The sequence below is a fragment of the Pararge aegeria genome, chromosome 24 (genome assembly GCF_905163445.1).
Source record: "Pararge aegeria chromosome 24, ilParAegt1.1, whole genome shotgun sequence".
Classification (NCBI taxonomy): Eukaryota; Metazoa; Arthropoda; class Insecta; order Lepidoptera; family Nymphalidae; genus Pararge; species Pararge aegeria.
Window position 1 is genome coordinate 11,730,729 of NC_053203.1, and position 72,089 is coordinate 11,802,817.

A 72,089-nucleotide genomic window follows, 5' to 3' on the forward strand; every position below is an offset into this window, starting at 1 on the left:
AAAGATTAGACTCGGACTGTCAATGATCATGTACTTAGTTAACTTATCAAAATTAAGCTTAATTTGCTATACTCCGCGAAAAGCATCAATCATCCTCAGGAGATGTTGACTTTATAAAGAATAATTGTTTAAAGTCAACATCTCCTGAGGATGCTCCGGTTTCGGAGCGAAACGTGCGTAGAGGATATATTGCCGAGGATCTGTTTGGTGTGGAGTATAAGGATTGAAGAAATTATAAATTACACCACACAGATTCTCCTGCTTTTCGCGGAGTATAGCAAATTAAGCTTAATTTTGATAATATATCATGGATTTCCGCAAAGTAACGCCTGCTTCTATCCAATACTTAGTTAACGCTAAACCAATAGTATAAATGAACTTTTGCTGCTAATGAAATGTAGCATTGAGGACCAGGGAATGCAATCTCGGCATTTTTTAGCGAGATTGATCTCGGACGATTAAAGGGCGAGATCTTGCCAGTTAAACGAGATTACACTCGAGCGTATTTATCGCTTCATTCGAAGCGCGGACTGACGCGGACGGAGTTGCGTTGCGGTCTGTCGTTTTCGTTCGTGCGTGCGGCGTGCAGCATCATCACTCATCAGCGCGCATTTTTTTAGTTTCTTGCGTTGTTTTAATTTTATTTTTTTGCTGGTTATTGTTTGAAAATATTAAAAAAAAATAATAAACACAAATCTGACAACCTCGCGAGATCTCGTAGTGTTGTTATTTATCACGCGGTATCTAGCCTCAATCTCGCGAGATTTGTGTTCCCTATTGAGACCACTGTCAATTAGTTCCGCCTAGAGGGCGTTAAATGTTTGTTACAGGCGGACTGTCAATCTCCTTGCAATTTGTGTTTTTAAAGCGAAACTTCTTTATCGACGTATGGGAGAATTTCTATGTAACATTTTTCTGTTACGCGCCATCTTGTAACGCTTTTCTGTTACGCGCCATCTTCATTTCTAATACATTCAACACGTGGGTGTGATTATGGTATTTTGTTTTGTAAATATCAGTGAACGTAAATAATTTTATTAAAACTAGTTATTATTAATTAACTTTAATTTAAAAAAAATTATGTCATAAAGAAGTTTCACTTCTTACGTTTGTACACTAATACTCATACATTGCGACTATGCCTATATTTTTTTTATTGGAAAAAAAAAAATACAATCTTTTTGATCCACACTTTCTTCATAAGTATGCTTCGGAAGAACGTTAATTTTATACCTGTCTTATGTTATTTATTAAACTTAAATCCTTTTTTGATATTTTATAAAAATGTAATTTACACGTCGCTATGTAAAGGCATGTGCACTTGTGAATGACGTGCATATTAATTATCATTGTGTGTTTTGCTTTTTTTTTTAAAGTGCAACATGTGTGTCGTTAGTGCTCATAAATTCTTTCGATATCCTAAAAAATTTTCGAGGTCGCCGGTATGTAACATTCCTGCAGTCTAAATCATACAACAGAGCGGCAATAAGTAAACAAATTTATTAATTGTAAATGCTTTACATATGTTGTGGTAAAGAAACTACACAATAAAATAAACAAAGTTTAATTTACTGATAATAATAATAATAATAATTAATAATAAAAACTAATAAAAATCATATTTTACACAATACATCATCATAATTAATTCTTACACGCCTATGGATAATAGTAATTAATTATTTTGTAAACATATCAAGACGTGGACTAGCAAATAAACGTTAACTAAAACGAATCTTATCATTTTTTTTGTTATTTTATATGTTATAGTTTATATAATAAAATTAGTGTCAAGGAATCGGGATTTATGTTTAGGGGACCTTAGATTATGTTTTATCTAATTTTTAATTAGGTGTTTATCGGAGAAGATTATTTTTTTTAAATCAAAATCCCGAAACTGTAACCCGCTGCTTAGTCAATGCCCGCAAATGCTGAGATTTCGATATAAATTATTTATCAGTCTAAGCGACTGTTAAAATATTTCGGTTCAATCAAGTAACATCAAAAACATACTTCAGACTACCACGGTAAATCTCAAAGCTTATATAAAGTAATAGTGAAGGCATTGTTTATTTTTAACCCAAATCGCTTTAACGTGTACATTCAAAACGAAAGTGACCGTATGGTTCGACTTTTTGTTTTTAATATTTGGTTTGTGTTGTTACGCACAGTCGGTGCAAATTAAGCAATTAAGTAGAGGAAAAAAAAAGTTCTAAGCATTCTGGTTTTTGATTTATGTTTAATATTGTGAATATGCCATATTTAAACCTTCGTTTCGTGCATTGTTTACAATACAAAATAATTGCGATGTTTCACATCACAATTAGCTTTTTTCTTCAGTTATTTTTTGCTACTATTTTTATATAACTGATATTTAATAAGGTTACGTCAATTTCGTCATTTTGTTTCAGCTAATTGATAGGGCACGATAAAACAAACGATATGTTTCTTGAACGTGAACGAAACTTAGCACATGATGGTATCGAACACTAACGTTTAATAAACCCAGTGAACGCAGACACAAGAAAATCGCTCCTTCACCGGTTATTGGATTTCAATAAAAAACGCTATAATTTTGTATTAATTAATTATTCAAAATATGTTAAAACATAATCAGTTTGGTAATACCAAAAATTTTAAAGTTTCGATATATCCTTACTTATAAATCGTAACATCGATAAACTATGACACTGTTTCATGTCTGAAGTCCATTGGTAGAAGATCATCGTTAGACCGTGTTTTACTAACGGCTTGTCCTAAAATCTAGCTTTACGCATGAATATCGAAGACAATCACTTTCGTTTTGGAAGTTCCGATTTTGTTTATCATAGAGTAAAAAATAATTTCCAAAATGAAACTTATTGGATTACGCGAAAGTCCCCACATATGCCTAGCTTTCATTGGGTCGCCCAATAGTATCGAATTCAATCTATCTCCTCATTTTTTTACATATGGAAATAGCTGCAGCCCTAATATCTCGCTCATAGCAAATAAAACCGACGACCGAATGAAAGCAAGGCTTTTTTTTAATAAGATTAAACATTATACATAGTTATACATTTTCACAACGATGTTATACGTAAAAAGAAATAAATAGTTTACCTTAGTAACCGCAAATGTGATGAGAATACATAACTGTGAGGACTTAATAATACAAAAATCTGTAGCGTTACACTTACAAAAAATGCACTCGTGTTGTAGGATGGCATGTGTTTTCGACGTAAGCGATAAAGTGACAAACTTAGTTATGTACTAGGTTGGCTAATCAGCCTAGTTTTATAGTGCCACTTGCGCAAACGACATAGGCACCTCTTTTTATTTATAACATCATTGTAGTTACAGGTTAAAATATGGCAGTCCATACCAATGTAAAAGTGAGAAAAATTGGTCAGAATAGAAAATATAAACCAAATTACCTAGGAGCCGTTTTAATAACTATCCATTAAATATATATATATCATATAGTAATGCTATATAGTAAGTTATCATACACCGATGTGAAAAGAAGCAGTTACAGTAGAAAACAATTTTTTATTTTTAAAAAAGTCTTATCTATATCGCAGAGTAAGGGAAAAAGATAGACGGATAAAATGTTCGTGCATGGCTGAGTTATGTAAATGTTCTTATAAATTTTTGCTATTTTATTCTTGAACCCAGATAGCGTTGCAAGGTAAAAGTAATGTCCTGTAAAGTCTATAGGGACATTAGACAGAAGCTCACTGTGCCATTCTGTTGTACACAAATCTTTAATCCGAAGAGCATATTTTAAGGGATAGCACTACTTTTTGACAAGCCAATTTAGTTTAGTTTAAGACTTATGTACAACATATTAGGCCTCATCAACGCCAAGCACTTAATAATGGCTTCATTGCCAACTTGCTCCTTCTATCTTCTCCCTCTACTCTAAGTATCCTATAAGCTAGCAGACCCGATCTACTACTGCCCGTGTATTACCCACTTCGTTTTTATCTGTCCAACCGAACGGCTGCATATACGGTCAGCCTGTTGCCTGTTTCCCACCAAGAAAAAATTAAAAAGGTCATTTTAATTGGACAGATAAAACAACACCCTTCTTACAAACCATCCTTATATAGACAAATATATTCATGGTTACGTTAAATCCTATTTTAATCAAACGGTAAGAGGAGGGGGGGGGGGGGGGGGGTTTTGGAAATGAGACATTGTATGTGGAAGATAGTTTTATAAATAAACAGCGGTGCGCTTCTATTGATATGCCTTTTCGATCATATATAGTTCTGTTTCAGTCTCGAATGTAATAATAACCACGTCACTGAAAGACCTGACAATTTTGTATACAAATTTACAGTTTTATGCAAACTTCAGCTGTACGTTTCATTGAAAACGTACAATACAGCCTATTTAATTAAATAAAACAGATACAAAATAAATTAATAAAAAATCTTTATCATTGTTTTTTTTAAATTATTTTGTGCTTGCGTACCTTTTACAATTTGAGCATGATATATTTGAACGTATAGAGCATAGACTTTAGGGAGAGGGTGAAGTGTATGTGGTGGCCTTAACTTTTTAGTTGTTTCAAACAGTAACCAATCTTGATGTTGTGTGGACGAGTCCATATCTTTCTTTACTTTTAATCTTAATCATAAACACCTACATATTACATTGTAACCTATCTAAAGGGTTAAGTAAAATTAAAAAAAAAAAAAACAATAACACAATAGCGTTACAACCATCCATCGACTAAAAAAGCCCAACCTACTTTTAGAATATATTTAAAAAAGGAAAAAAGTGTATTTAAATCAATAAGTAAATCCAAATTTAAATTTCGACACTAAAAGATTCGTATCAACGTATTTTATTCCTATTTTTTTCTATCATTTTAGCCTGTGACATTTAGTTGGTTTTTGCAGACTTTTTAGGTCTCTTCTTACTTTTTTTTACATTGATGATTTGGTTTCAAGCCCTGTCGAGCCAACGTTATAATAATGTGAATGTAATATACCATAAATAAAATAACGCTACCACTCTTCCTTTATCAATTTTTAAATAGCAACACATATGTTGAAGTTATAAATGCTTATAAATAACGCTTATACACCTATACTCTAGCTTAATATCCTAAAATGAACTCAGGCCTTTTTGAGCCCTCGATTAAATATTGATTAAGTTACCTACTAACAGACGTTTTGTTTTGCTGTGAAACTTGCACGTGTAGAGGTCGCCACTGAGTTAACGGGCATCGCTTAAGCGTGAACAGTTACAAGTTAACTACTGTAACGCAGGTTTTACGTTTTTTTTTTCAAACAAGTATAAACGCCAGTTTGAATACTGCTTTTTGCTTTGAATTTTATCGATTTGAAACGCTTTTGAGTAGCAGGCGATTTTTAACGAATGCCATTATTTTGCAACCAAATTGGGCAACCATTTCCGTTTGAAATGATTGCGCGGTTGTAAGGCATACGGTTTCGAAATTTCAAAACCGTATGCCTTACATAGCCCTGCTGAATTTCCGGAAAATCCGAGCATGCTGTTGCGCGCTAACTTCACTCTGCATCGTTCTAATTAAAATGAGTTCTATGTTATGTACGGTTGACACATTTTTCCATGAAATTGAACGAGCGGTGAGCGAAACCCGCACGAGTATAACTTTTTTCCACAAGGTGAAATTGGAACGTACCACAAACTGTCGGATTCTGATAAACCTATCGATTTGTATATTATTTCTGCTTCGCTTCCAGAATGGCAAAGGTGCCACATAAACCCTTTTGTAACTGTTGGACCCAGCGCTAAAAAAACCTGGGATATTATGTACAAAAGGTTCAGTCCAAAATTTAAGAACCAATCATCGCTGGTCACCGTGCCGGTATAATAGTCGTTTGACTCTAGCCCACTCCAGCAAAACCGTAGTCTCAACCTTTATTTTTATATATGGGATACAAAATTATCATTAGAAATAGAGTTAGAATCATATTAAGTGAGATAAGTACTATTTTGGTGGGAATGATTTTACCCATGCAAGTAAAAGCGGAGGCAGCGAGATGTTATTACCTCTAGAGATACAATTTAACTCTTTAAATACATTAATACCCTTAGTTTAAGAATAGCACGCTCGTGTAGTTTTGGAATATCCTTACTTATTAAGTCAAGTAAAATGGATCTTAAACTCCTAGATCGCAAAATGAATTTTGTTTTGCAAACGTGTTGTTTAGAGCGCCATCTGTAATAGTGTTAAGGAACTCAAGTTCTAAAACCAAACCTATTAGATCGTTTTTACAATGACGTATACTCGAAACACTATTCTGTAGTAGAATGTAAAGACTATTGAGAGCAGTCAAACCTATAAGTGTTTATGAAACAGCCCCAATAAGGCGAGGATTAAGTTACGTTTTTTGTTATAAGAAGTAACTGTAAGAACCATTACGGTATTCGATAAATCATAGCCTTTTTCATCCTACAAATCATACAAGCTATTCAATAGCACTTTCAAATCGTATTTGAGGTAGTTGAACTCGAGAGGTGTTAACATATCACTGAGTTTACGAAATAGGAGTGAAAAGTCCTTGTAATCAGTTCGAGTTCACGCTTTATGGAAAATGAGGTATCCATATGAATGATCCTATACCGCCCTTTGGTATACGATTAACGGATACCATTGCAAACAATTATAACATCCCGTATAGCTAAGCCTCGTAACACGAAATCTGCTCTTATAACTCTTACACATTAAAGTAGTTTTTGCGTACACTGGTAAAAACAAGTTGGTGATGGAAAAGACATTTTTTTTTACATGTATTTTTAATCTCAATACAGATTACAAATGTTTACATAGATTACAATTTGGAACAATGCTTTCAGAGTTTATTTTTTGTTCATCGAATCAACTTTTTAAAACCAATAGGGACTATATAGACTATTATTTTAAAAATAACTAAGTATAGAAATGAAACTTCTTTGTGCGTGCCCTAAAATTGTCCCCCTCCCAACCCGCAACGCCCCGCTGTCGCCCCACGAATTTGCCAGGGCTGTCACCTATGTAAATTTAGTTATGAGTACGATTAAATGTACAAATCATACATCGTTTTACTCTTTTTTTTTTGCAGTTGCATTTCGATTGACAAAAAATGCATCTACAAAAAAAAACCTTTGTAATCTGTTGGTAGTGTGGAAGGTATCATAGGCCATGACAGACAGCTTGTCAAGTATTAACGAACCGGTAAGGTATTACGGTGATTCTAAAGGGGTATGGTGAGTTTCCTTCCTATACAGTTATCATTGGTGATTCTCATATTAAAACATTGATTACGTCACAAAAAAACCCATACACTCACTTTTCGTTAAACTGCTTTTTATAACGCATGCCCTTATAGTTAGCAGAGTTTGTAAAATTCCCTTATCTATGTTTAATGAATTCCGTTTTCACTCCCTTCCCGGGTGTGACGTAATCAAGGAATAGTCCATTTTGATTTTCGATATTAAAAAAAAATTGTTAAAAAATTCGTAGAAAAAAATGTAGAAAATTCTATTTTCACACGATATTTCTTTATATAAAATAATGATAGAGATCTTAAACCAATCTGTACGAAAACGACGTGACTTACTCCACTAAACAATTAATTACATAAAATCATAAATTACTCCGGGATTAATATTAATTAATTATTATACATAGTAATATATAGCGACAAACATAATATTTCCATTCAATAAATTACTCAGCGACATCTTATTTAACGTTACAGTTACATTTGGTTTAATTTTTTTTTTTTTTGTTTATACCATTGAATCACTTTTTTTTTTTAAACGATGCGTGTGTGATGTGCGTTCTTTATCTGAAATAGAAATAGAATACAATTGTCACTTCATCTATGTTACGGTGTAAAATTGGAAATATATATATACGTTGTAATGTAGCAGTGATTGCCTAGATGCTGGGACATCGGCCTCCCTTTGGGAGCGAGTTATATATACGTTGTAATGTAGCAGTGATTGCCTAGATGCTGGGACATCGGCCTCCCTTTGGGAGCGAGTTCGAACTAAGTTAAATAAGCGTTTGAAGTTTCAATATAACTTGCTTTAACGATGGAGGAAAACATCGCGAGGAAACCTGCATGCAAGAGAGCTCTCCATAATGTTCTCAAAGGCGTGTGTAATCTGGGAATCTGCACATGGCAAGACGTGTGACCCGTAGTCTCGCGGTAATGGGTTTATAATGACGAAGATAATAGGCGTGTCCCCCCCCCTTCCCGAACCTCACAGAGTACGTTAAGATATAAGTTCCCGGTTAGTATTATAACATGTAATAATAATCGTTAAAGTACGACAACACTCATTAGTGCAGCGTCATCCGCAATTTCGATACACATAGCTGTCTGATAATTTTACCCCTATAGGTAAAATCTTGTGCACAAAACGACAAAAATTTATAAAAATAACTTTTAAGCTGGTCAAAAAGAGAAAATAACACAAATACTTACCAATAAAAATAATCATATATTAGACAGCATTCGCCCCTTCAGGCTCTGAAAGGCCAAGCTAACATACATTATACATATACGTACACATATAGTGGGAACGGACGACACATACACACTGTCATTCACACATAAAACTATATGCCACGGCATCGCTAAACTAAACCTTAAGATTTACAGTCGATATCGGAATCCGTGATGGGTATGGCATGAAAATAGTAAAATTACAAAAAACAAATTCGATATCTTTCAGTATAGTAGAAAACGGGTCACATTACGAAGTTACATTTCCGAACGACTGTAGATCTTTGGTTTCTCCTATAGCAATGCTTCACCGAGCGCAGTTTAAATGCTTCCATACGAGTTAACTATACAATAAATTTGCGAAGAAAGCCCTGTTCATCAAAACTCGACCTTATATCAAAGTCGTGAGAGTCCATGAATTAAATCAGGTGCGTTATAGAACTACCCGATTTACTTCGCAAGCTCTCCGAGACTATTAAGTAGAATCTGAAACAGGGTCGTAAAGTTAAAAATTGCGAAACTGCTGATCAGATCAGCTTCAAGCTAACAGTCAATCGCTGCAGCTTTAGTACAAATACGTACTCCATATCGTTCGTGTTAAAGTACACATTTCATTAAAATCGCGATAGTAGTAGTATTATCCAAGAAATAGTTTATAATGTATTTATTTACGCGACACAATCACACACCGCAATAATCTTTTGGAGGCAAGCGCGTCTGATTATGAATAAATGAATGAAAGTATAAATAAGGCGCCATCTTGTAAAGGTCGGCCATTTTGTTCGTGATAACTTGGAGATGTCGAAACGCGCTTGCTCGGAAAACGGTGTCTATCAATTTTAAGAGGTATTCAAGGTTAACAAGTTTTTTCGAATACAATGTAGCATTTCAAACTGACCCTTGCTCAATCAGCCCTTGGATTCAGAGGTCAGTCAGCACATCGAAATGTAAGTTCTGGTGAACTATAGAGTGTACTCGCAAACGCTATTGTGTGGTATTCGATAAAACAACTTCAAGTCATCTACGATCTCAGAAATATTTTGATGTATTCTCTAAATCTCGAGCACGTGATTTTACTGCTTTTGAGTAAGTATGCACAAGCATTCTTTTCATACAGTGTTCTATCTGTTCATAATCTATTGCATATGAATCACGTATGTAAATGAGAAAAAAAATTACATCTGAACTTAAGACTTTTTACTCTTTGTTACAGATGAGCAGAAGTCCCTGGAGCAAACCATTACACACTAAATTCAAATTCGATGCGAATGACGTCATCAACACGCAGTATCCGTACTGATATGAACATTATCAGCTAGTTATATTTGATTGCGCGAAACAATTTGCATTCATTTGAATATATCTTGTTTTCCAACGAGCGTGTTTTCAAAAAATCGCTTTCAAAAGCTCCATTCCAAGAGTACCTCGTAAAATTAATAAACACAGACACATAACTGTAGGATAAGATAGTTGGTGGGAATTGGGATAGTGGGTAATGCGGTGGTGGTATCTACTGGTAGGGTGGTGTGGTGGGTTTAGTTCCAGATGCGCAGGAACGAGTCCCAGGAGCCGGTGGCCACGGCCATGCCGTTCTCCGTCACGCCGAGGCACGAAACGCGATTGTCGTGGCCCGCCAGGATGCCTGGAAATAATTTATCAGAGATTGTATCCAAGTATATTTTTAACACGTAGCAAATCATCAACTGGCTGTGTTAGGCCAGGTGACTAGGAAATTGGATTCACTTTCGGGCCGAATTAGAATATCAGCGTGCAATTAAGTTACGTGTGTTTTATGAAATTAAAAATATCACTTGCTTCAACGGTGAAGGAAAACATCGTGAGGAAACCTGCATGCCTGAGAGTTCTACATAATGTTCTCAAAGGTGTGTGGAGTCCACCATTCCGCACTGGGACCGCGTGGTGGACTATGGCCTAATAATACGACTCATGCTCTGTAGTAGACCGTTAAAGGGTTGATGTGATGAGTTTAAAATGGGTGGTGATTTTAGAGCGAATTAAGACATCATTATTATAATTACTATATCAACGATTGACGTCCTCTGCTAGACGTAGGTTTTTTTGTAGGGAGATGTCCAAATACCATGAGTCTTGTGCCGCTAGGGTCCAGCGGATCCCTGCTACTCGTTTTATGTCATCTGTCCATTCCTTCGGGGATCTACAAACGCTGCGTTTACCGGTGCGAGTATGTCTCCATTCAAGCACCTTGAGACCCCAACGTTCGGCGGTCCCCCGAGCAATGTGCTTTAAACGGAATTTTAGTCGAATGGCGGTAAAAATGTGTATTCTGTCAAAGAAAGAATAGCAATCTGCTGAGTTCCTTGTTCCGAACCGGTGGTAGAGTCACTACAAACAGACTGACTTGACGTTTCAAAAGTGCTCATATACTGGGCCTACTTGAAATAAATGAATTTTGTTTTTTTTTTTATTAATTTTGTTATCACCATCTCACATTGCCATTTAAAATTACGAAACCTTGCCCCTAAAGAAATAGAGCGAAGACGCGAGTACGTACCGGCGCGCTCGGACTTCATCGAGTCCCACACGTTGCAGTTGAAGTCATCGTAGCCGGCCAGCAGCAGGCGGCCCGACTTGGAGAACGCCACGGACGTGATGCCGCAGATGATGTTGTCGTGCGAGTACATGGCCAGCTCCTGGTCGGCGCGGATGTCGAACATGCGGCACGTGGCGTCGTCCGAGCCCGTCGCGAACGCGAACCCGGACGGGAAGAACTGCGTCGCCACCGGCGGAAACGTTCAGGGTAATACACACAGACAGACAGACAGCGAACTTGCTTTCCGAGTCCAGCAGTGCTAGCACGGGCAGGGACATAACGTGTCCACCTGCTAAAGCAAGGGAACGGGGAATAGCAAAAGTTTACCCCCTGTTTATATCCACATATATTATTACATATATACACACCACACTAGCGGACCCCAGCGCCATCTGTCGGGCTAATTTGTGAATCTGAACTATCCAGGGTGCCACCCAAACTTTCCACAAAAACATCCAAATCGGTCCAGCCGTCTAGGAGGAGTTCAGTGACATACACATGCACACAAGAAATATAAAGATACACATATATTATTTGGACGTTATTTCCACTTGTGCGCCAGTGCTCTGAGAGTTGTTAATGCTATGGGAAGACATAATTGTCTTTTGTCCATGCTAGCCGTGCAGGGAGGTCCAAGGGTTCGATTCTCACAACTGGAAAATGTTTGTGTGTGTGATGAACATGAATGTTTATCAGTGTCTGGGTGTTTATCTGTTGGGTGTGTATCTGTATTTTTGACAACAATATTCATCAGTCATCTTAGTACCCATAACACAAGCTACGCTTAGTATAGTCTGTTAATTTATTGAAAAACATGCATACTAATCCTACTAATATTATAACTGAAAGTTATAGTTGAAAATTATAAGTTTGTATATATATTCTTTTTTTTTGTTTTTTTTTTTGCTTCGGGCAACTAGGTCCGTATTAAAAAACTTTGTCGGTAGGATAGTAACTAGCCACAGTCAAAGCCTCCCACTACCTTGACAGGAGAAAATTCTAAAATGAACCTGGGGCCTCCTACTTAAATTCACAACTCTCAGGGAGGTCGTCAAAAGACAGACAATGCTAAGGTACACGTACCTGCTTGCACCAGGTCGTAGTTTGAGTGTGTAGGAGCTAAAATATGTACTCGAGCACGACTTCAGCTTATAGAGTATCGCTGCACTTATACCATTCCTTCTGCAGCTGATATCGTATAGCGAAATGTATGGACTCTTTCACCCAAAAATACTCAACTTGTTCATCACACAAACATTTTCCAGTTGTGGGAATCGAACCCATGGCTTTGGATTAGTTATTTTGGTAAGTGGAGTCACTGCCCACTGCGCCAGTCTGTCGTAAAATGTCAATCTGCTGTGTACTCATGTTATATATTATGATATCATATTAGATCACAATATGTTTGCAAAGGTTATCGAAATCCGTTGAGTTGGCATCCATGCAATTTTTGGCATTCATAATATGAGTAGGTGGTAATCCAGTGGCGCGCATAGAGGGTATACAAAGGGTATGCAGATAATATAAAATGAAGAAAATCTCCAGTAAGAGTTCAAAATTCTTAACTGCGTTTTTATAACTCTTACAATGCCTACCCTTAAGTTATTTATAACCCGAAATTTTCTTCATTTTATATCATCTGCATACCCGTGAGATTTATGTGATTGATCATCTGATATATGATGATGGTGTTGATGGACGATTGGTTTGGCGGCTGCGTACCGTGACCGCGTTGATGTCGCTCTCGTGGCCGGGGAAGGTCTGCTTGCACTGGCAGTCGCGGATGTCCCACAGCTTGGCGGACGCGTCGCAGGCGCCCGACACGAACGTGCGCTGGTCCGGCGCCAGCGACAGCGACATGACGTCGCCCGTGTGCCCCGTGAACTGCCCGCACTGCTGTCCCGTCTCGATGTCCCACAGCGCGCTGCGCACGTTAATACGTCACATTACAGCACCAATGCGTCACAGTACAATACGAGTGCGTCACAGTACAACACGAGTGCGGACTAACGCACGCGGAGTACTAAGCGAGGACGTTATATTGCGTTGCAACACAAAACCTATCTCCATAATTTTCCTCCCTATTTTTTATAGTATTACATTACAGCACGAGTGCGTCACAGTACAGCACGAGTGCGGACTAACGCACGCGGAGTACTAAGCGAGGACGTTATATTGCGTGCAACACAAACACTATCGCCATATTTTTCCTCCGTATTTTTTTATAGTATTACATTACAGCACGAGTGCGTCACAGTAAAGCACGAGTGCGGACTAACGCACGCGGAGTACTAAACGAGGACGTTAAATTGCGTCGCAACACAATACCTATCTCCATAATTTCCCCCCCTATTTTTTTATAGTAATGTAATCCCAGCCCACCTTTAACATTTTTAAGTTATTTGCGTTTTAAGCAAATTAAAATATAACTTGCTTCAACCTTCACAGTGAAGGAAAACATCGTGGGTTAACCTGCATGCCTGAGTTCTGCATAATGCTTTCAAAAGGCAGACAACGTCGTGGACTACGGCCTGAACTTTTCTCGTTCTCGGAGGAGACCCGTTCCCTGTAGTGGGTCGGTAATGGGTTGATATTATGATGATGAAAGCCCGAAGTTTGAAAGCCCTCGGTTGTGCCTATTTAATATAGAGACCTGAGAAAATTCAGAAATGATGAACTTTTGAAATTTAGGAGATCGCACCCGGGATCTTGGTATAAGAGTTTCCCGAGAGGGGTTTACCAGCTCTACGTTAGGTGGCCCTCTTTGCTTCCGGTTCCCAAGAAAAAAAAAATAGTAGGTGAAGCCCCCTTTGCAGATGCAGGACAGTACGGAATTGAGTTTTAGCTAAATATCAAAATTAGCCTTTACCATTAAGCACGGCAGCTTATCATTCCAACTGTGAACATTTGGAGTATATCATTTGAAGCTTTTCGGACTTAGATATATTAAGTTTTACTTATAGTTACACAAAATAAACAACAAACAATAAAATACTTGCACACTGTAACTCCAGCTGATTGAGCAAGGCACAGCACAAAACTAACAAAGATTTAAGGACTCGAATTTTTAATGACGTTGTCGAGCGTTGTTTCGAACAATAATGGCGATAGTCTATGCGTTTTCTCCCGCTAGGAGCGCTGGCGGTGCCATAGTAACGCAGGAGTTCGAACACTGAACACGTGGACTTACCAGGTCATATCACCAGAGCTGGTGAGGATCTGGTTGTCATCCAGGAACCGACAGCAGGATAGATAGCCGGAATGTCCCGGCAGCTCGCGGGACACGCGCACGTTGCCTTCGCGAGTCTTCAGGCTGCAAACAAGATTTATTATTTTAGTTGCATGCTCTATTTTCAAGTGCACAGTTCTCTTTACAAAACTTCCCAACTGTATAAACTCCGATATACCACGGACGCGTACGAAGCGCTGAAATGCCCTTCCAGCTTTTATTTTTCGCATTAGGTACCTACAATATGAGTACCCGTACCGATCTGCCGAATAGGTCACGTCGTTAGACGTCACATAAGAGGTCGTAAAACGTTTTTTTTCTCTTGCATTCACCTAAGTCACTAGGCATCCGATTAAAGCGATTCCTAGGTTTAGTGTAAGCGGACATAAGATTCGTATGGCAGTAGAGAGGTAGATACCGACCACAGAAGGTTTCAGGTCTGTTGTCGTGATATTTTTGCGTAGGCAGCAATAACAGATTGTATCTGTTACATTTATCTTATAGTAGTAAAATGAAAACACCTTATTCAATACCGTAGGCAGCAATAACAGATTGTATCTGTTACATTTCTCTTATAGTAGTAAAATGAAAACACCTTATTCAATACCAGTAAATAATATATATTTTAGTTCACTTTACACACAAGCTAAATTAACATACAACTCCTTTACACCACCTCTCGGTTCAGAAGTTCCAATCAAAGTGTTTTAAAAATAAGGAAGCCGCTTCGAACATCGCGTTCTCCGCTCGGTATCTCAAATCCCCTCCCCAGCACTGACCCGAATGAATACCGAACAGACCACGACGAACGAACTCAGACGAAATCCTTTTATTTTTTAAAAGTCAATTTACAAATATTTTTAATCAGACTACTTACTTAATTATTTTAAAATAACAATAACATCTTAATAAAGTCCCAAATAAATAAAGATTACGAAAAAAAAGATTGTATCTGTTACATTTCTCTTATAGTAGGTATTATTGTAATAATTAAGTTTTTTGTCATTTACCTAGTTACTTAAGGGATGATTGTGCTGGCATATCCGTGTTGGATAAAAGACCCAAAAAAAAAAAAAAAGTACCTGTAGATGGAGCAGATGTTATCGAGCCCGCCGCAAGCGACGTACGAGCCGGAGGGTGCGTACGCGCAGGTCATCACCCACGAAGAGCGCAGCGGGATCGCGTGCACCTTGTTGGTCGTGTGGCTGTCCCACACGATCAGCTTGCCGTCCTGGCTGGCGGACACCAGGTTCCTGCGACCGAACGCAACACACCGTTTGGCACACCCGTTTATTGCAATGGCAACGCAGCTTCTAACAGCTGTATTAAATAAATATACTACGACATTACACACATCGCCATCTAGCCCCAAAGTAAGCGTAGCTTCTGTTATGGGTACTAAGATGACAGATGAATATTTTTATGAATAATATAAGATTATAGATAAATACTTAGAATATACATATAAACCCCCAGACACTGAAAAACAGCCCCGCTAACTGAACTAGGGCCTTATATAATCCATAATCAAACATACTACAATTTCAATTTCTGGTGGGAGGCTTGTTTGCCGTGGCTAGTTACGACCCTACCGACAAAGACGTGCCGCTAAGCCACTTATGGTTCCGGTGCGATGTCGCGTCGAAACCGATTAGAGATATGATTACCAAATCGCTAACAGGTTAGCCCGCTACCATCTAAGACTGCATCATCACTTCCCAGGTGAGATTGCAGTCAAGGGCTAAATTATAGTGGAATAAAAGAAAAGTCTACCAGAAATCCGTTCTCATTTTTCTATTTATGTATAGTGACTAATTATTGATACAATTCCACAGTATAAATACTGTGTATAAATACTGTGGAATTCTTTTCATTTTTGTACGTGTTTTTGATACGAACCTTGTTGCCTGAAGCAAATAAATAAATAAAATAAGTAGTGGAAGAGAGAGAAAAAACAAAGAAAGCTAGATTACCGCTTCAGCTAACCTTTATACTCCTTGTTAAACGATGAAATAAAAGAATTATAGACAACGTGAACAATCGAACACGTCATAACCAGAACATGAAGCGCAATTAAAAATGGTCGACATAATTTTCTTTTAGACGCCTAGGTACGATTCAGTTGAGTATTGATTTTCCTCGTAAAGGCTTACACCGATTGAGTCATCATATTATATTATTCATAACACGAGCCACGTTCAGGGTATTTCTGGTCTTAAGCAGTGCCTGATTAAGCATGCGCGGGGCCTGTAGCAAATTCTTTAAAAAAAGCTTTTGATCTGCTATGGGTTCTTAAGTATAGAGTGGTATTTATATAACAATGCGGCGTAGATAGTAGTTAGAAGTAAGTGTAGCTACAACAAAGTTTAAACCTATGATGGTGACATGTTTAGTGTTGAACAAACCCTTTAATTGTCCACCATGCTGGCCAAGTGCGGATTGTTAGACTTAACACGCCTTTGAGAACATTATGGAGCAAGTTCAGGCGTGGAGATATCTTCACGATGTTTTCCTTCACCGTTGAAGCAAGTGATATTTTAATTGCTTTAAACGCACATAAATAAGAAAAGTTACAGGCTCGAGCTGGGATTTGAACTCGGCCCCCGAAAGTTAAGTCAGAGTCCTACCCACTGGACTATATAACCGCATCACAGTAATTGAAGTGTATTTCAACAGTAATCTCACCTAATCTAATAAATAACACGTTTAAACTAACCTATAAATAAAATTAGCGTTCCGTTCAGATTGACCTATTTAACATACGGGTCCCGGAGATTCGTTCGAATACACTCGCAATGTTATTGTTTCCCGAAAGCATTGATTCATTTAGACGATCGACGCAATTTGAGGAAAACTACAGACATGATCGCAACGTGTCTTGGAAATACTTGCATATAAATAGATTATTTTTCAGAACTACTTACCGTTTTTTATGGTCTTGTGAAGTATTATATCGTTCTCATACCTATAAGTTATTGGTGATCTTGTATCTGTATACCAATAACGGAACTGTCCTTTTAAAAAAAACTCTACTACTATGTAATGTTTATTTAATTACTATGTAATGTTTATTTAATTTTAGCCAACGACGTGCCGCCGATTTTATTACTTTAGTTTAGGTGTAAATTGATTTTTTTCGTCACAAATAAATTTCGTACGCAAAATCAAAACAATATTTCGAATTTCGTGAGAACGGACAACGTTATATCTTATCCCACAGATTTATCAACTGTCCGAGCATTTGCACACGATTGGAAACAATATCAAAATAATATACGTGTAATAATAATCGGGGGACATCTCCTATTGCCTATTGCCGTGCGTCGGCAGGTAGACACGTTAGTATCCTGCACATATGCTAGCCGTGCTGGACGCAAGCGGCACTAAAATGTTGTATTCGGAACTCGGTGCAAAAATTCTATGTTTTTTTTTTATTCCACTACAGCTTACCCCAGTGTAAGATGGTAACGGGCTAACCTGTAAGTTAAATGCGGCGTGCACTTCATACATGCACAAAAGCGCTGCCTACCCAACATTTTCATACAACTGACAACAGAGGAGGATTTTGACATTATATGCCAATTTACTGCTTTATGCTTACCCTGGTCCAAATTCCTATACACACAACTTGTGAAATGGCACTTATATTAACCCATACTTGTAATCGGTTTCTACGCGACATTCTGTCGGTAGTGTGGTAACTAGCAAAGGCCGAAGCCACCCACCGGACCGGACCAGAGAAAATTCAGAAGTTAATTTTGTTCGCAAATACTCTGCCGGGATCGAGGATCGATACCAGGACCTCCCAATTAAAACCGTAGGGCTGCGTCGCCGCTGCGCTAGGGAGGTCGTCAAATGTCCAGCAGCGGAGTCCATTGCTCGACACGATGGTGATGCCGGGTAACTTACCTGGAGTCGCTGCCCCAGTGCATCGCGTAGATCTTGGCCAGGTGGCCGCGCAGCGTTCGGCGCGTGCGCATCTGGATGCGGCCGATGGGCTCCAGGTTGGCCGTGGCCTGCGCCAGCGACGTGTCGCACGCCGCCTTGCGCGCGTCCTGCACACAAACAGACACACGGTCAACATTGGATGGAAGCCATAGAAATATTAATAACAAGACACTAGAAATACCCTTCAACACTTCAAATTGTTTAACAAAATAACCGACTTCGACATATAATTTTTTACCAACTAAAAAGTAAGTGTATGATACAGCTTGAATATTATGTGCTGAAACTAGCTTTCAGTCGCGAAGAAATTTACAATTACTCTAACTTTTAGAAAAAGTGTGGGTGTACCCCGAGTTACTGAATACTTTTAATCCTTTCGGTTGTACAGGCGCGATTTTAAGATTTGTGACTGCGTAAGCAATGCATATTTATGTGATAATATAATTGCGGTTGATTTGCTGTAATTTTCTGAAGAGTTCCGTTGTCGGTCTCCGAAACTAGACATCGGATCTATTTCGGAATAAACACTTTTCGAACAAAAAAAGAATTTTGTAAATCCGTCTATAAAGAACCAAGTTATGCCCGAACATACAAAACGTCTGTTAAAAACTCTAATTGTCTTCAAACGATGGCTCCCACCGATACTAGCTGAGAGTCATACATTGATATTTGTCACAACAGCGTACACCAGTTGTTTTAGAGCGTAATAAGTCATGAAGTTTAAAAATTACAATAAATTCGCTACCTGTTACAAGTGTTTTGTTAAAATTCGAGTGCTCCGAATCTCGATCGAGGCGACAAGGTGACGCGTACACAACATTTCTAGTGTATTGTAATTATTTTTTAAAAATATAAGCACACGAGCTTCTATTCTATTTCTTTGCAGACCCCCATGAAATACAATGACCGGACAGGTCAATGCAATTACGTAGCAATTGCATATTGCCCACCAACCAGCATGGCGGATGCTCTAAAATTAAAAAAAAAAAAAATATTTCAAGTAGGCCGAATATAAGCACTTTTGAAACGTCAAGTCAGTCTGTTTGTAGTGACTCTACCACCGATTCGAAAGGCAGATTATATTTTCGAGAAGAAGCCGCTGTCGTGCGGGGAGAGTGCAGTTTTGGAAATCTGCGTTGTATAGAGTTTAAGAAATTGTAAACTTAGTACTAGCAAATTAGTTACAAATAGGTATATGAAAAATCAGGTTGCGATGTCGCATTTTTCTTAAACTCCATGGCGCAGTGGAGAGCGCTGTGGTCTTTTAAGTTGCACAGGGTTCGAGCCCCGTTTGGAAATTTATAATTTCTGAATTTTTTTCCAAGCTGGACTGATGGGACGCAGCCTCTAAGCTAGTTTACACCACCTAACATGTTAAACTGCATCGTTGACTTACCACCAAGCGAGAATGCAGTCGTGGCGTAAAAAATAAATAAAAAATTCGATGACAATCATTCCGGTTGGATAAATATATATTTCCCGCTGTTTTGAGCAATATGGGATAACCAAACTAATAAAAACACAAAAAAGCTCTCGCTCTAAACTCGCCAGAAATAAAAATAACGAATCTCGCAAATCCGGAGTCAAGATAAAGGCCACAAGTGGCGACTATCTTTAGCCATCGACATCAAACTAATTTATTATCATATTCTTCTAGATAAATACATATCGACGCTCGTCCGTCCGTGACCGGCGTGTACACGGGACCAGTGGCCTCATTCAATTCAACGCAAGTTAGTTCATTTATTATTTTATTTTATTTCTTTCAGAGCTCGGTATCTTTTAAATTAATAAACTGTCAAGTAACCTCGTAATTAAGGTGTTTTTGGAACCACTTAGTTCATGCCCATAAAATCCTTATTTTTAGTTTCTGGATGGAATTATGGACTCTCCGTCAATCATTCCACTTTTCTTTACCTAAATTCCCCACCCTTGGCTTCTTTTGCATTTATATTTTAATATAGGTTACTGACAAACGACAAAAGAGCAATGTTACAAGTATTACTGGCGTGGTAGGGAAGATAGTTTATATACACCAAAAATTAAAATGGATCCAAAATTTACCCTTGTGGTATATCCCAATTGTATTTAGAGATAGATTAACCTTTAGACTTTGTGTCTTTTATGCATATGTCCTATCGCTGTGAGGCAACTGAAATACATAATTGCAACGCTTTTGTTACAATAGTATTACTTAAAGTTCAAATTATAGCCGTGAGACAAGAGATGACATTATAGTAATGACTTTTAACATAGGAAAATGACGTTTGACACGACATTTAAATTGACTACAGACTGTATACTCATAACATAAAATAAATTAAAAATTTAAAGAACCCGCCTTTCAATAGTGTATATACTGTGTATGAGTGTGTTGATACCTAAAATATATAAACCGCCATTTAGTGGTGACGGCCACCTTGTAATTTAAGTTTTTCATAGTATTTTACTAGTCGTGGCCTTTCATTTGATACCCATATTGAGGGAGTTGTGCAAAAAAATCTAATCCGCAATTTTGTGACGGCGGCCATCTTTAAACTTTTTGCATCAAACATAGCTAAGAACACTCACGACTAATTAACTTGCTAAACAAAAAAAATCGGTGCATCCGTTAGGGAATTACGATGACACACCCAATAACTTATAACACCCCGTCGATTATGTGTCGGGGGAGAAAAAAAAAAAAAAAAAAAGGGTTATGTGGTACATACCCGAATGGCATTTTTGAGTGTCTCCGCCTCCTGGCGCAAGCTGTCCAACTCGTTCATGGTTCCCGCTGAGCTGAGATCCTCTCCGTGTAAACTAGTCCGCTCCGCGCGCGCCTCTTGCCAAGCACTGCGCCCCTGCTACCTGTCGCCAAAATATACCATTACATTTGACCCTTAAATAGTATGAATGAATTAAACACTTTTATTGTACACCAAAGAAAAAAAGTAGTTAAAGAGATATAAATAAATAAATATACGAGGACAATACACACATCGCCATCTAGCCCCAAAGTAAGCGTAGCTTGTGTTATGGGTACTAAGACAACTGATGAATATTTTTATGAATAACATACATAAATACTTAATATATACATATAAACACCCAGACACTGAAAAATATACATGCTCATCAAACAGACATTTTCCAGTAGTGGGAATCGAACCCACGGCCTGGGGCTCAGAAAGCAGGACCGCTGCAAACTGCGCCAATCGGCCGTCAAAATACATATCACGAGAGTACAATTTAGCAATAGCAATTAGCAGTTTATGGGTCAGAGCTCGTCCGGGGAAATAGTGCCACCATGCTTATTTCTGCCGCTAAGCAGCATTGTTGCAATGCTGTGTTCCGGTCTGAAGGGCGTGGTTGCCGGTGTCATTGCGGGCACACGAGGCCTAACACCTACGCCTCAGGTTTTTGGACACAGGGCGACATTTGCTAGTTGTGTTCCTTGCATGCCCTTTGAAATAATCCTCTGTTTCTATGGTTTTCCAATCAGGTAGGACTGCTTGATTCGTCAGTTATTATAACTACAAAAAAAATTACAAGGAAAACATCGTGTGGAAATCCGCTCGCTGGAGAGTCCTTATACTGTTCTCAAAGGCGTGTGAAGTCTACCAATTTGGCATTCCGAGAGGAGACCCGTGCGCTGTAGTGCGACGGTACTGAGTTGATGTTTATAATGATGATGGTGATGATGATGAGGAAGATGAATCTTTATATTTGGTCGTAATCACAAATAATAATAATAATATAATAATAATTTTTTAATTTATTTTTAAGCATCGTTAATAATTATAAAAAAAAAAAAAAAATGATAGAATATAATAATAATAAATATACTACGATAATACACACATCGCCATCTAGCCCCAAAGTAAGCGTAGCTTGTGTTATGGGTACTAAAATGACTGACGAATATTTTTATAAATAAATACTTATAATATAGATACATATAAACACCCAGACACTGAAAAACATTCATGCTCATCATATTATTATATTATTATTAAACAAACATTTTCCAGTTCTGGGAATGGAACCCACGGCAATGGGCCCAGAAAGCAAGGTGGCTGCAAACTGCGCCAATCGGCCGTCAAATATCGCGAACACGCAATCCCCACATAAACCGTCCCTTGTTAATTATTTGAATGCCAAATATAAAGTCCTTAATTGCGTCAAGAGTACGTCACATTAAAGAACTGCGCGAAACGGATACACGTTTTTGCTCTATTCCCCGTGTCTGCCTCTACAGATTGGCGTTGTTGGTAAAATCACGAATACGAAAATAAAGAAGGAAAATAATAACAACCAAAATAAATGAAAATATCGATCAGAAAATAACCTTGAGAAATATGCGAATATAAGAATAGCGAAAAATGTGTTTGTAGGTTTGCCCTTACTTTACTTACGTCCGTTTTCTATATTAAAAATAACTATAATATGTTTATAAGTTGCTTAGCAAAGTTGTTATTTGTTGAAAATGGTGTGGCTATATTTTGACAATAACCAACGTTGCTACGTTATAAACCTATAGATTACGGATAGATTGAATATAGAAAATGGACATTAGTTTACGTGCCAGCGTGGCATAGGTTACTTTTTACCCCGGAAAAAATCACGCTTGCTTAAATATACCTATCTGCTTTTTTCTGTAGTTGTTTTTTACGACACTGTTAGCCTGGGAGTGATCGCAATGTAGCGATAAGACCGCTAAATTGTACGTTTTGTTGCATTTGCTTTTCTGTTTCATGTACTTTTTGTGATGTATAATAAAAAGTATATTAATTTAAAGATCTAAAGCGTAATGTAATCCTACCAGACTAGACAAATCAAATCGTTATAACAATCAGAACGCTAAAGCTGGATTCAGACGCGGTCGCAGTAAATACACCATGGAATTGTGCTTCTCACTCATACATCGCTGAATTAGCAATAAGTTGGGAAAGGGTGTGAAATATCGATTAAGATGAAACCGTAGTAGGTAGTGTTGATTTGTATTATCTATGTTCGGCTCAGCCTTTTCCTACGTTGATGGAATTTCACAGAAGGATAAGATAAGGATATACAATATACATAGGATACTTATTATCCCGAATATGCATAGGAGTACAGTTTCCGGTTGATTATAAAAAGGTTAATTTTTTTTAAAAGCAAAACCGATCTTGCAAGTATTTTGCATAAATATAGTTCGCATCCTGGAGATGGGCGGTGCACAATTTTAAGCCCGGTTTAATAAACTGTTCCTAAGCGATTCTTAAAAAACCTAAACAAAGTCCTAAATTATTAACAGATTTTTTTAAGACCCCATAATTGAGATTATTGTTTAAGTGCTGGCTTCTTATCGACACTCGCTTGCCTTTTCAAACACCGACATAAAAAAAGTTGAAAAATGTTACATAAACAAAACTAACCTATCTAGGCAAATATTACACCATTACCATATATACCATCGGTAAGAATAAAAATCGGTATCGGATTGCATATCTCATTAATTATTTATTAATCAGCATTTAAAGTAAAAGAAAGTCACAAATTATTGGCGACAAACAAACTACGCACGAATAATAATAGTTACACCAACGTCACATGGTTTCCCTTGCCATACAATCGATTGCAACTTCCCATACGAGGCACAATGGGGTATTGACGCCTACCTCGGCGCCTAACTCAGTCACACTTTCAACAGGTTTTAAACCATTTTGATTTTTTTTTATTCCACTACAAGTTAGCCCGTGACTGCAATATCACCTGGTGGTAAGTGATGATGCAGTCTAAGATGTTAGCGGGCGGACATCGCCCCGGAACTAACCATGGCCAAAGCCTCCCACCAGACCAGACCAGAGAAAATTCAGATTATAAATTCCCAAATTGCTTCTGCCAGGAATCGAACCCGGCGGCTCCTACTTAAATTCACAGCGCTCACCGTTGCGCCAGGGAGGTCTTCGGAATGTGAAACATCTTTGTCCTTGGAAGTAAAACCAAACTCGTAAACCGTCACGGCAAACGGCATGACTAGCATATATTTAATTCTTTTTTGTAGTTATATTATTATTTTTTTATATGCAGAACGCTCTGCATATAATGTCAAACGTCAACCTCCACAGTAGATAGAACTTATATCTTTTTGATAAAAAAATAATAATATAACTACAAAAAAGAATTAAAAATATACAAGAGGACATGACAACCATTTTTTTTATTATCTACCCAAGACTATAACTAGGTCCTAGTGCACCTAAAAGAAAGAACCCATGGCCAGTGGCGTGCACTTCATACATGCACTAAAGCACTGCATACCCTAACATTTTTGTATAACTCATAAAGGCGAAAGATTTTTCCATTTCTGAAAAAGACTCACATATGCCAGTGGCGTGCATACGCTTTTTACCGGGGTAGGCAAGAAGCAGGAAGATGGCATAAAATTTAAAAGTCCTCCATGTATACGCTATATATTAAATTTTTTGGATAGGCAGTGCTTCTGTGCCTGTAAGAAATGCACGCCACTGATATATATGCATAATATATACACAGGTATATACATAGTCTGGTAAGAACATGTCGTGCGTGAGGCGCCTTAAAGAAATAATTATTAACGATATAGGTATTAATGTTTTGTTTGGCATTGAGATTATAACGAGTTCTCACTGTCCGGTATTTTGTTTTTTTATTCACTCGCGATTATTAAACATACCGTACATAGTGAAAAGAATACTTTATTTTACCCTACTACCGAAACAGGGTACCTACTTTATCTACCTTTATTATAACAGAAACAATTCCACGTTCTAATTTTACGACCACCCACCCGGACGCCAATCGATCGTAAAAAATATGCCAAAGCCGAAACAGGGAGTCTGTCTTGAAAATTTAAAGTTGTTTTGTCTCCACATAACGTGGGATAAAGGCAAGGAAAAAGGCAAACTATACTAACTATTACTTCTTATAAATCTGAGCAGTTGGTAATTTTGTCATAATCCGAAAGAATCGGCACCGTTACGTTGTTGAAATACCATCAACACGTACGAAGCGTTTTGCTTCTTCCTTTCTGATCCGCACCGCAAAGGCCTGGAATGCTCTGTTAAAATCTTCCGTCTTCCCCGATACTTATAATCTGGGTACCTTCAAATCAAGAGTGAATAGGCATCTTCTAGGCAAGCGCGCTTCATCAGGCTGTATCATTACTTACCATCAGGCTTGATTGCAGTCAAGCACTTGTCTATATATCTATACTTATAATAAAACTGTAACTGGAAGATTTCTGTACATTTAAAATGTTTTCCAAAAATTTGTACCGCGGGATGCTTTATAATCGATACTGAGTCCAAAACAGATTTTTATTTATCCCGATAAACAATAAGTAAACGGAGCACCAGGAAAAATTTTAAGTTTTTAAGGCTGTTTTTTAAATTATTAATCGTAACAATGGACGGACAAGATGGCCCACCTAATAGTTAATGTAAAACCATCGCCTTTGAAAACAGCAACACATCCTAAAACGTACCGCCCTGTGTCCATCAACGTACTGTGTCATTTTGCAGTAGTAGACAGCTTTTTGTGACAGAGCTCGTCCAGGGAAGTACTAGCACTATGCCTTATGCCGCTTTGTTTCAATGTCTGAAGGGCGTGGTTGCCGGTGTTTATTTGCCGGATTACAGTCGCATGAGGCTTAACACCAAAGTACGATTAAAATTGATGGGCACAGAGCGGCATGTTGCAGGACGTGCTCCTTGCATGCCCTGTGAGGTGATGCACTTAATAGGCGTCCCGGCCCATCTGCTTGGTCCACCAATTATTTATTACTTTATAAAAAAAAAAAACAACGTTTAGCTTAGGTAGGGGTAACAACTTTTTGACAACTATCATGCCTGTTGTATGCAATGCGGCTCTTGGGCCGCGCTGGCATAGAAAATGCCTATTCACTCTTGCCTTGAAAGCATTGAAGTTGCATGTATCAGGAAACACCGAAGTTACACAATGCAAGAACCGCATTAAAATAAGTCCATCCGTTTGAAAGCTTCAATGACATTAACTTTTTGATTTAGCGAATAGTGAGTGATTCATTACATGAACAAAGTGACAGTAAGTATTATCTTATATTAATGCCCTAGGTGATAACTATTGGTGATAAGTTAATGTATGCCTAGGACGAACGAGACAGTGCCCAAATAAGTACCGCCTAATCTAAAGAGATCCCTAGGCATACAATTACCTTACAGTTTACAGCAATCGATTTTAACTAGGCAACTCATATAACCTAACATGTCAATGATTGGTGTGGAAATGTGGAAAAATGTGAGTGTGGAAAAGTGGAAAACTGAAAAATATAATAAATAAATATATTACTACAATAAACACATCGCCATCTAGCCCCAAAGTAAGCGTTAGCTTGTGTTATGGGTACTAAGATGACTGATGAATATTTTTTTAATGAATAATATACATAAAGACTTTCAAGTTCATCACACAAACATTTTCCAGTCGTGGGAATCGAACCCACGGCCTTGGACTCAGAAAGCAGGATCGCTAAAAACTGCGCCAACCGGCCCAAAGTTTGTATAATCATATTTTTCATTTTTAAGATGGATTTAAGGTTATTAAAAAAACCGAACTTATATTTTTTTGTCTGCCAACGATCAGATCGCGGTGGGTAACCGCGATGCAAAAACGATGTCGTCGTTAGACATCATCTAAGAATCGCTCAAAACGTTTTTAAACTAGTCATCTTATGGAACTGCATTGTTAAACCTTTTGCGATCAGCCACGGTGATGAAGACGTAAATAACAATGACACAAAAAAAAAAGTTCAATGGAAACACAAGGAAACAATTTCCAGCATTCCGCCATACAATTACCGATGGAATTATTTATATGATGGTCGTATAAAATAATCGCCTACAGAGAAATTATAATAAGGAAGTTACGTGTAGATGACAATGATTATTAAAACTCATCTTGTATGCGTGTCGAGTTAATTATACCCAGGACTTGTTTACGTACGTCCTTTCTTCGTTCAATCATACAAGTTTTTTTTTTTAAACTTTAACTATAATAATGTAGGTATTTTTACGGCGATAAATTTGGTTCCTTATTCTAAAAAAAAAAAAACTGCGTCTCAGAATACATATAAGGTAAAGTGAGGTTTCTTTGTAGTCTATAATTATATTATAAAGAGGAAAGATTTGTTTGTTTGTTTATTTGTAATCGATAAACTCTGAAAATACTGAACCGATTTTAATAACTATTTATCTTAAATTTAGTTATATTATGAAAATTAAGCTCAATTCCCTAAAAGCAGGGGAAACTGTATGGTTTAATTTATAATTTCTTCAATTCTTATACCCAACACCAAACAGATCTTCATGTTGACTTTACAATAAATAATTGTTAAGTACATTGTAAAGACAACATCTCCTGAAAATGCTCCGGTGTCGGAGCGAATCGTGCGTAGAGGGTACATTGCCGACGATCTGTTTAGTGTGGAGTATAAGGCTTGAAGATATTATAAAATACACCATACAGATTTTCCTGCTTTTCGCGTAGTGTAGCAAATTGAGCTTAATTTTCATAATATATCATGGAATTCCGCAAAATAACGCCTGCCTCTGACGGTGTGAGGGTATGCCTCGTCGGACACCGCTCGCGGACGATTGCGCAAGTGTTCCCGTGACCCAGTCTAGAATTTTCGAAAATTTCGAATAACGATTCTTAGTTATCAACACAAACTTATTCATCATCGAGAAATAACAGAACATACTAACATGTTTTATTTGAAAAACGTAATTTCAAGGTTAACCAAATTAAGGACTAGACTGTTAAAATTGCGTGCTCAGGGTAGGCAATGAGCAGAAGTGAGTGCATACAAATTAATAAACCTCCTCCTATAAGAGTTATATGAAAAAAAATGGGTAGGCAGTGCTTTTAGGCACACATGAAGTGCACTCCATTTAAGCAGTAACGCAGGGTGATCAAAATGTTTCTTATCGTGTTAAAGACGAGTCAATAATATAATTACTGCACGGCTGTCAACACAATAAACAATTTTCAACTTAGCTAAGCAACAGGCGTGTAACACGAAACATAACTCATACATATAGCAGTAATATGTCGTACAAACTCAATGCTTTTCACACTTGTATTACGCAAACAAGGTTATACATGACAAGTGTAGGTAGAACAGATTTGTTTCAGACTGTTGAGAATCTAAATAAAGTGGTAGTTAGGATGTTTAATTATTTTGTATCGGTGTCTATGTCAAAATAGAACATAATAGCCGTTTTTTTTTAATTTTAATAACAGATAAAGTTATGCCTATAATGCTACACTTATCATGGAATTCCGCAAAGTAACGCCACTATAGAAAAGATAGACAGACCTTTTGCCAGACCAAAACACGGATTCCGTTTTTCTTTTATCGAGCGGTTTAGAAATCGCACGTCTTTTTTTTCTTTTTCCGAATGACAGTAGCTCATTCCCACCTTAAGAGTTGCAACAGCGTCACCGGTGACGTCACGGGATGAGCGCGAACGTAGACCCGAGGGTGCCTCCGGGCCGGCTCGCGTCAACGATTCGGACTTGGGCGTGATTTTGGGTTAAATCCGAACGCTGCGTGACAATGGTAAGGAGTCCGTGTGGAGTTGCTCCGTGTGGAGTTGCTGGTCTCCCATCGGACGCGTCCCCAGGTTGTGGATAGGGGAACACTTCCTAGATATGGGTGGTACCGGGGAAATTAAATACCCGGCGCGAACAAAAACTGGTAGGCATGGGCGTGCCTAAAGTCCTGTAAGACGCGGCCTAGGGGACTTCACCCCGACAGAAAAAGCAAGCTGTAGCTCAGCCAAAAATGCAAGCGAATGGTAAAAACATTGTACCCCAGGAGGGTACCGCAGCCGGAATACCCTGCGGAGAACCCCTCACTGAACTACGTTCAGTCAGCCCCACCGTATCTGGGGGGGGCAGCTATCGCTGTACACAAGGAGATGACAGTTTTGACATGGACAATGACAGTATACAAGAGGTAGAAAACCCATTTTTAAGGAGGGATTCTATTAAACGAACACCACCGGCACTAGAAAATCTGCAAAGACCTCATGAAAGTGAGATACATCAGCCTTCTCACACCGAAAGACCAGAAAACGAGATCAAGAGTAGAGAGGAGACCTCGCCATCGGATGATCGCCCAAAAAAAAGGAAAAAACTATCGAGCCCTTTCGCATTACAATTAGGAGAAATCAAACCATCGATAGAACTCGCTAAGCTTAAATTAAGGTCTGATGAGCTATATAATTTTACAAGAAGCAACAAGAACGTACATAAAGAAGTTAAAAAGTTTGCGATGGAGATAACAAGTTTGGTGAAACAAGCAATTACAAGACATAAACATGACACATACAAAATCCAAGAACTGCAGAAGGAACTACAAGAGTACAGGGAGACTCAAGAATCCAGATACTCCAAATTAGAAAACGAACTACAAGAGCTTAGGTTACTAAACGAAAAAAGGTTTGAAGGCTTAGAGAAAGACAGAAGAGAGTACTGTTATAAATGTTCTTTAGGAAATATATACAACTCACAGAACCTAGAAATCAATAACTACGAAGAATTTAGTAAAGTTGTAGGCCAAATTTGGGCGGAAGATAGCTTCAAAAATATTCGAATTGACCATGGGGACCCGTTCAAAATCACAGCTGAGAATGTAGTATATTTTTGCGATGAAACGATGGAAAGGCAAACAAGGATGGGTAAAAGGATCTTAAGTAGACACCCAGAACTCATGGAGGGAAATAAGCTTGACTGCAATGGAGGCCGCTATACCTCTCTTAGACAACAAACTACTTATAAAACTATGGAAGGTGACCAAATGAAGGAAAAGAACATCATTGCTTTCTTTTATGATCCTACAAAGCAAGATGGTAGAACTCAATGCGATGTGTTCCACATGTGCCAGAAGCTAAGAGATATGAGTGAACACTATAAGATGCGGGAGTTAGTTGTAGTTGCTCCACAAGCAGTAAAAGTCGAAAATATGAAAAAAATACTAGGGGCTATTTTCCATAATACGGAGCTTAAGATTATACTAAGAACAAATAAAAAACTAAATGACAAAAAAAGAAAGATAGCCGATAATATTATCATAGTAGAGGGTGGTTTAGCTACCTATGCAGATACAGTCAAAAAACTAAAGGAAGGTCTAAAAGGCAGTGGTGCTCTAGAATATATAAAAGGAGTAAGTAAGACAAATTCAGGGAAAGTCTTAGTGAGAGTCTCGGAAAATGCGGACAAGGATAAAGTAATAAATGGACTAATGGAGAATTGCAATATAGTAGGACATAATAAACTGAAAAGAAAGTTCTTACATATTAAAGATATAGATGCCACTGCAGGTGAAGATGACATAAGGGAAGCAATAATAAATACCAACCAAATTCACTACCAAGAACAGCTAGAAGTTAAAGCACTGCGACCTATGAAAAATGGAAACCAAATAGCGACAATTTGGATAGAACAATCGGATTGTACCAAAATCTTGGACAAGGGCAAACTAAGAGTTGGACTCAATATATGTCAGATACATGAAAGAATAGAAATATTGAAATGTTACCGGTGTTGGGGCTACGGCCATAGAGCTGCGCATTGCGACGGAGTGGACAGGAGCCAAAAATGTCGTAAATGCACTGGTGATGACCACAAAGCAAAAGATTGCAGCAAAGAACTGTTCTGTCCACATTGTGAAAAACAAGGACACGCAGCTGGAAGTAGTAGATGTATGGCTTTCCAAAGAGCTCTCGGCATTATGAGAAGAGCTAAAAACCGAAAAATAAGATCAGAACGTTCACAGTCCTACAAATAAATGCAAACAGGAGCGTAACTGCACATGATATGGCTAACCTAGTTGCAGCCAAGATGCAATGTGACTTTGTTGCTATTAGTGAACCAAATATAAAAACATGCAAGATCAAAGGAACAAAGTGCTATAGCGATGCGAACGGAGACACAATGATCCTAAATTTTAGTAAGAAATACAAAGTCAGAACCTATCGCTCTGCAGACTGTTTTGTCTGCATAGAGACAGCCGATATTACACTTTATAGCATCTATATAAGCCCTAACAAGTGCACGCTAGATGATTTTAAGAATAATCTGAGCATAATACAGCAAGATCTTACTGAGTCGCAAGCGCGGAATAAGAAAATCATAATTACAGGAGACCTAAATGCAAAACACCCATGCTGGGGGGGGATGCAAACGAATAAAAAGGGAGAGGAACTTTTAGAATGGATCCACAGGCTAGACCTTGTTATTCTTAATGATGGCATATTTCCCACTTGTGTTCGACAGAACGGACAGTCGTTTATTGATGTAACGATTATCAGTGGAAGTCCCAACTTAGATAAAGTGACTTGGTCTGTTTTAGAAGACGAATCAATGAGCGATCATAAATATATTTTGACGAAACTAAATATGAAAGGTGGAGCAAATAAAACAAAGTATATACGAGGAAAGACAAATCTGGATAAATTTAACTCGGTCTTGAGAAAAGATATAGCTAGCACAGCAGTTGACAAGGAACATTGTGAAAGAGCTATTGCTAAAGCATACGAAAGAAGTACACCCTTCGTGAAATGCGACGACGACTACAAACTACCATACTGGTGGAACGAAACCGTACAAACCAAAATTAAGGAGACGAGACAAAAAAGGAGAAAATTTCAGAAATGCAAACAACAAAACAAAAGAGAAAACCTAAAAGAAGTGTATAAAGTCTCAAAAAAAGAGCTAAAGACGATGATAGCAGCAGCAAAGGCCAAAGCATGGGAGGACCTCTGTAAGAATCTCGAATTTGATATATATGGCGATGCGTATAAGATCGTTAAAAGCCAAATGCAAATTTCTAGCCCTAAAACGTGGTTATCCTAAGGGTGCTCCCTCACCGGGAGCATTCGCGTGTTATGTAACGTTACAGATTTGAGCATTACATCAGTGAAGGAGGAGAACCGAGCATTACAATGCGCACCTTGTAATGATACAAAACGGGCATACATCAGTGAAGGAGGAGAACCGAGCATTACAATGCGCACCTTGTATTGATACAATGTGTAATATCTTGATACAACTTGTAACATCAATGCGCTTCACAGCTTCAGCGGGCGGGCGGGGGGCTTCACTGCCCCTAGCCCCCCGCCCGCCCGCTCAGTAGCCTACGTGACAGTGAAGTGAACGCACGTTGTCATAAAGTGTTTCTGACGCTTCGGAGATTTTTTTGGCGTCACGGACAGTTGTAAATTTAAGTAATGGCTTGGGACAAAGAGAAGACTCTATTATTCATAGAAAAATATAGGGAAATCAGGGAATTATGGGACCCTAAGCATCCTCAACACTTTAATAAAATAATAAAACAAGACGGTTGGGTGAAATTATCGGATCAATTTGGAATAACCGTAGAAGAATGTCAAAAGAAAATCACAAGCCTGTTAGCATCTCTTAGAAGAGAAAAGAGCAAAATGAAAAAAAGTGCTTCAGGAACCGGAAAAGGTGGGTAACATATTTTATTTATGTACCTACATCTACTTTAGTCATGACAATAACTGTGACAAGCAAGGGGTGAGTGTGAGTGGCGGAGAGGTCACATTCCACACGACTCGTGTGTACCTAGGGCATGTTTTGTTTGTTGATGATACCTTCACTATAGGCCATTTGTTTAGAAAAAATGTAAACTTGATTAGAAATGATCTTGATCAATGTTGATTACACTTCAAAACTGGGCATCCGCATACCTAAACAAGTGGACTATAGGTGCCTTCACCATTTATTTATTTATTTATTTATTTATTAATTTATTCAATTCAGTACATATTACATAATCTATATTTCAGGTGCAGAAGAAGTATATACTAGTACCTGGTTCGCATATGCAGCTTTATCATTTATACTGGACAGATATGAACCACGGAAGACAACAGATTCAGTTAGTATATTATGTATATTACATTTAATATCTGTTTACACAGGTTTTAAATATTTTTTAACCTATCAAGGCTAAATAAAGCAGGACATTAATAAACATTAAGCATATTCGTTTTGCCATGGTACTGCTCCTTCTTGCGAACAATAATTACTAATTTCTTCACGTATCTCTTGAGGAACTATTTGTGCTGCTTCTTGTTGTTCATCCAAATCCATTAAACCAGCATTTTCTTCGGTATCAGCCCTCCAAGATCCTGGTGTGATTACTCCTAAATTGTCCCTGTCAAAAGATCCCGGAGGTGTGTACAAATCCCTACTTCGCCGATTTCTTCGTAAGAAGTTATGTAGGTGTGCTATGGCATTAACTACTAAAGTAGCATTTTCTGGTTGCAATAACATGGGTTTCCGCAACACTCGGAAAACTGCTGACATAATGCCAAACACATTTTCGACTACTCTCCGTGCTCTACAAAGTCTGTAATTATAAATTCTCTCCTTTGTTCCTTTACGATGATGTCCTGAATACACTTTCATTATATTTTCTGATAATGCGAAAGCTTCATCCCCAATAAAATAATAAGGAATTTGTTTGTTCCGCATCGGCAATGCTCTTGGCTGTGGTAGATTCAAAGATTTATTCTGCATTTTAGTATACAAATTACAATTATTAAATACTCCTCCATCAGAGATTCTCCCTTGACAGCCACAGTTTATATATATTATATTGTAATTTGAATCCACAGCCGCAAATAGAACTATACTAAAAAAACCTTTAAAATTATAGTAATCGCTTCCACTTCTGTATGGGGCTTGCAGGACTACATGTTTGCCATCTATAGCGCCGACACAATGAGGGAAATTCCACTGGTTATTGAAGTTTTCAGCCAAATTTAGCCAACCATCTGGTATGCTAGGTAACTGAAAAAAAAAACCTTGTTTTAGATTCCTTGTGAACCTGGGACACAAGACTTGCAGGAGACTCGCAACAAGCCACCTGAAAATCCTGATGCACCACAACGGAAAAAAGCGAAGGTGGATGGAAGTGATGAAATAATGCACTCGACTTTCCAAATTTTGCAAGACTTTACTTCTGCTAAATCGGATGAATGCACTACTTTTGGGAAATTTATTACTGAAAAACTCAAGACGTACTCTCAAAATACTAGGGCCTGTGTACAGCACCACATTTCCAATATCTTGTTTAGTGCCGATCGCGGTGAATATGAGTACATGTACCAGCAACATGGATATTGGACTCCTGATTCTCAACTTTCGCGTAATGAATCAAACCATGCTGGACCATCAGGCCTCCAAAGTACACCCTCACCAGCAGCAGTTCCATCCACTGCAGACGCCCAACTTTCTTCGCCTGAAGCCAGTATTAATAGCCAAGAAAGTGAGGGGTTTATGCGTGAATTTGGAGATCTGATTGATTAATAAACTAGATTAATAAACTCACCAGTATATTTTCTTTTAAACATCCAATTATAGCTTCACTCACTTCTTTGATAATACAACTTATAATCTGATTGGACATTCTAAAAGTAACCTGCAAGCTTGAATAAGAATCACCAGATGCGTAAAATCGTAACGTAACAGCTAATCTTTCTTGCACTGTTATTGCTTGTCTATAATTAGTATCTTCTTTTTTAACATATGGTCCAATGAGATTTATTAAGTGTTCAAAATCCGAAGAAGAGATTCTTAAAAACATTTTAAGTTTACTTATGGGTCGGTTGATTCTTTCTAAAATATCCAAACCGCCTGTATTTTGCCGGTTTTGATATAATTCATGACACCAATATCGTTTCTTCTGTGTTTTTTTTTTACGTAAATAACAATGTCGAATTAATATTGCCGCACTCAGCACAACGACCGCTTCGTCTGACATCTTGCTATGAAATGCTGAAAATGCTCAAAGTCGAATCAATATTACATTACACGCAAATACTCGTCAGTCAGGGAGGTAGAATTGTAATGTAATGCTCAAAGACGAATCTATAATGTTACAGTACACGTGAATGCTCCCGGTGAGGGAGCGTCAGGGAGGTAGAATTGTAATGTAATGCTCAAAGACGAATCTATAATGTTACAGTACACGTGAATGCTCCCGGTGAGGGAGCACCCTTAGATCAAAAGAGAGAAATTTTCGAAAGTCTGTTCATTACTTTGGCTCACACGCGTGAACTAACGAGAGAAGAGATGAGTGACGTGGCCTTTGAAACTGTTGCTTTCACGCTGGATGAAACAAAAGACTGTAGCAAAAGAATCAAGATAAAAAAGGCACCAGGCCCAGATGCAATTCCACCTGAAGTTATTAAATCTGCTATTTGCAATAACACGGGATATTTTACACGTCTTTTTAACAGTTTGCTAAAACAAGGAACTTTTCCTGATAGCTGGAAAGTTGGAAAGCTTGTACTGATTGATAAGCCTAAAAAATCATTCAGCGATCGAACAAAGTACAGACCTATATGCCTCCTAAATGTTATTGCAAAGACATATGAAAGACTTATAAACATTCGACTAACTCAGGAGATTGAAAAAAGTGGAGGGCTCCACAAAAACCAGTATGGTTTCAGACCTGGAAGAACCACTGTTGACGCGATAGAAGAAGTGATCCAAGCAGCAAAAGAAGCGAAACTCAATAACCAATGGAATTCCCTTATACTGGTTGATGTCCGAAATGCTTTCAATACAGCAAGGTGGGATACGATTATCAACAAGCTGAAATCTCGGAATATCAATAAACACTTGATGAACGTAATAGTGGACTATTTTACAAACCGTTTCATACAATTGGAAAAAAAAGTTACGGCAAAGATAACCGGGGGAGTACCACAGGGATCAGTACTTGGCCCTACGTTGTGGAATATACTCTACGATGACGTGATGGATATCGAAGCCCCTGAAGGAGTCAAGCTTATCTGCTACGCGGATGATCTAGCGATTTCAGTAACTGCGAAGGAGGCGCATGATATGGTGGTTAAAGCCAATGAGACGCTGCATGCCATAGACCTGTGGATGCACCAAAATAATTTAGACGTCGCGCCGGAGAAAACTGAAGCAGTTGTCTTTAACAGGAAAAAGAATGTTCACAGGATATACTTTGATTTTGGGGGAAAGACAGTGATACCATCATCTAGTGTAACATACTTAGGAGTAAAACTGGACTCGGGATTAAATTTCGGGCTGCACATAAAGTCGGTTTGTGAGAAAGCTTCTAGGACCTCGAGAGCTCTCTGTAAGTTACTCCTGAACACAAAGGGACCCAGCGACAACAAAAGGAGGACGTTAGCCATGGCCACCCAGTCAATAATCCTGTACGCTGCACCAGTTTGGGAGCCAGCGATGACCTTCGCTTTACACAGAAGGCGGGTTCTCAAGGCACAGCGCGTGTTAGCACTCCGAGTATGCTCTGCCTACAAAACCATATCGACGGATGCAGCGCTGGTGTTAGCTAACCTAACGCCTATCCATCTACTTGCTGCTGAGAGGACAGAAGCAAGAAAATCGAAAAACTCCGATCTCGCTATTTCAGCTCAGCAGGTAACACTCGCGAGATGGCAAAATGAATGGGATACGTCTACCAAAGGCAGATGGACACACCGACTCATTCCTAATATTGAACGATGGACGAGTAGAAAGCATGGCCGATTATCTTACCGACTGACGCAGTGCCTTACGGGCGATGGCGTGTTTATGGACTACCTTAGAGGCATTGGGAAAAGAGAATCAGGGAGATGCATGTACTGCAACGAAACGGATGATGCAATGCACACAATTTTTAATTGCGTCAATTGGGACAAGGAAAGACGAGAAATTAGTGAGGAAATCGGAGAATTTAACGCTGAAAGTTTGGTGCATAAAATGTTGAAGACGGAAAAAAACTGGGTGACTGTCGCAAAGTATTTAGAGACTATTATACAGGAAAAGGAGAAAGAAGAAAAGAGAAGAAAAACAAGTCCATGAAACATTTTCAAAATCGTTGTCGTGTTTTAGGCCGAAAGGTGGGTACACGGTCAACGAGGTGACAGGGGGGGTTTTAGCCGGTACAAGTCCGGCAGTACCTAGCGCTGCGGGTGTCCATGAGGATTTCCCCTCCTGTGTAGGAAGAGAGAAAAAAAAAAAAAAAAAAAAAAAAAAAAAAAATGGTAAGGATTCGCGTTCCGGTGACGTCAGAAATCGGGGCCGGCGAAGACGCTTTGCAGGCGTTGCGTGTTAAATACCTACCTAATTAGGGCACATAGTCGGTAAAATTGCAAGTGCGTGGTTCTTATTGTTATTGCAAATGCTACAGAATTAGCGAGTTAGCTCTTAATCTTCAACAACCAAACTGACAATCATTCCTAACAATCAGCACAAAACATTTTACGTAAGTGTTGCTAATCGGCGATACCGGTAGTGCGTACTTCGGCGCAATACACAACGTTGCGCATTTACAGCTAAAACATGCTGATCCAAATCTTTAGACCGTAACTCCTATATTATCACACACGTGTAAAATGTAGTTAGTTACTAGATATCGATTGTTTTACAGTTATAATTGAATAAAGAATAAATATACTACGAGAATACATACACCGCCACCTAGCCCCAAAGTAAGCGAAGCTTGTGTTATGTGTACTAAGATAGCTGATAATTATTTTTATGAATATAATACACATAAATACTTATAATATACAGACTCAGAAAGCAGGGTCGCTGCCCACTCCGCCAATCGGTCGTCAAAAGATAGAACAATGATTGTTTGTAGGTACATGATATTGGAAAAAGCGCAACTGCTGAGTTTCTTGCCGGCTTCTTCTCGGTAGAATCTGTCTTCCGAACCGGTGGAAGAGTCACTACAAACAGACATACTTGACGTTTCAAAAGTGCTTAAATTAGGCCTGTTTGAAATAAATTAATTTTGTTTTTTTTTTACTGCTCCACGCCGGAAATTAGGACGAGATGTGACGCGAAAAGATTCTACTACAACTAGCCGATACTACGCATGTGAGCATCATAAGCATATTCATATTAAAAGATTTTATTAAACCTATAATATAAGTACCTAGGATCCTGCCTTATAGAAACGTTGATAGCCTAGATACGCCGAACGGTGGTAGAGTCAATACAAACAAACAGAAACCTACTACTACCTACCTACTTGAAATAAATGAATTTTGATTTATTTTTTAGGCTGGGACATCGGTCTCCTTTTCGGGACAGAGTGCGATCTCCGGCACGATACTCCGCACTTCAAACTTTCCGGAGTTATGTGCGTTTTTAATTAAGCAATTAAAAAAGGACCTGTCGAATCTACTGAGAAGCCGACAAGTATTTCAGCAATATTAATCTTAACATAATTCTAAAATTACATAGAAATGATTTAATTCCTTTATGGGAAACCCCATGTGATTCACATAGAGAATGATGAGGGTAGAATGATTTAATAATTTTATGGGGTACACTACTACTAGCCATTAAATATGGTAGGGTTGCCAACGCGGACAGAATTTTATCTTTGTGCTGCATGGAATGATAATAGCTTGTCTGGAATGTTTTTTCTACTTTACAGTATACAAAAATATGTCAGTACTAGGTCAAATACGAATTCCTTGAAGAAAAATTTAAATTTTATTAGGTCTGTCCATGTTCAATTAGGAATTAGAATTTAGCTACCTTGATACTTTCAAACACAAAATCCGAATGATTATCCTGCAAGGTTACTTAACTACTGCAGTAAAAAGTACCTAACGGTTAGAATATCCCAATATAAGTGAGATTCTTTGGATAAAGAAGGAAGGAGCTCGACATCAAACAGCAGTTATTAAATGGTTTACAAGCAGTGCAATAGTAATATAAGTAAGCGTATACTTAGCACATTTAAATCGCATTTTTCAATGCCACTGTGACAACCCTAGCGTAATAGGTCACCCTTTCCATCAAACAAAAAAATTACAAGTAGTATTTTACATAAAACGTGTTCTAGTAATAAACTATAAAAGCCTGCTTTTTTTGAGATTTTTATGAAAAATAAGCTGTTGATTTTAATTACACTTCGTTTTGGAGGATAAAAAGTTTCCCTGGTATGTGGACTCTATCTCCTTGCCAAAATTTCATCGACATCTATATATATTTAAACTTAAAAAGGTAATAGATTATGATAGTACATTTCGTATTTATAATATACTACGCCTTTTACCGCGGTTTAGTTCACGTTAACGCGCGCGTTCAATCGCGCTTTTTTTCAGGCTACTTTACAAATACCATTATTTCAGACTACAAACTTATTATTAGTGGAATAAAATAAACACTCGCTGACAATTTAGCTTCTTAATTAATCAATTACTGTATATAAACATGCAAAAAAAAACGAAAGCAAATTAATGATAGTTAATGGTATGGATAATAGAGTATTTTAGAGGCATGGCACAAGCAAAGCCGCAGCTACAAACTATTCTTCCTTTTAATTGGTATGATGGGTGAAAATGCCTATGGTGAAATCACGTTTGTCCGGGAGGTATACAACGGATTCCCCGGGCATCTAACAAAGCAAACAAGAGGTACATGCCGTGGTGGTTTTTAGTTTGGGTATACCCCTGTAGAGGAGCCCGTCCCACGTAACCTCCGTCCTGCCCAAGGGTCGGAGCTAGCAAGCAATAAGGCTTTTCCACCACGCCAAAAAAAAAAAAGGTGAAATCAAACCTTTTGATGGTTTGCGAAAGAATGAACTACAAATCTGATGAAAATTTAATTAGATCATACAGGAAAGAGTGGTCGCCGTATGGCTAAAAGAATTATCATTCAAAACATAGATAGGAAATTCTATCCCAGATACACGATATTATGCACCAATGAGTTAAACTATCAAGTAGTCGCGAAAACCGTTATGTATTCATATTTCGCAACCCGACACTTCGCGCCCTAGTAGATATAGGTAAGTCAATTTTCATTAAAACGCCTATAAGAATAAATCTAGACAAACTATCATGGTTCTGTAAACGGCATATACTTTCTGAATATTTCTTCTTAATGTGAAAAAAAAGAAGATAAGCTAGATATCTACAATTACCTGCATAAAAGCGAAAATAATGCGTCAAATATTAGGATTCTTTAAGAAGCTGAGAAAACTGTTCCTATTTTCATTGGAACTGAATAGAAATGCATAAAGCATTCTTTATGCCCCTCTATTTATTGATGGAACAAAAAAAGGAATGCGTCTACATGAGAAGTTATAGTTCTTTGGTATCTTATACATAATACATAGCATTTTTCTCTCTATATTCTCATACCAAAACTGTTTCTAACAACACACTTCATTGTTTTTGGACATATTTAGATTTTTTGATAAATATCCAATGAATAGTGGTAATTTTACAAGTTTCGGAGGTGGGCTTGATCACTGTTATGCAGTTTTATACTTTTACAATAATTGTTGTTTCATTCATTAGCAGTTAAGTTATGCTAATGATCACAGAATAAATAAATTAGAAAAAAAACTCATAAAATTATAGCTTCCAAACTTTGCTTTTTCATTCAATATGAAAAAGATTCAATGGTAGCAATAGTAGAAAGTATTCTGTTGCCCATGCTGTTTTTCAGCCCATGCTCTGATTTCCTTAGCCACCTCTTACAAAACCCATGGTAAGGAGGGGTGGTGATAACTGTATTCTGATTTACCGTCACCATATAGCAAACAGCTTACTTGTTCAGACTAGATTAATTTGCAAAGAATTATGGTATAATTATTTTGGTAATATAGTTCTGTTTATCAGTCTAAAATAGGGATCTATCTTTTTCTACATTGACTTTGAACATTATGAAATATTATCAAGTTACTTCTTCTGCCGGACAGTTTACTACCATATAAGTATCGCTATTATTATCACAGACCTATATCTAAAACCACTTTAGCGACTGCTGCCTTGTAGTTTCAATGTCTAAATCCTAATATGGTAAACAAATAACAAGATTTTTTTATACAATGAGATAAATATAACTGATGTGAACTATAATTAAAAAACAAAACTGTAATTAAAACAAATTACTACATAGCAACCTACACATGAGGTGATAGTTTTCAATGGCTTTTTGATACTCATTCTTTTGAAGTTAAATTAGACTTAAAAATAAGGATACCCTAGCATCAATTGCCAAGAAGCTGTAACATTACATTGAGCGTTAGGGATACCTATATAATGAAATTGTGAGTCCCACCCCTCACATAAATCCCATCTTTGCATATATGCAAAGGTCAATATATTTTTCAACAGGGCAATTTATATAATAGTATTTGTAATAACTCTTAAATTTGAACTAAACATATGTTTTAAGGTTTTTTTGAAAATACAGGAGAATTTGTTTTTTTCCCGGAATAAATGTACATCACTCCATGATACTTTCCTTTCTATGCAAAATTTCGCCAAGATTGATTGAGTGTCAAATAAGAATTTTTAGTTTTTGAGAAATGTTATCAGTTGTTTCAAATTTCAGCACTATATTGTCAAAGCTATGACCCTTCCAACCTTCTTTTTGCATTGATTGCAAATTTTCATTAAAACTCTTCAAATGTTGGCTTAGACTAAATACATCATAAATTTAGCTATTGGCCGAATACTGTTAATAATATTGATGTTTGTGTGGGGAGCCATTGAATCACAATTAGATAATCCAAATTTTGCAATACTGGTTGTATTAAAGCATATTTTTGCTTGTTAATTGGGTTTGTTATCTGGTGCTTATCAACTGTAAGCTGTTATACAATTGAGATTGAAACTTTTGTGTTTATAATTTGCACAACATGTTTAATTAATTTGTTTTTTATAGTTAATGATGTTAGACACACTACAACCTTATCTAATGTTTAGAGAAGTCTAAGTTAAGTATTTATGCTAACCTAGAAGTGTTTGCAAGAAATGGCGGCTTGTTGAAACCCTAACCATTTTGTATGCTGCATTGTCCAGAACTTTGAAACCGCATGGCAGTATATTTATACTAGCCGGATAGTAGGTAGCAGTGAAAGCTTTAAATACAACCAGACCTGTCATAATCACTTCACAATCAAACCCATAGGTACCTTTTACACTCAACACTTACCTAAAATCCAGAAAAATAACTGACATAAGAAATGTTACAAGAGGTTTTTTTCCAAGAACTAAAAATAATTTAGTTGTAGCTTGTTTATACTAGGCCTATTGGATCCTGCTGTACAGAGTGTGAAGGATATGTGAAAATGCATTTAACAGAATCAGAGAGATTTGAGGCACAAATTCAATAAATCAAATATATATGTTGAGATATGCTGTTCGTGGCTATCGAACCAACAGCTGGAAAATGTTTGTGTGATGAACACAGAAGTTTTTCAGTGTCTGGGTGTTTATCTGTATTATAGAATTATTTAGTATATCATTCATATATTATTCATCAGTTTTCTTAGTACCCATAACACATCAACGCATACTTTGGGGTTAGATGGCTATGAGTGAATTGTCATAATATATTTATTTAATATTTTAGCTTTCTACAATCCAACCCCAAACTGCAATAAAGTTTTCTCTTCACATATTACTTGTAAGAAGATTCTAATAAGCAAATTTATACATTCTCTTTTAAATTATTCATAAGTAATTGTGATGGAAATGATGAATGTGCTAGTCATCTCCAATGCTGCAGTTATGAGAGTTTAAGCAGTAGTATACTTGCAGAATAAGTTTCAATTTTTTTTCTACACATTAATACTAAGTACTATGTGAGTCCATGTTGGCCTGGCCACAGTAAGAACTGTATTGGTACTTATGGTATAACTCCCAACTTCAGGCAGGCCAAGATATTTTTATATTTGCAGAATATGCGTCATTTTTTTTTTCTTATATTATGCTTAGTGTGAGTGTGAGTATTGGTACATATGGTATGACTAACAATGTCAGGCAAGCCATGATATTGAGATTTGAACTTGCTTTGCCCTATATTATACTTAAAGAAGGAATAAGCAAAGCAGCAAGCAGGCTGTAGGCAAGTGACTTAGAAGACAGGTGTTAAATTGGCTGCACACAAAACTAAGAGCTAAAAAAGCATTAAAAAGAACAACACCACACATGGTTCAACCTCAAATTTTGCAGTAGGTATACCATGTGGGAAAAGATAGGAATGTTTCAAGACTTATCAATTTCTTTAGTAGATTTGAGTAAAATGAAATTAGGATGACACAAGAGCTGATCTTTTTGAACCTAATAGCAAAACCTACAATATCAAGAGGTCATTTTGCCAGTATACTGTATGGTATGGTTATAGGTGAAAATTTGCATTAAAATTTCAGTACATAGTTTATGCTATTGTAATAGTGCATCCCACATTCAATAAAATAACTCAACCAATATCCTACTTTTATAGATCTATAAATGTTTGAACAAATACATATGATAAGCAGATTAAGTATCAATCATTGTACAACATGACAAACATATTGTAAAAGGTGTTTTAGTGTCAGCTTAGTTGCAGGTCATATCTTTTCACACACGTAAAAGCGAAATATTCACCTGAAATATTCACAAGATAATAGTATAAATGTACATGAAAGGTAAATTTGCAAGCAGATTTCTGTATTAGAATGAAGATTTCGCTGAAAAAACCCCAATTGTAACCAAATAACGCCCAAAACATGGGGGAAAATTACAAATTGATAAGGCAAACGTACAAATCGATGTCTCACCAACGTATGGGCTGTGGCTATACGCTTTTCCGAACGTGAAACCCGAATTTCAACGAATCACCGCCTTACTTTGTCAAATTCAGGATATCCTTCGGTAAAATAGGCCCCTTACCGATACTACTGCTATATCGTAACTACTGAATTGATTAGTTCATCCTAGAAACAATAAATCAAGACATAGGGTGTAGTGTACCTACCACAGAGTCGACCGGCGACCATTTCGAACCAATTCCATATTCTATAGTGACACACCCTAACGAAATAAGTTTCGCACAATCACAACTATATTAGAATGGAGAATTAAATGATTTAATACGACAATGAAAAAGAATAAGGACTTTACCCCACAGCCAGCCAATCTCTTCGGTAGGCTATCCAGTGTCTGGTGTTCAGGTTCTTCCTAAATCACCGTTAACACTGGATCCTATCCTTTTGATTCATTTTGAATAATTCTGTTAACACTACACTGAACTAGATTTAATCACAAGTTTTTTATCACGGGCTCTTTCACCTTTTAGTTTTTCATACACCCTCGAGCTCAATCCTTTTCACGGCCATTTGCAAATTGCGTCAAAGTGCCTTGTACGTTATTGGTAGATTCTGCGCTGCTGTGGACAGATTCGATTGCGCACTCTGGAGGAGAAATAAAGAACTACATCTTCTGTTAAGCAAAAGTACACTTTAATAAAATAGAATTAGGAAGACATGTAGCATGTGAGCTGCACATACGTCGTTTCGCATAAAATGAAATAGGGTGCGGTAAGGCTGGATTGTGACCCCCGTACCGTGACGTCAAACTGGGCGTGAAAAGCCTATGGCGGCAAGTTTAAATATATTACTATTTTCCAAATAAATAAAAAAGGGAAGCACATTTTTACTCAATTTAAGTATTCTGAGTACATTGTCTTTACTCAAGATAATTGAAAGAATATGGTACCGAATATTTTCGATTTTTAAAGAAGCTTTGGAAATAAGTAATAACTATATTATGAAGCAGTATGGTTATTACCAAACAATATATATCTTATAATATTATTAAATTAATTAGATTATTTTACAACAAAATTTCTATAAAGGTACTCGTCGATTAAACCGCACCCGCTACGTACGCGGCACGGAGGCACACGGCGAACGGAATTTGTGTTCGGTGCACGCTACTAACCTATATAAACACAGGTGCCTAAGTGTTGTAATGTTACACCGAAATATACCCCAAGGAAAGTCGTAAAAAGAGCTAGATTTTAGAGAATTTCTATGTTTATCTTTATATTCTTGTTACTATTACTACTATGTGCAGTTCAATTCCTATGTCTTACGAGACAAATTCGTTTTAAAATTAAACTATACTCAATATCATCTGCTGGCGGCAAAGGACCTTGGAGGCAAAGGACCTCTAAAAAAAGATTTTTTTTAGCAGTGGATGTCCATCGGTTGATATGAAATCATCCCACTTCTCTTTATAAAAAGGATGTTAAAATTTTGAATAACGCTATAATAGCCAGCTTACGAATTATATTTATTGCAAATAAGACCTACTTCATTAATTTCGATCGATGGCAAATAACTCACGTTTGAGTAGGTATTTTTTCATGCCAGTGTTATTATCTTTTACTCAATACCAGTTATAAACCATACTAATACTTGATTTGGTTCTTATTATTATGAATAAATAGAGTGTAGTATCTTTTTTCTGCTCAACTAGCCTTGTATGGTAAACGTAAATTCTTTGCGTGCCATGCTTGTATTGCGACCCATCTAACTCAGTCGTCACATACCTTTATCATGGAATCCGTGTAGCCTATAACAAAAATACAGTACCTAGTAGAATTTACAACGTTGGTAATACTATTTTTTATATGGCAACTTACTATTATTAGCAGCTATTTATGATTGGTGTAAATGTTTAAAATCAATATTGCTGCTAAGATATAATTGGTGCGTTCCACCTACCTTACTTCATATTGGTTGAGTAGATTTAAGATTTCAGGACTTCAGAGGTGTTTGTTTTTAAATTTATTTAACGGCCTGGAATCAAGTCTTTTACAGCTCTTCAAAACAGTTCAATCAAACCTACAGACTAATTAGTTCTCAATGTCTGGGTTATTCGTCTGTGTATTTGAAGTTGTTTTTTTGACACTTGACAGGACTTGACAGCACTTGACAGTTACTTAGTTTCCTTTGTTGTTTTTTCAGTTGTTTTCGTGAGTTGAGGTGGGTGTTTCATCTTTTGCGCGTATTATTTTAATAACAATCGCGTAAAATCGACGACGAATTTGGAAATATCTGTGTAATTGGTTACGGACTTTTTGTTGTGAAAACTGATAATAGTTTTACTCTCAAAATCCTGAACATTTTGAATATTGTAGACGTTTTTTCTTTCGGCGAAATTGTATTTATACTACCTATTACTTCATAATTCCTGCATTACTGGAGTTCTATTGGTAAGTATTCATTTGTATTTAAGTATTTTAATTACTGTACCTACATCGAGAATATTGACGTTTATACGCGTTTCACCTTGAAAATGCTCAATAATACTGTTCCGACAAGAACCCTATAAGAAGTCGAAGTTTTCCTCAGTCGATGTAAAAATATCTAATTGCTTTAGTCTATGGTGTCGCGAGGCCTTTTAACATTGCGTTATCTCTACATTCAATATTCTATTAACAGTGTACATGCCAACCCCAGGTTTATATCTCGCCGGCCGTTTCGTTTGAAATAAAAAAAAAACAAAGTATTCCCTTCAAAAGCTACAAAAGAGAGCTGACCTTTGGCCTTAGTTATCATCATTTAACACCTACATATTGAGAACATTCAGATAAGACCTAACACTTAATGCTGTGAGTTGCTGGGAGCTTGGGTATCCTGCAGACTACTTGATGCTAGAGCATAAGCTGTTTACTATTTCTTGGAAATACCACAGTAGTAGCAGTAAACCTAATTGCTTATCAATTGAACCTGTGAAAGTTCAAAGACCCCTTTGTCTAAGTTTAATAAATAATTTAACCTTTAATAAATAATTTTTAAACACCTCCAACACATCTCCAAAAATAATAGCTAAGAACAAAAACAGCCCCTGAGTTTTCAAACTGAAAAAAAAAGTTGAATCAAATCAGTTTACTTGTTTTGGAGCTAAAATGTCACAGACAAACTCAGATACTTATTAAACTTTTAATATAGCATTCAAATTGGTATTTAGTGCAACAAACCCCTTACTAACAAAGCAGTTGCATTTTAACACAATGTTTTATCTTTTTTGTATGTGAAAATACTGATGACAGAAAGAGATGAATCATTTTATTACTTAGATAGAAGCAGTTACTGTTCAGAATTACAAGATATACTATGATATATTTGTTGCGTTTTACCTTTAAAGGTATAAAGGCAGCACATTTGGTGAATTTCACTTAATAATTATTTATTGTGAAGACAACATCTCCAGGGGATGCCCCAGTGCTGGATCTGATCTGTTTGGTGTGAAGTATTAAGATTGAAGAAATTATAAATTACACAGCACAGATTCTTCTGCTTTTTATGGAGCATAGAAAATTATGCTTTGTTGTCATTGTACATTGTAAAACTAACCACCAGCTGATAGACAATCAGTAAGACTCCAAAAATGATATATATACTAGACACACTTATATTTCTTGTGTGCGTGTGCATGTTACTGAACTCCTCCTAGAAGGCTGGACCGATTTGAATGAATTTTTTTTTATACGTTTGGGTGGCACCCTGGATGGTTTAGATTCACAAATTAGCCCGACAGGTGGCGCTCGGGTGTGCTAGTATTTACATAAAAATATGCCATATAAATTAAATTTAAATATCTAACCCATAAAAAAATAATGATGTCAATCATTATTAAAATACAATAGCCAAATGTTATATGCATCATAACTTATGTTCATTATAACTGTCAAGTGGCCTAAGATTGTGGATTTTGGAACTCCACAAAAGACCCATGCCCAGCAGTGGATTTGAATCCATTGAAGCGAAGCATTGAAGAATTCTAAGTGCTTCTACCATCTGCTGCAATCACCAACCCCTCTGCCCAGAGTATTTATTATGGGCAAACCTTCTCATTGGGAGAGGCCTTTACTCCAGCAGTGGACTGTTACAGGCTATTCTTAATACATCTAGTAATTAATATATAAACGTTTTTTATCCACGTTTCTGATACGTACCGCTAAGATGTGGAACACCCTCCCGGCAACTGTGTTTCCTGCCACTTCTATTGAGTACCTTCAAGGCTAGAGTGAATAGACTTTTTCTAGGCAAGCGTCCTCCAACCTAGACCTCATCATTGCTTGATTATCGTCACGCGCTGGCCTATCGTTAATAAAAAAAATATTATATTGATAAAAAAAAATAAACAAAAGTTGCAATCAACCTTGATATGACTCATATTCAATTGACAAAGAATTCCTTTGTTAGTTGAGTTGAGTTGCTAGTTACCTTAGTCATCCTTGGCAAATAAGGGAGAAGATAAAGCCAGAATATATAATCCATTTGTTAAAAAAAACAAATTAAATTTTATTGAATTTCTAGGTAGTGCTTCGACTTCACTTTCGAGGTGGCGAGTTCGAATCCCGGCACGCACATCCAGCTTTTTTAAGTTATGTGCGTTTTTAGCAATTCAAATATCACTTCCTTTCACTGTGAACGAAAACATCGTGAGGAAACCTGAGGTGTGTGAAGTCCACCAATCCGGCTTGGGCCTGCGTGGTGGATTACGGCCTTAACCCTTTCTCATTGTGGGATGAGACCCATATCCTGTAGTGGACTGGTAATGGGTTGATATGATGATGATTTTCTAAACGTTTACGATAACATGGGCAAAATGGTAAAAGTTTATGAGCTATCAACATTCCGCGGATGTGAAGTTAGACGTGCTACCGTTTTCACTGTTTTTGGACACAATGTACTGTATGCAATAATGACTGAGGGTTCAGTATGTTCTTAAATCTGTAGTGCCAATCTTTCAGCCAGCCAGCGTATCAATTCCTCCTCTGGAAGGAACCCTATAGGTATCGGGATGCCAGAAGAGCATTCCATATAATTGCGATGTTTATTACACATTCGTAAACTTATAGTTAGATCATTAAGATTAATTTGCTATGCTCCATGAAAAGCAGGAGAATCTGTATGGTGTAATTTATAATATTTTTCAATCCTTATACTCACACCAAACAGATCCTGGGCAATGTACCCTCTACGCACGTTTCGCTCCGAAACCGGAGCATCCTCGGGAGATGTTGACTTTACAATGAATAATTGTTAAGACATTACATGGCGATGTTGACTATACAATTAATTGAAGAAATTATAAATTACACCATACAGATTCTCCTGCTTTTCGCGCAGTATAGCAAATTAAGCTCAAATGTTATAATATATCATGGAATTCCGCAAAGTAACGCCTGCTTCTATCCAATATTTAAAGTTAGAGCTACGAGGGTTCTTATCTAGCGGGTTTAAAAGCCTTCTTAGAAGCCTACAACAAAATTCAAAAATTCAAAATTCATTTATTTCAAGTAGGCCTAATACAAGCACTTTTGAAACGTCAAGTCTGTCCGTGTGTAGTGACTCTACCACCGGTTCGGAAGGCAGATTCTACCGAGAAGAAGCCGGCAAGAAACTCAGCAGTTGCTCTTTTCCAACATCAGAAATTTACATTTTATATTTTAACATTCATTTTTCTATCTTGTGAGAGATGAAAGCGGAGCCGGATGCTTCCAAGCAACCTTGTCATTAAGTAACTCATCAATTGTATAATAACCTCGCTGTAATAAATGTGTTTTAACACATTCTTTAAACTTATGGATTGGTAGGTCCAAAATTACCTTAGGAATCATATTATAAAAGCGTATACTCAATCCCACAAATGACTTCTGCACCTTTACAAACCTAGCCGGGTGTTCTTTCTGTTATCACCATCTTACATGGTCGGCGATCAACAAGTCTGTTCCTTTACCGCAGTTACTTCGAAATATGGACGGACACTTCAGTTTTGTTTATATGTATAGATGAAAAACCAAAATGATAGACAGGCGCGATTGCAGAATCCACAATTGCGACCTTCGCGGTCCCTTCACTGCAGACTGAGTGCGGTTAAACCACGGTTAAACTAACTACACGGTTAAACGTTCTAACACTAAACACCTGAGGCTTAGTGGCATTGCTCAAAAGAGTATTATTTTAAAATGTCTTTAGAAGTTTTTTTATTAGTGACTTTACTTACAATTTTTAAAATGCATATACAAATTACGGAATGATTGATGTCGTCTGTCCAACTTATGGGATCTTCCTTCTTTCTTGTGTGGCGTCGCATCTTTGAGTGCATCATCACTTACCATGGTGTGATATTAATAAATAAATAAATATACTACGACATTACACACATCGCCATCTAGCCCCAAAGTAAGCGTAGCTTGTGTTATGGGTACTAAGATAGCTGATGAATATTTTTTAATGAATAATATACATAAATACTTATAATATACATATAAACACCCAGACACTGAAAAACAGTTATGTTCATCACACAAACATTTTCCAGTTGTGGGAATCGAACCCACGGCCTTTGACTCAGAAAGCAGGGTCGCTGCCCACTGCGCCAATCGGCCGTCAACAAAAAAAAAGGAAGGTTTGTATCTAGTGTAGTTTATTTCAGTAAATTTAATTTCAAACAGGAAGCGCCATCTGCCTTCGTTCTAAGGTATTATTCCATTGTAATATAATAATAACACTTGAACGCCGGCGTGTGAAAATCGAAAAGTTACACGAATTAAGATTTTAATCTTATCGCCATCATCATTATATCAACTTATTGACATCCTGCTTTACTTAGGTTTTTTGTAAAGACTTTTTGAAAGAAAAATACTAAAGACCGTTCGAGTTCATGTAGGACTGAAGTGTATAGATAATGTAGCCGTATCTATAACAAAATACCCATCAACTCAATGTCATGAACATTAGTTATTAATCAAATATAATTTTAATTGTTTATTGAAAACTATCTATTAACTAGTTAATAATTATTAGGGTATTTGTAAAATCCTAATCAATTTAATCAAATATCTGGCAAATATGAATTTATAGTTATCAAAAGTTTGGTTCTTTACCCACTTTATAAAATTACTGTACTGTACCGACTACCGTTAAATATTAATATATTTATTTATTAGGAGAATTAACAGTTAATACATTTTTTCTTGTCAAAGTTTTGTGAGCTAAGTGAATTTTCAGCTTATTACAGGTTTTCACAACGTTTACAAATAATTTCAACATTCATTCTGTCATAATTATGTGTTAGAGTCAATTTACTGACATATTTTAATACAATTGCATTATAAAATATATAATGTCTTAAGATATATTAAAAAACGAATTAATTCGACTATAATATTAAAAAAATAATAATAATAAATATACTACGACAATACACACATCGCCACCTAGCCCCAAAGTAAGCGTAGCTTGTGTTATGGGTACTAAGATGACTGATGAATATTTTAATGAATTATATATACATAAATACTTAGAAAATACATATAAACACCCAGACACTGAAAAACACTTAATGCTCATCACACAAACATTTTCCAGTTGTGGGAATCGAACCCACGGCCTTGGACTCAGAAAGCAGGGTCGCTGCCCACTGCGCCAGTCGGCCGTCGAAATAAAAAACAATTATAATAAAATTAAAATGAAATTCAAAAATAAAATTTTAAACACTAAAGTCTAAGTTTACTTAACTTATTAATAATTATTATTATTTAATAATAATGTAAGAAGTCCAGTATTTTCAAAATGCCAAATAGTACCTTCAATTAAAAGTGTAAATAATTTTACGCCCGAAGTCGGTGTATTTATTATTAATTAAATAAATAAATAATAAATATACTACGACAATACACACATCGCCATCTAGCCCCAAAGTAAGCGTAGATTGTGTTATGGGTACTAAGATGACCGATGAATATTTTTATGAATAATATACATAAATACTTATAATATACAGATAAACACCCAGACACTGAAAAATATTCATGTTCATCACACAAACATGTTCCAGTTGTGGGAATCGAACCCACGGCCATGGACTCAGGATTCATTCATTCATTTCATGAAAGCAGGATCGCTGCCCACTGCGCCAGTCGGTCGGCCGAATTAGGTCTATTTCTATTTGTTTTACTATAAAAATGAATTATATTATAGGCGCTTCAATAACTAATTTCTTTAATAAGTCAATCATGAATAGATAGGTAAAAGTGAGTTCACGACGCGAGTTTTAATAGCGGAATAGATTCGGGGTGAACCGCTGGTATATTTGACCATAAAAAACGTATTAGGAAATTGTGTCAAACTACTTTTCAACTGCTTGGTAGGTTTCGTATTTCGATTAACCTTAATTTGATGTTAATGACATGGTTGGTGTCTTCTAAACTCTAATAATGTCCACGTGTCGAGATAATTCTTTACTGTAAACCAGCATTTAAACGCGGCTTCGCTTGAGTGGTAATTTGAAAAACTTTGCCGGAGATAAAAGATGCGCTTTTGCTCACACAAGATACAAAAAGATTGTTAGATTGTAAAATTCTGTTGGAAAAGTGCAACTGCTGAGTTTGTTCTCGGCTTCTTCTCGGTGGAATCTGCCATCCGAACCGGTGATAGAGTAACTACAAACAGACATACTTGACATGACGACGGCCGATTGGCGCAGTGGGTAGCGAACCTACTTTCTGAGTCCAAGGCTGTGGGTTCGATTCTAACTATACTATATAAATAAATTTCCAAAAGTGATTCTTATTTTATTACTCAAAAGCGTAGAGTTTTATTTATTTAGAAATTGAAAAGTGCCGTTCTTTCATACAAACTTCACACATATGGGGGTAGAATTAAAAAAATATCCTATCTTAGAATACCCATGAACATTGTTTCACAATTCGAATTTCTACGCTGAGTCGTTTGGGGTTGTAGGTTGTCTCGCCGACAATCAGGACGAAGCCTGTAGAAGCGTTAGTATGAAGCATAGCTTGGTAATAAAATATGCCTTCCGGCTTCCGTTTTGCGCCAACATAGCTGATAAAGGAAATCCCGCTAATACTGAAGACGGGCCGGGATGAAAGCGGAATTTTGTTTCCGGTAGAGAATATGAATATGACATTTAAGAAAAAAATAAGTATATATATATATATTATTATTATATTATAAGTATTTATGTATATTATATTCATCGGCTATCTTAGTACACATAACACAAGCTTCGGTTACTTTTGGGCTAGATGGTGATGTGTGTCTTGTCGTAGCGTATTTATTTATTTTATATTAGATTTGTTTTTATATTCCACAGGTATTAGGGAAATTAAATAAGCTTTTTTTGAAGTCTAATAAAATCACTTTTGAAACATAAAGTCTGTCAGTTTTTATTGACTGTATGTACCACAGTGAACGAAAAAAACATAAATGATAACTATTGCTCAGAAATTGCCAACGAAAACATAGCCTCTGTGGGAGTGGCTTATAAAGTGTGCCCGCATGCGTTAAGTTAGCTAGCCAAAATGCTGCCGGATTAAAAGCCGGCCAATCACCGCTGGTCCCTTGTTGCAAGACATACATTAGAACCAATCATGTATTTTGCGATTCAATTCATGGTGCAGGCGCATGTCAAATAGAATGATTAGTGCCCATTTAATAAATAAATAAATAAATATACTACGACAATACACACACCGCCATCTAGCCCCAAAGTAAGCGTAGCTTGTGTTATGGGTACTAAGATAGCAGATGAATATTTTTTTATGAATATAATACACACAAATATTATATATAAATAAACACCCAGACACTGAAAAACAGTTATGTTCATCACACAAACATTTGTTTCAGTTGTGGAATTGAACCCACGGCCTTGGACGCAGAAAGCAGGGTCGCTGCAGACTTCGCCAACCGGCATTTGGAATGTCAATTTGTTGGAAAGGGTGTCTTCTATGTTTTTCACCGATTCGGAAGGCAGGATCTAACTAGCAAAAGCCGACAGCAGTTTCTCTTTTTAACCGAATTAGAAAAAAGGAGGAGGTTCTCAAATTGTTTTTTTTTAATGTTTTTTTAGCGGCACGGTTTTTGTTCGTAGGGTGGTAACCAGCCACGTCCAAAGCCTCCCACCAGACCAGACCAGAGAAAATTTAGAAATTATAAATTCTCTGGAAATCTGACCTCCTGCTTAAATATGACTTTTTGCATAGACAGACTTTTTGCATAGAGTTGACAGGACGGAGAGTTCTATAGTTTATTTTTATCTCGTGAAAAAAAAAACTTAATAAACGTTGACGAAGCGGATACCAGCTAGTTATCAATATATCGTGTAGCTACTGTTAATACCTACTCCCCTTCCTTTAAATGTATCGCGTAGGTGTAACTGTTACAAATGCCACTGGGATGTCTATTTTATTTATTTATTTTATTTTTTATTTATTTTATGTCTGTTAATAAAGCTGTTCTATTTGTAAGACCGCAACTACCACGTGATTATCTTTGAGCTAGCAAACTACAGCTAGTAGAAAGTAACTAACGGCTATAAGTCCATTACCCCGACCTTGTCTATAATTGCCTCTGTGCAGCTGCAGGCCGGACGTTGGAAACGGTGGTTATTACATTAAAATGCCAGACGGGTGTACAAATTCAAACACCGGTCAATACTTTTTTAGCTTTACTTAACCAACCAATGAGAGCTAAATATTTAACCTTTGACGACCACCGGTGAGCGATGTGGTGTTAAGTGGGTGGACCCGGATTCGATCCCTAACAGGGGCAATTAAATTTTTTTTTATTCCTGAATTTTCTGGTCTGGTCAGGTGAATGGCTTCGGCCGTGGCTAATTACCACCCTATCGACAGAACGTGCCGCTAAGCGATTTAGGGTTCCGGCACGATGTCGCGTGAAAACTCGCGAAGGCTTATGGGCTTAACATAACTGCTATACTTGGACTGAGCGAGTTCAGTTCGCCGGCACGCAATATTATATGCGCTTCTTAATTAAGGGACAAGCGTGTGAAAACCTGTATGCAGTCTGAGAGTTCTCCATAACGGCGTGCGAAGTCTTGAAGCACTTTTGGCCCGCGTGGTTGACTACGGCCTAAACTCTTGTCATTCTGAGTAGAGACCTGTGGTTTTTAGTGGGCCGGTGTCATCATCATGATCACTTCAACCGATTGAAGCCCACTGCTGGACATAGGTCTTTTGTAGGGAGTTTCACAGGCAACACGCACTGTTCGAAGACTTGGGTCTTCAGGCACAGAGGGATTTGGACAAAAAGATATCACGAAGTGGGCCGGTGCTAATAGGTTGTTAATTGTGAAAACAACGATAATGGGTAAACAAAGAAGTCTGTCCATTCATTCATTGAAGTTAAAGAAATTCTCAGGGAAAAATCACAAATTATAACACCTACCGAGACCAACCGCAAATAAAGTGAGTGGCGGCTTTAAGTTACAAGCATTTACCTATGTAATTGCTAAGTTAACACACATCAATGCAATTAAAAGCCACAAGGCTAATTTTAACAATTTAGAAATTAATTTACGAGATAAACTCGGTTACGTTGTTAATCGCAGGCTAACTGTGTTTCGCTGCGGCTAATGGGACTTGCGAAATGCCGTAGGAAATCGAGGCGAAAATTGTTAACTTCAGAGCTAGTCGTGTTCGTTCGGTGGTAATACGCAAATGTCGTAAAATCCGATTAAAATAAAAATCTAATCGTTTTTTGAACCGCGGGAAGAACTTATTTAAGGTTTTAAAAATGTCATATATTTATTCCACGTATTAATATGTCACCACCTAAAAACTACAGTGCTTTGAAAACCCCCCCCTATTAAGCACATTCGTACTACGACTTCACCTAAAAAATGCTGTTAAAACCTCGAATCTTTGTTAATCTTTGTTTATGCTTTCTCATATTTAAAGAAGTATTTAATAAAGTATTTATCGTTAAGTATTATGTAAAATAACTTCACTTTCGGGGGGCCGAGTTCGAATCCCAGCACGCACCTCTAACTTTTGTAAGTTGTGTGCGTTTTAAGTAATTAAAATATCACTTACTACAAAGGTGAAGGAAAACATCGTGAGAAAACCTGCATGCCTGAGAGTTCTACATAATGTTCTCAAAGGTATGTGGAGTCCACCAAACAGCACCCGTTCTCATTGTGGAAGGAGACACGTACCCTGTAGTGGGCCGACAATGGATTGATATGATGATGATAAATTTATAAAGTTAATTTCTTTTTTATAATTATTATTAGTTCCTAGTACTTGTTGTCGAATCCGGTTTATTTATAAGTATGTAGTTATTGGTATGTATGTTTTTAATCGTATCATCATCATCATTTTTTGCGGTACGATGGATGAAGTCCAGCATGTACTGGTGGAATGTAGCAGATACATTTTGGACGTGGGTGCTCTAACGAGCCTTCTCTCTTAACCGACCACAGAAGGTTTCAGGTCTGTTGTTAAGATATTTCTGCGTAGGCAGCAATAACAGATTGTATCTGTTACATTTCTCTTATAGTAGGTATTAATATAATAATTAAGTTTTTTGTTACCCAGTTACTTAAGGGATGTTGGGGCTGGCATATCCATGTTGGATAAAAGTCTCAAATAAATGAAGATTAAAAAAAAAAAAATCATCAACCTATTACCGGCCCAATATTGGGCACGGGTCTCCCCTCAGAATGAGAAGGGATAAGGCCGTAGTCCACAACGCGGGACGAGTGCTGATTGGTAGGCTTCAACGCCATTGAGAAAAACAGGAAATACTCTCAAAGATTTACTAATAATTTAATAGTTTAGGAGCTATTCGATTTGGTTAAACCATCTCCTTTCTACCATCGAACTGCGAGGTGCCGAAAGAATCGGCACCGTTACGTTGTTGAAATACCATCAACACGTACGAAGCGTTTTGCTACTTGCTTTCTGATCCGCACCGCAAAGGCCTGGAATGCCCTCCCATCTACCGTCTGGTATACCAAGGTATTTGTGTATAATTTCGCAGTGCATTGCTCTCAACGGCAAGTGGTTGGAGCGGAACATGAGCATTAGACAAAATCTAGCGTGTACAGGACAAACCAAGAAACACAAATTCGCATTTATCATCTTCTTTGTCGTAATACTCTTGCCAGAGTGGTCGTGGTCATAACGGCGGAACATTGTTTGTGGCAGTTGTTACTCGCCTCGCGATCATTCGCCACTTCTCCATACACTACCTTTGCAGATAGTCTGGTACACCCATGCAAGGGACCTCCCACTGAAGATTTATCATATGAGCATGGTATTAGGGTTTTTATTAAATTAAATTTTCTTACATTGTTATTGATACATTCTTTTAGGAAAGTACAGCCCTGCTTCTGCGTTTTTATAATTCGAACGGACTGTTTCTTACTATACACAGATAAACTAAAACTACAAAATTTAAACACTGTGGTATTAGGGTTAGTTGGACTATAAGTGCATGTTGCAATAAAAGTTCTAAGTTATTGCCCGTATAAGGTAAGCTCGCGTAGATATCGAAGAGGCAAACGGTTTCCCAATACCCGCGTGTTGATACATGTCAGTGTGCCAAACACATATGCTCTCGGCCTGTGAACAGTATTCATGTTTGTGTTCTCACAGTTTCAATAACATAGCCGGCTAAGCTTAGTGTTTAGTTGGCGGGCTAATAACATATCTAGCTTTCTTCTGCTATGTTATACTCGTACCTACTTGTTACTTGCCTAGTGTTTATTCAAAGTTAAAACTTTCTTTATTCAAATAAGCTTAGGTCTGGCATGCAGTTAAGAATCTGCAGCGGCGCTACCTGTTTAGTTGAGTGTCGATTACTTAAAATGGCCAAGTGTTTTGATGTTTTGTTAACGTTTGTTTTGGTATTCTCTTCACAATTGTTTGTTACGCTTTCACGCAAAAACTACTTAACTTTTATTCACATTTATAATATTAAGTAGGGATAGTAGGGATACTATAGTCATCTATGGCATTGAAATCTTAAGCTGCTTCAGGCTTTCTCTCTCATAAGAGGAAGCTTGGACTCTCAACGGTTCTTCAATGCGGTTACAGGTTACAACGAAGTAACATATCAGCTCACGGGTTGCATTTTGTGATGTAAGTTTTGACACTTCTTCATAACAGCACATTTATTCCAGCACCATTTTTCTTTCTCTCTCTCTCTTTCTCTCTTTCTCTCTCTCTATCAATGACGGGTGGAAGTAATATACGTGAATAATAAAAGGGTGTAAACGTTAATTTTATTCCTCGGGATTATTTACCTTTGGGATTGTATACAACATAAACACACATAAAATACTATTCCCCATATAAAATAATATTCCCCTTATATACCTCGGGATAATAGTCCCCTTATATAACTTGGGATATAATCGGGGGATATAACGTTTGTCTCCTCACTATGTCAATATTTAGGTACTTCACAAATTGTATCAAATGAAAAACGTACTACAACCAGGGCTCTGTAGGGCCAAGTAACCTAATTTTAAAGTGAGAGGCATGCACGTGTATAGCCCAGGCGGCCTTAGGCATTCCTGCAACGGAAGTGTAGCCCAGTTTAGCCTCTAAGCCCTTTTGTCAATGAGATGTAGTGACCTCTGGAGAGGTACAAATTATAATGCAATCCATACAGATGTTATAAATGCGAAAGTGTGTCAGTTCGTTTCTTACCCATGGTCGGCATTTCTTTTTTAACTGAGAAAACCAAGAAGAGGCCCCACCTGGAAATCCATATAAACAGAAAAACACTTCGCAGGATATGCGAGGGATACGTCCTGCAAAATGCCGCCATGTCCATCAATCTGAGGCGGAAGTGTTAAGTCTCATGTACTTTAAATACATCGGCAACCACGCCCTTCAGACCGGAACACAGCTATGCTGCTTTGGCAGCAGAAATAAGCATAGCGAGCAACCTCTCTTTGAGTGATGGGATTTGAAGTTTTTGCTTTAATATTGTTTATAAATTATGTATTAAAATATACTTTTGTATATTATTTATGTTATATATTTTGTATTTATATATAACGTTTATTTCTTTAAATTATCTATGTATTTGTGTCTATACATTTTGGTATTTATGTACATATACAACACACCACTCTTGAGACTATCCCGTTCTCTTGCTGTAAGTCCTTTTTACAAGGTTGCCTGTAAGAGATTGATTGCAGCATGTCTACATTGTTTACTGTATACTCTTTACTGTTTCTTGTCCTGTATGTTATACGTGCAAAAAGTGTTTCTTCTCCTTCTTTTTCACTGGACGAGCTCTGCCACAGAAAGTGCTACTCCTACTGACAAAGATACAGATGTCTGTATTTTGCACAGATATAGCTTTCATCATAAAATCGGATATAATATACTTAATGTTTTAGCCCGAGCAATGAACGATTTAGTTCGGTTCCCGCAAGTCTTAAAAACCGCAATAAACGCGGACGAATTCGCGAGAGACTCAACCTTTCAGTGACTCGGAGTTTTGTTATGACGTACCAAATAGTAACGTAACGGTTGTATATCGGACCCATAAATCATCAAAAAACTTACACGATCGATTCGGTAACTTTTCTAGGAGGTTGCCAACTTACCGTAATTATACAAAACCTATAATTTTGAATGCCGGTTGTATAATAGAGATGAGATCACCATTAGGCGTATGTTATAAATGTTACCAAATAGGGGACTCATTTTCTCGTTCGGTAAGAGGCTTTGACCGTGGCTAGTTACCTCCCTGCCGAAAAGACGTATCGCTTAAAATCCGAATTAGTTAGGGTTTTATATAACTGCCATTATCCTAACCTGCTTGCCTGCTAGCCCGCTGCCGTTCATAACTTTATCATCACTTACCACCAGGTGAGGTTGCAGTCCAGGGGTAACAAGTAGTACAAAAAAAAATAAGATGAAAAAATTGCAGAGATAACGTAGCGCGCATTATTAGGTCCAGTGTAATAACTTTCCCGATTTAGTGCCATCTCTAATGTAATAACATCTCATTGGGTTCAGCTGTACCAGGTGGTTACTACTACTATATAATGTGGGTTAATCCAATTTTGCAATACTTTGCGAAACCTTACAACAGCTTATGGTAATGAATTGAAGCTGGATTGTCTTCGAGGCGAATATCTAGCTTGCGAGCCGTAAGACTTCCACTTAATCATCAAATGTTACACAGTATTAAGAAAATACAGAAACTATTGGATAGAAGCAGGCGTTACTTTGCGGAAATCTATGATATATGTGAACTAAGCTTAACTCAGTGCAATATTAATACCGGAGTTCTGAAAATGGCAGATTTCGGTCCCAGTTCCGGGCTTCAAAAGGATCAAAACTAATGCTCCAAAATGAAAGTTCTAAACCAGTTGCTGGCCATCGGCCGGGGAACTGGAACCGTTTCTGCCATGCTTTTTACAGACTCTTAATCAGTAGCGTGCGTAGAGGGTAAGCAGATGATATAAAATGAAAAAATTCTCAAGTACGAGCTGTAAATACTTAAGGGTAGGCTTTTTATAACTCTTACAATGCCTATCAATATTATCTCAATGCATATATATGCAATATATGCAATATCACCTCTACCTTGCATTTATATAAAAGAAGTTTGTCTGTTTGTGAAAAGGTATCCTGAGTACTTTGAAACTCGAGGACAGCATTTTGACAACGAACCAAGGCATAAGGATCGTCTTCTTGTACCTAGGATTAAACTAGCCTTATATAGAGAAAATGCATTTTGTATGGCTATTTGAGTATATAACAAGTTGCCAGATTCCATAAAAGGAATGAATCTTATCTTATCTTATTTAAGAGAAAATTGCATGAGTGGCTATTATTTAAGTGCTTTTACTCAATTAATGAATTTTTTGACTTTACTTAATGTTATTATTCTCGATAATTTTTGTATGCATGTATTATCAACAATATAATGGATATTACTCAAGAATGACTTTGTTAATTTCATTAGAATATACTTGTATTTTGACTTAACGGCTTATTTCCATTTCATTAGATGATATTTACTATCGATATTATAATTTATATATTTTTGCGTCCAGTTTGTAGTTGTAATTTCTTTTGTAATGTTTTTCTTTTATGTTTTTATTTCATATAATATGATTGTAAGTTGCACGCCAAATTAATGGTAATACACTGTTTCAACAACAAAAGCTAAATTTGTAACATCTGATTATCTACGTGTATTTATGCAATAAATCTAATTATTATTATTATTATTAGTATCCTAAAGTTTAAGATATCATCTGCATACTCTAAATTTCTATGTATACGGGTATACCCTCTATGCACGCCACTGCTCTTAATGGACTCGCAACTTTGGTATCATTTAAAGCATTTTTTCTTTTTTCATTTTCATTCACCTGACAGATACTATATTCGATATTTCTACAAATTAATATTTTACTAAGGGGGAAAAAAACATTCTTATACTACCTAACTTTACTTATTTAACCCACTCAATACATATGTTCTTATTTCTGTGTAATGGTGCATGTTTGGGGCATTCGGATGCTGCATAGCCGTAGACGCAATCCGTTTAGGCGTTGATGGTGACATTACATTTAAAAGTAACGAATTCAGATCTAAGTATTCCGAGTTCTTTGTTAAAAAATTATGAAATTATCGTATGTAGGTAGCATAATATCACAATTTTTATAATTTTTCTAAGTGTTTTTACCTACACTTGGATGAATTATCAATTTTATCAATTTATAATGCATATAAAAATGTTCGGAACCGACAGGATTCGAACCTGCGACTCTCTGGCAATCGCGGCCTGAGCGCTTCATCCAATTAAGCTACGGCTCTCCTACCGTCGATGCCGAAATTAGTATATGCCTTTCACATCAGTCTTATAGCGACTTTTTTAAAATTATAAAAATAATATCACAAGTAAGAAATATCCCGGTAGTAGAACAAGTTGCCGGATTCCAAGATTATCGAGTCCTCGCCGGACTTCAGACAATCCTATAATATCCCAGCGCAACTTGCTCACCACTTCTTCCAGCTCAATCACCTTTCCATCGGTCCTCAACGTGCGTGCGTTGTATGTTGCCAGGTCAAGTCGTCGGGTTTGGCAGCGGAATCTCTGCCGGAGATTCTTAACACCCCTTGCCCCGCCGTTACCATAACCGCTGCCAGAGCCAGGTATAGCGGGGCCGCCGGGGACTAGGGGCTGTGGTTTTTTTCTCCTTCCCATCAAAGTTATGCCTGATAATGACCACGCTGGGCAGGCGGGTTGGTCATCGGAGGCCTAGACTGATAGCCCCGGCGTCGCTGCTGCCTGACACCGGTCTGTGCCATTTGTTCAGCCTAGCCAATTCGAAGTGGTTATACCGCCACTTGTCGGTCGCCAGAGCCTCGTCGGATAGTCGGCAGGGTGCACCACGTGCAGGTGAGGTTGGCAATTTGGGAGGCTGACTGGTACTAGCCACGCCCACTTACACCCCCGCTTATAAAAAACTTAGGAATAGGCATTGTAAGAGTTATAAAGCCTACCCTTAAGTATTTATATATTTATACTAAAGATTATCTTCATTTTATATCGTCTGCATACCCTGTGCATACCCTGTGCATACCCTCTATGCACGCCACTGCTGTCAAGGTATCCATGATTTCCTACAATAAAAAAGATTAAAAGATATAAATAGATTCACTTTCTAAGCACATGTTCATTCAGGTGATGCTGAATCTCGAATTACGATCTAACGCTATGTTCCAAGTGTAGGTACGTAACGTATTTTGGAAAGGTGTATTTAAAAGCGCTAGATATTTTGACCTGTAATACCTACTTACGTAGTACGTAACTATGTAAGGAATGGAAAGTCTGTCTGGTCATCATTGCGACTGCTCATTATGTAATTTCAATGGTTAATAGGTGAGTGGAGAGGGGCGAGGGGGTGCGGGGGAACTAGATCAAATAGTCTTGAGCAAACTTTTTAATAGTAGTAACAATAAAAGTGTATCCATTAATTCATTCAACCATCCATCCATATATATGTTCATTCTTCATTCATTCATCTTCATACATTCGTTCAATCTTTCGTTCACATCCCTGTGCATATCCTTTTTACACTCTTTACCTTGATCTTTGCTTTGTAGAGCAAGCCTGTATGGAAGAATTAGGAAAGATCAAGTTCAAAATAGTACCTTTAACGTCGGCCATCCATCGAAAACCTTTAAATATTTACTTTAATTGGAAAACCTACAGCTGTAAATAAATATACTACGACAATACACATCTTCTGGCCATCTAGCCCCAAAGAAAGCGTAGCTTGTGTTATGGGTACTAAGGTGACTGATGAATATTTTTAAAAATAATATACATAATTACTTATAATATACATGCTGTAACTACAAAATAGTTCATAAATTGGTTGAATTACTTCATAGCGAAAACGAAGTTCATAAAAAAAATACCCGGCTAAGTTTGTTGTGGGCTCTAAACACTAGCGGGTATACGAAGCTCGGCTGCCTACGCAGTCAGAAAAAATAGAAAGATTGCTGACGTTGGAATAGTTAGGCTTGCTTATTTTGCGTGCTGTTATAATGTGATGTCCTACGGGATTGTGTTATGGGGCAAAGCTGCTGATATTGAAACTATGTTTATATTGCTGAAAAGATCTGTACGATTTATAAACTTAAATCACGCAAATCCGTCTTATAGACCAGTGCGCGTTTGGAACCGTCGTCGTACCTTTAGATTTAAGGTGTCGAACGTAGTTATCACCGTTACACAATTATGTTAAACATGTATGTATGAATGCTTCATAAGTCCTTATGATAGGACTACATAAATACAGAATTTTTGAATTTGAATTTGAATATCGTTGACTCAAAACTAATAACAGGATTTCAAAGATAAGTATTATATAAATGAGGTGGGAGGGAGATCTTCAATATTTTACCCAAAACATGCACGCTTTGCAATTTTTAAATGAAATAAAACATATATTTTTAAGGAAATGTATTAGACATTTTTTAGCTAACAGTGCAAAAAATACCACTGTTCGATTAAGATTGTCTAAATGATTTACATTAATATTAAGTTACATTAACTTTGAGAACATAAATATAACATAACTTTGAGAATATATATATACTTGTATAAAGATATATACAAGTATATATCTTTATGAATTCATAAAGATATATATTTGCGGATCCGCCATCCTCACCATAAAAGCATAGTTTCTAAGGAGATGGCTAATTATATGAGAAAATGTTTGTTACAATTTATAAAGAGCAATAAATTAAAAAAAAAAAAACGATGCAGAAGTACCTCGTAGAACCCAGCAAAAAATGCAGCAAACTATATACCTAAAAGTTTAATTTACCTAACCTGCAACAGTTTATCTAATAGATTGCGACGTACACTATTTATTACAATAAAATAAGTCAATGTCAGGGTCATTACAAACAGAATTAAGAAGATTATACTTACTATTATACTATTTTCGTATTTTCCTATTTTCCTAAAAGTTCCATCTATTTGCCTATTTGAATAAAGACATATTTGACTTTGACTTTTACAATCAAATAACTATATATATATATATATATGTGTTTAATTTATATAGTTGTTTGATTTAATTTATATAGTTATGTGCGTGTAAAATGTGTGGGTATGTAATATAGGAGTGAATTGAAGAAGAACCCATTTTACGTAGGATACAGAAACAAAGATTTAAAATATGTTTCATTTAAAATAAATTAACACCGAATTAATACTTGACAGGCTTCAGAGGTACATTACTTACTGTCTCTGAGATTTATCTGTGAAACCGAATCGCTTATAGTTTTGAGTAAACAACTGCCATAGTGTTGATGGACACAGGGCGGCACTTTGTAAGACTTGTTCCTTGCATGCAGTGGCGTGCACTTCATATATGCACAAAAGCACTGCCTACCCTAAAATTCATATACTACTCTTGTAGGAGGTGGATTTTGGCCAATTATGCAATTTTCCTGCTGTATGCATACCCTGGTAGGAAACCCAGTGCACGCCACTGCTTGCATGCCCTGCTAATTGTTGCTCTGTTTGTAGCCGATGGTTTTCCACTTATCATCAGGTGGGCTATGTGCTCGACCCGCCATTAATTACTTGAAAAAAATTGTAGGTACCATCAAACCTGTAGGTTTGAATTAAAATTATGTTACAAAATAAATAAATGTTTAGGTTGTAATTTATACAACATACCACTGTTATTAAAGTCGAACTATTACAGTAATTTATGCTAATTAAACAATGTATTACACAGGGTTTTATAACTGTAATGGAAATCACATGTTTCATGCGCGTATCCTAACATCTAACCTCGTAACATATGGTTCTAACATGCGATGTGAAAGTAACAATCGTACTTCGAGTTAATTTTCAACTGACGTTAACAGTTTTAGAAATTCAGACAGGGTGCAAAAAATGTGATCAAACTAAATTTTAAAAACCCGGAGGACGTTGGGTTCCCGATGGTCTGGAATGACGATCGGTTAACGTGCCGTTGGTGGACCCCACGAGCGGGATGGATGACATTGAAATAGAGACATTGAGTCACTGGAACTAAGCGGCTCAAGGCCGTGGTACACTCTACAGAAAACCTATGCCCAGCAGTGGGCGTGTATTGTTTGGCATGATAATTCTTATGTACCCTACACTTTCATATAACTTCTGAAATCCAGTTGACTTAAGAAGACAATGACGAATATTTTGCGTAAAATAAATCTTTATAACCGTTATTAACAAACAAGTGTACTTGTGGAATATTGCCCAGCTTTTGTTTACTTTGAAATTCAACTCTTGTCACACTATGTTTTCCAACTGCAAATATTTTGCTCGTTCTGTTGAGTAAACAGTTGGAGGAAATGAATGGGGAAAGGAGTATAATGACCTGAGCCAAGTAGGGGGACCGAGCCCTCTAACATAGCTTCTAACAAATCGGATCATCCGTTCGGTACTCATACACACACACAAACACACACACACGTACACGCTCATATAGTCACATACGATCACACACACACCACACAGAATACCATGTAACTTTTACGTTGGGGGCTAATAACTATAGCTCGCATCCTGGCGAGAGACCGTAGGATACTTTTTAGCCCGGGAAAATAAATGGTCCCAGTAGTTACTTTAAAAACCGATAATTAGACGGACGAGGCCGCGGTCATCAGTTAGTGAATGAAACTGTACTTGTAGAATAAACAGCCTTACTCATCGCATTGTTTACTTTGGAATTGAACGCTTTTTGGGTCATAAATGTTTTCCAACTTCAAATACTTTATTGGTTTTGTTGGAGACTGAATATCGGCATCAATTGTTATTCAAAAATAGTTTTCATCCAGTGGGCATACTCTATAAGCACTTTTTTTTAATATCAAGTGTATTTGTAGTGACTCTACCACCGCGCCGTCGGAAAGACCTATAAGAACTCTACCGATAAGAATTTGTCAAGAAACTCAGCAGTTGCTCTTTTCCTACATCAACGATTTACAATTTACATTTATTTTCCTTTCTTGTCAGAAATGAAAGCGGTGCTGGTGGAAGAAAAACTAGGCCTGGGCCCAGCTGTGGGTCGGAAATAGTCTTTGGTGGATCTATAAGAAGCTTTCAAGAAACTCAGCAGTGCTCTTTTCCAACATCAACAATTTACAATTTACATTAATTTTCCTATCTAGTCAGAAATGAAAGCGGTACCTACCTGGTGGGAAAACTAGGCCTGGGCCCAGCTGTGGGCCAGAAATAGTTGGTGATGACACGCATCCCACTAAACTGTATTGTTGCAACTCGCAACGGTAACTGACCGATTACATCCCATACAGAACACAACATAAAGTTCAATATCCATTGCATGTTACATTTGTGTGTTTAACTACGATGCGCTTGCGCAGAACAAATGCAACGGTCGACTGAATGCGTTAACAGCTCGGTTCCTACGTTGCATAAATGGTCAAGTGCGTTCGTCTTAGCTATATTTGTAATAGGTACCTACTACGAGTACATATCTATTTATTTATATACGTACATTGACCTATCACAGCTTATAAGTTGTGTGAGTTTTTCCAGCAATTAAAATATTACTTGCTTCAGCGGCGAAGGAAACGTCGTGAGGAAACTTGCATGCCTGAGATAATGTTCTCAAAAGGTGTGTGTCCAACAATCCGCACTGGGCCACGGCCTAGTGGACTAGGCCGTGGCCCAGTGGACATTAGCCCCTTCTCGTTATATGAGGAGACCCGTGCCCTGCAGTAAGCCGGTAATGGGCTATATTGTGATGGTGATGTACACTGACCTTAGTTATTAACCACTGGATAAATTGGTGTCACTTTGTTTTTGTCTCCAATAGGTTGGAGGACATTTTTGGGTATTTGGTATAAAGGTGTTTTTTTATGGTAACGTTCGACGGACCAAGCACGTGGGCCACCCGTAAGTAGTAAGTATAGGTAGATCTAGAAGGTTCAGTACCAGGGTCGCAGGGAGTCGGTGGATACCAGCGGTGGTGTGTGAGAGACTAGGTATGCACACTGCCTACCAGGCCGATTCTGTACCTCAGTTGACAACTTTAGCTAGCCACTTTTGTGGAAAGTTTTAAATCCATATTTTGCATTCTGAAATCTATTTTTTTTTATTTTGATTCAATGTGTAACATCATACTACCCTCATATTGTTGTATAATTTTTACGGATAGTTGCACTTTCTAGTACTTATTGGAATATTTCATTAAGTTTTTCCGGCTTAGCACCCTCCTCTAAATTGCAATGTAAGCAAACCTACTCTAATCATGTGATAGCCTATAAGTTTTCATGTTAGTGAATATTTTATTATGAAAACAAAAAATCTCTTAAACTGCAAGTTTCCAATTGAGTTCATAACAATGTGATGGCGTAATTCGATGGCAGATTTCCACAGTGGCTATGCTATGGTTTAAACTGAGATACAAAATAGCCATGGTGGACTTCCACCTGTTGATACGATACCCCTCTCCGTTATGTGTGATCGAAGGTTAAAAGTCCAGTTAGTTAAGTAAGAACTAAAACTTAATCGTGGAATGAATTAGGCAATCTATTGGACGAAACTATTTCATATGTGCTTGCGAAAACCTTTTATGACATTTAACACTTAAGTTAAAGTTACCTTTGAATGTGGATTGATTTGCGTAATAGGCTGATAGAAAAAAATATCTGGCAGCCAAAATTAAATAAGAGGCTTCGCTTAAGCAACCTAAGTCGACATTCACTTAAACGAAGGTTTAATGATGCGCAAGAGTGCAGCGTCAACGTGCAGACTTTTGAGAAGTTCTAACAACTATGTGACCGAGCTTGCCGGGGATGTACTATCGCCATGCTTATTTTTGCCTCTAAGCAGCGTAGTTGCAATGCTGTATTCCGGTCTGAAGGGCAGATAAGGCTTAACACCTACGCCTCAAATTGATTGATACAGCGCGGCATGTTGCAGGTGCTGATGGCATGCCCTGTGAAGTGTTACTCTGGTTATAGGCGGCCCATCTGATTGGCCCGTCAATTATTTATTACTTTATAATTAAAAAAAACAACGCGAGGCGTACATGTTAAGCCTCATGGGCCCGCAAATGCACATGGCCCACCTGGCGGTAAGTGTACCAGGTCGGCCATTTTCATTTTCCGTCAATTATTAACATAAAATAAAAAGAAAACAATGGCTGCTAAGCTGGACAGCTCTCTCTGGAGTAGCTGGATTGGTGTGCACATCAGCATCAGGGCAAATATTAAATGCTGTAGCACTATTTTTATTATATACAAAAATATATCTAATAAAAAAAATATCAGAAAGCATGTGGAAAAATAGGGTTCCGCCTCAGCACGAATCCGCAGCGAGCGGCGGCGCTGGTTTTCAGGGGGACCCTGTGTGCTCACAGACGTGTTTGCGACTGCTTCATCCATGCCAAAACCTTAAGTCTATACATAATAAAAATAAATTTAAAAATAAACCCCGGTACGAAATATTAAATTGACACAGCTAAACTAAGAAGCTTACCACAAAGTCGGGCAGTGTCCATGGTAACGCTAGATAGTCAACTCATATAACCTAACTTGTCTATGATTCTTGCCACTAGGTGTGGTATTCTGTGTTTATATAATCATATTTTTTTATTTTTCGTAAGGAATTCTAAGATTAAAAAAAAAAAAATATATATATATATATATTTTTATATTTGTTAAGTGTTCGAGTTCCATAAACATTACGCACCATATCTAAGAGTTGGTGAAACATCTTTTTACTCTACGTATGACGTATCACCCAAATCATTAGTTAGATTTAATAATAATAATAATAACGTTTATTTTGAATAAAGTTCCATAGTAAAATAGTTTGTAAAAACTATCTTATTAACTATTTTATACATTAAAATTGGCCGAAATTATAAATATTAATATCTTCTAATTAAGGTAAGTATCCTTTGGAGCACTTGATGTATGAGTGTGTGACCCAGTGCTCCATAAAGGGATTTTCCCATTTACTGCTTAATATTTTCAAAATACTGTTGGAGCTTCCGCGCATACTGCTCATCGGTGCAGATTTTTTTCTCCGGATGGCGTAGAAGTGATAACCGCGATTATCCGCAAACATTTTTGATGCACTGCAGAAGCGCGGCAGCCCTATCAATACTCTGAAGTCATTATGGTACTGTACTTGATTGAAGCGTTTCCTGGGTTTAGTGAAAAAGGGAAAATATTACTTATATTGTTTAATAAGTAAATTGTTCACCAACAATAATATAATGCCATCATCATTTTTGCCATCAGAAGAAAACGAATGGATGCCTTGATGAAAAGAACGTGGGTAAGCAGTAACGGCATTCTGAAAGCACTAATAAATCGATACGACTCTCCAATTTACAAGTTGTATATTAAACTCCACGTAGGGCTGCCTGGACGCAGAAATTTTAATTTGTAACTTTTTTTTTATATTGCATATTAATATTGTAAGTTTTTTTGATTTAGTTTAGTTTTTAATTATTCTATTTATGTTATAGTGTAGTGTGTAGTGATGGGTCATAGATACCAAATAAATAAATTAAAAAAAAAAATAATTATAGAGCGTGTTCTGAAAGTTTACCTGAGATAAAAAGTCCTCTTAGTTTTTTCAAGTAACTCTATGCCAAAAATCATGTTGATAGGTTGCTAAGCGCGTGAAGGAAAGACAAACAAAGAAACGCACTGTTCCATTTATATTATGATTTGGGATTATAGATTAAAACGTGCCAGTGCAGGTGGACTGGGCATGGAGAGAATTAACTCTTTTTGAATCTTATCTGATCCGCCAACTTAAACCAGCTTGAACCTTGGCAACTGGCTTCCCTCGAACTGGAGGACCCTAAATGTCCACCAATCAGCACTGGGCCAGCGCGGTGGGCCATGGGTTCTCATTAAAAACAAAAAAAAACAAAATTCATTTATTTCAAGAAGGCCTACTTTATAGGCACTTTTGAAACGTCAAGTATGTATGATTTTAGTGACTCTTACCACCGGTTCGGAAAGCAGATTCTACCGAGAAGAGCCGGCAAGAAACTCAGTTGTTGCTCTTTACCAACATCAATATTTACAATCATTTTTCTACCTTTCGGGAGATGAGAGCTAGGCTGGCTGCTTCCAATCTTACCTTTTTTATTTATATTTTATTTATTTATTTATTAGTGAACAATAACATATCTTAACCACTAATGAATGAAACGATGATCACTGTAAAAGTATGAAACTGCGTAACAGTGATCACGCCCACCTCCAAAACTTAAAATTTACCACTGTTCACTTGATATTTATCAAAAAATCTAAATACATTAAAAAATATTAATTAAAATAAAATAATCTTGATTTCGAGTGTGTGTGTTAGTATGTAAGTCTCTGTCTGTGTTTGTGTGTGTGTGTGTGTGTGTGTGTGTGTGTGTGTGTGTGTGTGTATGTGTGAGAGAATCTTTCAATTGAACCTATTTCAAAATAATTAAAAGTTTTTCCGTCTCTTCATAAGATAGTGATTGAAGCCACTTTAAACATTTTAATGTAAGTTAAAGTGTCTTGGTAAAGGTCTACCTTTTCATTAAGGAATTCATCAAATGTATAGTAACCTCGCTGTAATAGATATGTTTTTACACATTTTTTAAATGTATGTATTGGTAGGTCAAGAATTACATTGTGGGTGGAGTCTGGAGACCCCCACTGTTATAAAATTAATAATTATTATTATTCATTTGCTAGAATTTTAAGTCACAATAAGTGGTTTTACAATATTTAAAAAACATTCCTACACAATCTACTGGCAACGACATTGTGCAAATCTTTTCTGATTCTGCGGAATGAGATTCGAACTCATTCGAAAAAATAAAAATTAAAAATTAAATTAACTAAGGAAATAATAATTACCTTAGTCAAAGATTTGTAGTCAAATTTTAGATCAAATTGTCATTTACATATTCATTAATGCTTTAGTGAGTTTTAACATCAAGTATGTGGTGGTATCGACCCACCACTGGTGGGTCGGTATTGGGTTAATATGATGATATTGATGATGATAGATTACATTGCCTCCATGTATTTACCAACAAGGTACATTAAAAGTGATTGGCTGTAAGGAAGGAAAAGTCATGGAATAACCGAGATAAGGATCTGAATTAGGGAACGCAGCGAGGAAAACCGTGCGTGTGACTCAGCAACGTTACAACTTGTGGTATAACAACGTGACTCGGTTGGAATCGTGATTGCGCGGCGTGTTATGATAAGTACACTGATTATATGACCTTTGCGGCACGTTTATGATGATAACCTTCATATAATACTAATAATAACAATTAATCTTAATTTCGGGCATCAAGGCTGATATTTCTGTTTTTTTTTTTGTATAAAATACATTACTTCTGTATTACTAAAATAGAAAATAATCTAAATATATAAAAGAGAAAACGACTGACTCACTGACTTATCAGAAAATCTCAGGATAAAGCCTATAGGTAAACTTGAAATATTAAATTTTAAAAGTAGTTTCCTTTTAGGACGAAACGGTTTTGGGAAATAACTCTTCTAAGCAGGTTAAATAGGGGTTGGAAGTTTGCATCGAAGTCCTTTATTTTTTAAATTAGATACATGAAAATATGCATGTATGTTATCCGCTATAAAAAATAAAAATCTA

At 37.1% G+C, this 72,089-nt stretch overlaps 2 protein-coding genes across 3 annotated transcripts; one reads left to right on the forward strand and one right to left on the reverse strand.

Annotated features, from left to right (window-relative positions):
• Positions 1 to 6,744: 6,744 nt before the first annotated feature.
• Positions 6,745 to 44,458, reverse strand: LOC120634469 (guanine nucleotide-binding protein G(I)/G(S)/G(T) subunit beta-1). Of its 2 annotated transcripts, none has more exons than XM_039905080.1 (9): positions 44,212 to 44,458; positions 20,938 to 21,076; positions 18,188 to 18,333; positions 15,361 to 15,531; positions 14,240 to 14,362; positions 12,772 to 12,973; positions 11,011 to 11,227; positions 8,457 to 10,119; positions 6,745 to 7,811 (listed from the first exon to the last, which is right to left on the reverse strand). In XM_039905080.1, exons 2-8 carry the CDS (start codon positions 20,992 to 20,994, stop codon positions 10,013 to 10,015), a joined length of 1,023 nt encoding a protein of 340 aa, XP_039761014.1. In that variant the 5' UTR covers positions 20,995 to 21,076; positions 44,212 to 44,458; the 3' UTR covers positions 6,745 to 7,811; positions 8,457 to 10,012. The 2 variants fall into 2 exon arrangements, with proteins under 2 accessions (XP_039761014.1, XP_039761015.1); XM_039905081.1 differs by having other exon boundaries at positions 44,380 to 44,457.
• On the forward strand, positions 32,142 to 34,778 carry LOC120634471. The gene is made up of 3 exons (XM_039905083.1): positions 32,142 to 32,743; positions 33,085 to 33,176; positions 34,118 to 34,778. Exons 1-3 carry the CDS (start codon positions 32,503 to 32,505, stop codon positions 34,610 to 34,612), a joined length of 828 nt encoding a protein of 275 aa, XP_039761017.1. The 5' UTR covers positions 32,142 to 32,502; the 3' UTR covers positions 34,613 to 34,778.
• Positions 44,459 to 72,089: the final 27,631 nt, after the last annotated feature.

Excerpts from the sequence above, each read along its gene's own strand:
- LOC120634469 (XM_039905080.1), bottom strand. The coding sequence starts at position 20,994 with ATGAACGAGTTGGACAGCTTGCGCCAGGAGGCGGAGACACTCAAAAAT. Across the intron at positions 18,334-20,937 it reads CACTCAAAAATGCCATTCGG|GACGCGCGCAAGGCGGCGTG; the intron begins GTATGTACCACA and ends GTTTGTGTGCAG. Across the intron at positions 12,974-14,239 it reads AGCTCTGGTGATATGACCTG|CGCGCTGTGGGACATCGAGA; the intron begins GTAAGTCCACGT and ends TAACGTGCGCAG.
- LOC120634471 (XM_039905083.1), top strand. The coding sequence starts at position 32,503 with ATGGCTTGGGACAAAGAGAAGACTCTATTATTCATAGAAAAATATAGG. Across the intron at positions 32,744-33,084 it reads TGCTTCAGGAACCGGAAAAG|GTGCAGAAGAAGTATATACT; the intron begins GTGGGTAACATA and ends TCTATATTTCAG. Across the intron at positions 33,177-34,117 it reads CACGGAAGACAACAGATTCA|ATTCCTTGTGAACCTGGGAC; the intron begins GTTAGTATATTA and ends ACCTTGTTTTAG.